Source organism: Rhipicephalus sanguineus, chromosome 6 (genome assembly GCF_013339695.2).
Source record: "Rhipicephalus sanguineus isolate Rsan-2018 chromosome 6, BIME_Rsan_1.4, whole genome shotgun sequence".
In the NCBI taxonomy this organism is placed as follows: Eukaryota; Metazoa; Arthropoda; class Arachnida; order Ixodida; family Ixodidae; genus Rhipicephalus; species Rhipicephalus sanguineus.
In genome coordinates this window covers 139,586,012-139,658,100 of record NC_051181.1, presented here as the reverse complement: position 1 = coordinate 139,658,100, position 72,089 = coordinate 139,586,012, and positions in this window count along the sequence as shown.

The window sequence follows — 72,089 nt, the reverse complement described above, 5'->3', positions numbered from 1 at the left end:
GCCCTACCGATTTCGGCGCCCTTTATGTACTCCCGGGTATAGGCGTGCGCACAGGGGGGAGGGGGTCATTAATTTTTTAAAGGGGGCGCGAAGTCTATCCCATGCCCTTACTCACTCGGAACTCTTACGTCGATGTTTTAAGTGCAGTGCTATGGCCATGCAGGTTTTTGACGATAATTTCGGCCAAGCACACCTGATGTCGCATTCAAAGAACTAAAGAACTATTTACTTCCTACCTTTTACTCCCGGAATGCTGGGGACCAAAGTTAGAGCATTGTGAGCAGCACGTCGTCGCTACATTTTAATTTTTGCATCCATTGCACAGCTTGTTTTCTTTCGGACTCGACCAATGGGGAAAGGGGGGGGGGGCGCTGCGGTAAAACTTGACCCACCCTTAATGGAGGACACTGCGCATGCCTATGCTATACCGGGGTCAGAAGTTTAATAGATACGGGCTCCACGTAAAACACAAATTTCTGCTTTACTAAAGGGACATTGAAACGAAACACTCTGTATCACCTTAGGGTGATTTATTTTAGAGAATATATCGTCGTTGATTTCGCCATTATAGCTTCATCATTCGGAGGGAAAATGGAGGTCAGTTTCATTTTAGAATTTCTCTTCGAAACTTCAACACTTGAGTGCCAGTGGTAGTCGGGGATTTTAAGTACATTCACTAACTATCACTTCTTGAAACTCGCTATAGGTTAAATCTTTGACGCCCTTAAATAAACAATGTAATTGATTTTTACCGATAAACCAATTATGGAGGCCCTAGCAGTCGCAGCCAAAATCAATGAGTTTGTGCTAGGGTGACCACCCGTCCCGCGACTCGCGCGCGACTGTCCCACACCGAGGACTAATGTCCCCCGTCCTTCAAGAGATAGGAACATATTAAAAAAGTCCCGCGTTACACATTTTATTATTATTGTTCAGCAGCGCCCTTAGTTTAAGCGCATACGGCCACCACCTCGTTTGGGGATGTGTTGGCTGCAAGCACTCCAAGCTTATGACTTCCAGAAAGTAAAACAAGCGGTGTCGAGTACTTCCGAAGCTTTTAATCAGTAACATGTGGAACCTAAGTCAGGGCTTTTTTTATGAGGGGCCATTTATTGAGTTGCCAAGATTTGAACGTTGATGCTAATAATTGGGTTGTATGTCGCAGCAGATCACAGTGATGTACAAAATAGTTTTGTTTGCACTGATATGTGCCAAGCGTGCCGTGGATATTTCGTTGTCAACTCTTATATACGCCACGGAAGCAGATTTCGTCGTGCAGTCCAGAATGTACGCACCGATGAGCGAAGTTATCGCCTCAAGTACGTTAAAGGCAAAGGTGGGCTCCACTCCGCTTGCCAGTTAAGGGCTGCAGCGGTAAGAAAGCTGTGGCTATAATATTGGGAGTCGTATCCGTACCTTTTGGTTGCGGAGCCGCAGAGAGGCGTAGACAAGCGTTTCGTCGAAGAAAAGCGCTGTTCTTCTTGTGAAAGCTCGTGGGCCGCGGTGCACGCGCTTTACGCATTCATGCGCCCCACTTGGCGCTTTCTTCCTCAAAAGGGTTTAACAACACGTCATCGAAAATTGTTCAAGCGCCAAAAACTAGTCTGATAAACATATCCAAACAACCAACCAGTCTTCTTCCTTGGTCCATGCGTTTTCAGCGCTATGGCTTCACTGAATGTACCGGGCCAACTAGCCCAGAACTCTGTACTCGTTCATATTCATACAAATATTCGAAGCAGCACGCCGTTACCTCAGTATGGCGCCACTGTTTCGTTCGCGCAAATTCTGCCTTGTTTTTTTGTTTTTTTAATTCCTCGACACTTTGTACAAGTCGAATTGGCTGGTCAAACTTCAGACGCGACTAGCGCGCATTGGCTTCCTCCCACGTTAGGATGGGCAGGCTAAGCCTGACCGCTGCATCGTGGGCTCTCTGGACGGTCCAGAGCTGCATGGTCCCCGTTGTTGGGGCGTCTGATGGCAGAGTGCCCTTGGTTTCGTTGGCTCGATCGCTGCCCAGTAACGAGGGGCATAGCGAGAGCATGTGCTCTAAATTAGTCGGGCACTGCTTGCTGATTTTTTAACGAAAAAAAAAAGGCAAGTTAAGCACTCCTGGGCTTTTGTGGAATTAAACAGCATTCACTGCTCCATGTTCTACACGAATATAAGGTTGAGCGCCAACATTCGGTATAACGCTGTTCGCAGTAAAATTATTAAAGAAGTTATCAATCCTTGTGTAACCACTATGGCGCAAGTTTAAACCATCAAGTTATAATTTCCCTTCGTGTGTTCTGCGCAAAATAAAGAACACTTTCAAATATTGAACAGAAGACAAATGCAAAGAAAGAAAGAGCCCATCGAAATCGCGCGCTAAGGTAGGCGATTACAGAGCCCTCAGTGAACATTGATTACACTCGTACCGACTGCACTCCTTTGAGATATTTGGTTTATCACCATTGTGCACAAGGTTGGTCTGAGATAAGCGACGATCTCAACCTGCTTCGGGTATTGTTAAAGTTCTACAGAAAAATGAAAAGTTAGTCATTACGGTATAGTAAGTGCGAGCCGTTAAATTATTACGTTTCCAGACTGATTGATAATCAGTTTACCAATAATGGGCAAAATCAAAGTAATAATTTCATTCACCTCCGATTGGGCTCTGGATATTTACAATCGTGTCTGCTTTTTGAAATTATTGCCATTTAGTTGTTTTCGATAGTGATACAAAGAAAGAGAGAAAGTATCCGTGTTATAAATCTATGCGATTTGGACTTATCGTCTAAAACAAGTCCAAATCACACGTCTTAACTTAGCCGGCAATACTTTCTACCGAAAATTACAGGATTCTAGCATTATGCTTCAAAGGCATCAAGAAAAAGAACAGTTGGCCTTTTTCTTGTAAGTCGAGAGTCGCTAAAAGTCTGTAACCGCTCTCCAGCCTGAGCCATCAACCTCATTGGGCAAAAGAACAGCAGTGTAGATAAATGGTATTATAGATAAAGAAAAGTATTGTTTCTACCTCCGAATAATTGAAAGGTTAAAAAGTTTCGTGAAAACGGCAGGCGGCCAATTCTGCGTTCTATTTTCACTACCAAAAAAAAGCGAGTCATATTAGTCTTTCTGGGGAGTCCCTACACATATAACTCCCTTTAAAGGTAGAACTCAGGTTTCTATTGGAGATCATTACACTTTCTTCAGAAAGTCGTGGGAGGTGCGACTCTCCAAATGAGAGTAATGCAAATCTTAAAAGAGAGTCATATATGTCGCAATTCAGGACTCGCCAAGAACAGTTAGTTTTTTTTTTTTTGCAGCGAAGCTGTATACCTCTCGTTGGTCAGAAAATTTTGTGGCATAAACACAAAACGCCAGGCCCCTAAACCAGCAACAGACGCTCGCGCTCGCGCGCTCCTCGGCTAGCAGATGCGTGCACTGCTTGCGTTTTCACCTCGGACGCTGAGGAAGGGCATTCGGAGAGGTGGACAGACAAGCCGACGTACGCGTTCACTGTATACTCGTGCACAACTGCAACGCCACAACTAAATTGCGACCTCTGGGTGGTTTGGGGCCCTTTAACAATTGAAGGCAAACGGCACATCTTCCTTTACAATCAGCCATTCAGCATAGAGCTCAGTATTCGTTTCAATGAAGAAAACCTCAAAACAAGCATCAAAATCCGCATGACGGATGATGAAGCACCTGTGAACAATGGGAACACCCTCCCACGCTTTTCCGGTAAAGATTAGGTTGCAGCTGCTTTGCACTTCGCAAGATGGCTTCGAGTGACGTCAAAAGGCCCTTCCTCCTCCAAGCGTGTGTTTCTCGCTTTCATATATAAAAGGCAGAGCCATGTAGCGACTCATTCAGTTCAATCTAAGACTGCCGTAGGTAGACCACGGAAATTAAATAAAGACACCAGAACAACAGCGTGAATACAATGCTCGACGAAAAGAACAAATTCGTCTTGCTGAAAATGGTCGCGCAACCAATCACGGTCTACCACAGCGACCACAAAGCGATTATCACTACCATTACTCAAAAGTAACAATAAAACCTCCCCCCCCCCCCCCCCCATCATCATCATGTGTGGTGTTTGATACAGCTTCGCTCGCTGGACATTCACGTTCGCAGGGCGGGATGGCGGGATGGCGGCCAATTTTCTTTTTTCTCTTTCTTGGGGCGTAGGTTATACGCGATGTTTGCCACGGGCTGGCTTCCTTTCCTAATAACGCGTCCAACATCCACATCGAAATTACTGTTATTTGTCTTTTTCCATATTTCAGTATAAACCCATTTTAACAAGAACCACAACATGGAGCTACTCGTGATGATGTAGATGCTATCGGCGTGTTGCCTATCCCAGAATGCGTGGTAGTGTCGAAATGAAATCAGTGCTACAAGCGTACGCTGTCCATTCATGTTTAACGTTCCTTTCTACTGTCTTCGCATTTTCCCTAGTAAGAGGTCTGCATTGCATTTACAGGCGTTCTCTGCGACTTAACACAACTCGGGCTTGTTTCATGGGCCATATCGCGGGGTGCCTGTTATCCTGAACAATAAATCTGATTCTAAAATGCATGTACACACGATTACACCTGTCGAAGAGTGACATTTCTTTTTGTTTTTAAGCGAAGCTTCTATGAGGTACAGATTTCGCCGGTGACGGTGGCGTCGGCGGCATAGTTCGCGAAAAACCCGGTGCCGGCGAGTGTACAGAAATGCGGGTGTACACATATGAGGCCCTCGAAGGCGCGCCGGTCAAATTTATGCTTATCTGTACGCGCCGTTTTCCAATAACTGATGTTCTCTCGATCGTGGACTTGACGGCGCTCGGCCGTTTGTGATATGGCAACCTGACCTTTTATCGAGAGCACTAGTCACTTCACGTTGCCAGATTGGATTGCTGACTTTCGTTGCTTCATTTATTTGTTTCACACATGACCGTCGTTGTTGCCTGTAGCAACAGAAGTGTTGCACTGCTAAGCACGTGGGTGAAGATCCAATTTCCGGCATGGAGGAAGGAAAAAGTTAGGAGGGAGCATTGCGCGGAGGATTTAAATAAATAAATAAATAAATAAATAAATAAATAAATAAATAAAGCAGGAAGGAAGGAAGGAAGGAAGAAAGGAAAGAAAGAAAGAAAGAAAGAAAGAAAGAAAGAAAGAAAGAAAGAAAGAAAGAAAAAGAAAGAAAGAAAAAAGGTCAAGCACGCACACGCCAGGCTTCCTCCCATTTTGCCGACAGGGTAAGGGCTCCTAATTTTCCCCTTATCGTGTATGCTTTTTATTAGAATGCACGTGTATGCTTTTCATTAGAATGCAAAAAAAAGAAAGAAACCGCGCCTGGGCGGACGTTTTAGATGCTTGCAGCTTATGGTAAGCTCGTATAGGTGTTGTAAGAATAATCGGGGCTTTATGTGAGGTGCGCGCACGCACGCACGCACGCACGCACGCACGCACGCACGCACACACACACACACACACACACACACACACACACACACACACACACACACACACACACACACACACGCACACACACACACACACACACACACAAACTGGCGCTCACGGACGCGTTTATTGGTAACGTTCATACAAGACAAACTCACATGGTGTAGGTCAGTTTCTTCTCGTCTTATTAACCAGGTTTAACGATGACATAATCGACTCACGGAGGCTTAACTCGAGGCCCTGTTTGCTCAGGAGTTCGGCTCCATGAAGTTGCCTGGAAGCGGTGGACGACGTTTTTAGCTTCTGTCAACAATCACTTTCTAAGTATACCGCACACCCGTTGCCTAGGTCAACAGTGGAAGTTTCTGAAACTACTATATTCTCCCATCTCCCTCACGCGCAGAAAAAGAGAGAAAAATAAAAGCCGTGACTGGCAAAACTTGAGATGATCGGCGGCACAAAGTTAAAGAGGCGGTCAAAACTGCACTGCCATCGTCAACCCCTCTCTAAGCGGGAACAAGGTTTTGTGCAGTTCTAGTCGCCGATGTGCTACAGTCAATCTATTTATCGGCAAAAAATTTTCGTCAAGTACGCAGTAAAGACACGCGGAACCAATCTTTCACAGTAGCTCGAGTATAAGGTGGCGTAACATTCGAGAATTTGCATTTTAAAAAAGTCTCGAAATCTCGCAGGCAGGACGTTGAACACCGTACGGCTCAGCGGAACGAAACTAGCGCGCGAACGAGATGATGAATCTGCCTTGCAGTGCCCTGTTCGCGGCGTTCTAAAACCTCTTTACGAGCTCTACATATGCGACCTAATTAAGAGAACCACGATGCGAGGGAAATCAAAGCGTGCATAGAAGAGCCCGGAAAACAACAAAAGAAAATATCGTTATTTTGGAACAGGGAAAGCTTCTTTAGTTATGCATGTGCTACTCTAACATTACCGAACAGATAACCAGCGAGAAGTCATGCACGGTTAATGATGCTAGATTAGATTCCTAGCGCTCTTAGCGGCTGATTATGAACCGCTAAGCGAAGCTAGGCGCTAGCGCTGAAGTATTCATGCACCGAAACGCAAATTTTACACTGGACCAACGTGAGGAGCCCACTGTGCGCTAGTGGCGTCTCTCAGGACAGTTTAATAAAGTTTGACCAACCAACCAACTGGAACAAGGTGTCAAGGGTATATAAAAAAAAAGAGGCGGGGTGGGGGGGGGGGGGGAGACAAGAGCTTCATTGCGGACGCAAGAAATGAGAATTCTAGTTACTTAAAATTAAGCGTGTAATTTAAGATCACAAAGGAGCGGAAGCGCCGCAGCCACACCACGATGAATTAAAAATGTGGCTGGCAGTGCAGAATGTAATGAGCTGACTTGTGAAAGGGCGAGAGCAAATCACCGAAGAAAAAAAAAGGAACCAGCACCGAAGCTGCATATTACACGACGAAACTTTTGCTAGCAGTCCTTATTACTTAAGGAAACATGGCCTTAAGAAGCAACCAATGCCGAGAGGTGAGCACGGGGATCTGAGCCACAAATGACTCCGCATAACACGACGCATACAGGGGTCATATATTCATGAAAGGAATGAGCTCGCGCCAGTCGAGATAGCACGGAACAAGAAAGGACACGGCATTTCGTCTGATTGCGCTTGTAGTCTTTGCGACGCAGAGACATGGCAGCGAAATATAAACTGAGCTAAGATTTGGTAAATTAAAGATAAATGCAACACAGTGAGCGGATAGGCGCAGTATTTGTCACGCGTAGGGACCTCGGCCTGCAGCGCAAGATCCCGGATTTAAGTTTAATACGTGAATCCTCGGCAACAAATCATGACCGCAGGTGCGCGAAAGTTCGCGTTGTCGTAAGATTATGTCTGCGCGCAAAAGATTGGGGATTCGCGAAAAGGCGATTGCTCTGCTAAGCAATAAGTCTGCATGCCTCTGTTGGAAAAGATTTCCGTAGCGGGGTTTCACGCATTCCTTTACGGAAGTAACATGTAGCATACACACGAAAAAAAAAAACAAATGAAAGAAAAAAATAAATAAATCCATTACGACGGAGAAAAAGAGAAATAAAAGAAAATAAAACGAAATTGCCTTAGATTTGGCGCATAGATCTGGGGTTGAATTTTTTTTTTCTGGCAAACTTGCATGTTATTTTCACATTTATCTCCATTTCGTTTCTTGTCCGCGACAGAGTTGAGTTCGCTGCAAAAATAAGTGGCGGAAACTGCGGCGCTGTGCTGGCTCAGTCACCATAGCAACGATAGGTACTATCGTTGGATCAGTATAATCATAGACGTGCACAGTGTTCTCCAGTGGGGAAAGGGGGGAGGGGCAAGTATAACTACGTTTTTAATTTCACGCTCTTTTATTATTTTGACGGTATTTATCTCCTATAATATACGTAACACGCTTGGGTAACGTAACATGCATAAGTTCATTTCGGTCGCTTAATCTTCAGTATGTAGGGCATCAACTATAGACATGTTTGCTTTTTTAACAGCATTACCGCCCTACTCACTATTACGCAAATTAATTTTTAATTCGCTGGCCATTCGTTGGTACAGATGTTTATTGAAATCAAAAACACTGAACGCTGTGTCCCTTTCTCGTACCGTTGGTGTGCGCTATTTTCGAACTCCTAATCGTGGTTGGGGCCTCGAAATCCTAATATGACGATTTGGAAATGAGGGGACGCCACTTTGCACGAACTAAGTGGTTTAGGAGTTTTCGTGGCAAGCGTTGGCGATTAGGAAAGTACCGAGCCAATAAACGAGAGCCCGCAAATGACTCGTCCATTACGGCAGTGTTTCGATAAAGCGAGCGATTACGTACCACTTACGCCTCATAATCGTAGGGCGGTTGGAAAATGTTTTTAATATTGCACTTTCGCCCGCGAGCCTAGTCTTTTTTGGGAGAGAAGGAGAAAGATTGCGTTATTGCTCGGAACGAGCTTCTTCGAGACGGCAGTTAAAGGGAAGAGAAAAGTGAGGTGACGGCTCAGTGGCGTAAACGAGGATCACGTGACCAGAACTCGTAAATCAACCCGCTGAGCGAGATGAAAAAAGATCAGTCGCCGCCGCCCTCGTTACCTCACCTCATTACTTCTCCGAGGTGCGAGTGCAGGTTAGAGTGCAGAGCGTCGAAGTCCTGAGCAAACGGAGCGGAGTCTCTCTTCTCGAAAGTGAAGTGCGCGACAGTCTTCAAGGAGCGTCACTGAAACGAACCTCCTGTCTTTTTGATTTCGCCGCAATGACGATCCCCTCCCAGAAGTGTCGCTGGGAGGAGGAGGAGAAGAAAAACGGAAAGACAGGGAGGTTAGCCAGTTCTCAGATCGGCTGGCTACCCTGTGCTGGGGAAAGGGGAAGGGGGAGTGAAAGATGATACAAAAGAGATGTTACAAAAAAAGAAGAAAAATAAAGAAGAAGAATACGATAAACGACGCTGCTTAAAGTCTGTCCATGAGACTAGTTGTGCGAAAAACGCGCAACAACGCTTTCAAAGCTTTCCGTGCCGAGGGCGGTTTCGGCCAGTGTCCTAAGATCTTTTCCTCCGACAGTGGACGATTGTCAAGTCTATCAAACACTTCGGACAGTTCTTCTCTCGGTGCACTGAAGCGAGGACACTCACAGAGAAGATGGGCGATTGTCTCCTCGCAGCTACAGTTATGTTAACTATCCTGGAATTTCGGCTGGAAAAAAAAAAGAGGTTAACAATATAATAATTGTTGGGGTTTTACGTCCTAAAGCCACGATACGGTTATGAGAGACGCCGTAGTGGAGGGCTCCGGAAGTTTCCGACCACCCGGGGTACCTTGACGTGCGACTAATCTTAAATACACGGGCTTCTACCATTTCGTCTCAATAGAAATGCGGCCACCGCGGCCGGGATTCGATCCTCTGAACTCCGGGTCAGTTGTCAAGCACCATAACCGCTAGAGCATCGCGGCGGGTTTCGAAAAAAGAAAGAAACAGCGTGCTCGAATTTTACGCGTCAACGATGCCTTTGGCTTTTTAAAAGCCTTTATGTCATGGCAAGGTGACTGGCATAAGCGTAATTGTCCACAAATATTCTTAACATAAGTCACAATCCATTGGTGGATGAGGCGCAATATTTCCATTAATTGGGGCAAAACTCACACTAGCCAGCAGTACGTAAGAGGGTCGCCAGATGTCTTGTTGAAACATATGTAACATGGCTGCAGGCGCGAACACCAAATATATTAAGTGCGTTTTTCGTTGCCACTGAAAAAAGTATAAATAAATAAACGAGACATCCAAATACGCGGGGCTCTTGAACCGACCTTAAGAAAACATCACCCCATACCTAAAAAAAAAATCAAGATTATGGCCTTCAAAAACGTTCCATGCGTTTTAGAAAAGCGTAAAACGAACTACTTCCAGTCCTTGTTTGTCCTATACGCACGCAGAAGCCCCCAGCAATCGCGTCGCGTGGGCGTGTGATAGAATGCGTGGTCTTCGGTGAACGGGGCACGCCAGCTTTGACCTCAAGGGCGTATTAAAGAATGGCTCAATTGGGAGGAGGTTTAAACGTTCGCAGTACAATGATGAAGCTGGTAAATTAATTTTCGAGCGCGCGTCCCCTGCACATCGCGTTCCGTTAGAAGAAGGGGGAAAATTGTCGAATTGATGCAGGGGACCTCAAGGATGACGGCTCCGGCATGCTGCAAGTGTGCTGGAGGGCGCGCAGCCTGCCATGGCGCCTTTATAGGCGCCCCACGTCCTACCCGCACAACAATAATATCCTTGGCCTCCTCCTTTCCATCATTCCTGGTATCGTATCGAACAAGGAAGCGAACACACTGTCAACGCGTTAATTAAAAGGATAGCGGAGAGTGTAACGCTAAGAAAAGACCTTATACGTGTACATGAACACGTGCACACGTACACATGTACAGTCGTGAACACGCTTAACGTCAACACTGGAACGCGTGTAGGGCGGTGCTATCAGTGACGCCTACCTGCAGTCCTGCACCAACATCGAACTGCGTTAGCAACGAGGCGAATTTACCACCGCACGCACAGCATCATCTCAGCTCATTGTATCACTGAGTCCATAACTGGCCGGCTGGCTGGCTGGCTGGGCTGGCTGGGCTGGCTGGGCTGGCTGGGCTGGCTGGCTGGCTGGCTGGCTGGCTGGCTGACTGGCTGACTGGCTGGTTGACTGGCTGGCTGGCTGGCTGGCTGGCTGGGCTGGGCTGGGCTGGGCTGGGCTGGGCTGGGCTGGCTGGCTGGCTGGCTGGCTGGCTGGCTGGCTGGCTGGCTGGCTGGCTTAGTTCCACTGAGTTCCACTGAGTGGAGCAGACGCACGAAACTGAAGGAGGAAGCAAGGACACGGACAGGCGCTGTCCCTTGTCCCCTTGTTACCATTTCACGCATGTGAGTGAGTGAGTGAGTGAGTGAGTGAGCGAGCGAGCGAGCGAGCGAACGAACGAACGAACGAACGAACGAACGAACGAACGAACGAACGAACGAACGAACGAACGAACGAACGAACGAACGAACGAACGAACGAACGAACGAACGAACGAACGAACGAACTACCGATCATTGGGCTGCTTGGCTGGCTCACAACTGACGTAAAAGATTGTGTGAGCAGCAGGTTTCCTGGTTGCCAATCCTCGAGCACCAGAGGCTCCCGTGCGTGGTATAGCCCTGACCTGATTTTGACCGGCTGGAAATCTTCAAGCCTACTGCTCCGAACACCAACTAACACAAACAGACACTAGTACTCGTTGCCCCTTTAGGTATATTATGCAAGCTTGTGGGCAGGTTAACGGGAGCGAACGAGCTGAAATGAGAGACAAACACTGCAAATTACAAGGGGCGCTGACGTACACAGAGCGTGCGCAGGAACTGGGGAAGAAATAGGGAGTGCAAGGCCAACGTAATTGCTTCCCCGGTAGTTTGCAGGCACGACCCTAATCTCTCAGAGAGCGGTAACACCGCTCTCTGAGGTGATGACTGCGGGTACACGAGGCTCAAGGTTTTAACGAGAAGGCCCACGGCAGAAATCCGCAGAAATCTAGAACGCGAGAGCGACGTTCGTTAGCACGTGCCTTCGCCGGCAGGTACGTTCTCGCCGTGTTCAGTTGCACGCTCGCGATTTTAATGCAGACAAATAATATGCCTAATCTCAAGCGCCGACAAAATCTAGACGCTTCTCAAGGGGTTCACAGCTGTTGCCGAGTCGTTTACCTACAAGGCGGAAGTGGATAAGGGGACTTGATTAGAAAAAAAAAGGCGTGAATAGAAAAAGTAACCATCGCTGTCACTGCGGCAAATGGCAAGGATTTAATCAGCTCGGTGAAATCTGAAATCGACCTTATCACTGAGGAATTTCGAAATGATCTTGTGGGCACAGTTCACTGGTTCACATCATCCGACAGCAGAGCATTCTTTCCCCTTTGTATGTTTCAATCCTTCCACCCCGAAATTTTCAATTTTGCATGTATATCTATAAACGTACACATGCACGAACGTGCATAAATGGTGGTAGAACTACGCCTCCCCCCATCCACCCCCATTTCCAGAAAAAAAAATTTCTGGCTACGCATGTATACTGGTGAGCCTCAGGGTGAGCTCTGTGCTTGGGGCTACCACAACCACAGCAGTGCTGCCGTGCGCTACGCCACAACAGTGCAGCTACAGGCGCAGCAAATATAAGCTTCGCCAGCCATGTTGCCAGTGCTGCCGTTTCTTTAGTATTTATTTCTTTGCCCTTTCACCTAACTTCTGATTGACCTGCTTCCATGCTAACAGGGCCCCATGCATGCCCGTTGTTTGCTCGTTAACGAGTCGTCGAACACGGGCGCCGTGACTGCAATTACAGCGGGGCCAATAATCGCACGAGGCACTTGCCATGCGAGTGGAAAGGGGGAAAGCGAAGGAGAAAGGGATTAAACGAGGCCTCAGGTATAGGTGCTGAGATGCAGGGTGTCTCCTAGCTACGGGCCGCCCCTCTCCCTCTCTCTCATCATTCGCGCCGGTGCCCATGCAGTCCCTTCTCCCGCATTGTTGAAATTGCGCGGGACCGTCAGATGAGTAATGGCGCAATTCGGCTCGTCCTGCGAACTTCGGCGAGAAGTTATCGGCGCCTTCGATCCGAACTGTAGGGTCGAGAGTTCAATTGACAGAGTGTGTGACGAATGGCACGTATTATACGGCCCACGCGCTAGCAGAAGGTGAATCCAACCCACCGAAATAAAAAAAATGAAGAAATTCAAATTATATACCACGTGAACTTAGGGTAATTATAAGCAAGGCCCCATATACTCGTATGAGAAATTCACGAAAAGATCGTACGGGACCTGCTCCAGATATATATAAGAACATACTGGTTTTATAACAGATTACACACTAGATATCGACACCATATATGAGACGTGCCTGCGGTATATGGATAACACGAGTTTATAAATGACGCCCTTACATGTTAATACGAGGTTATGGGATATAGGGCATATCGATGTTGCCGAAATGGCTACATATGTGGCACTAAGTGATTTGTGCGAAAGTTCACAAAGTGGAAGAGCTGCACTCACGCGGGAAATGTTGTTCAAAACAAACAAATGCGTTTTATCGTTGAGCTCCATAGCGTGGACATGCCTCATAATTGAAGCAGGCACGAACAAGCCACTAGCTACAATTTTTTTTCACCTGTATAAATATGTGGGAATGGCTCGAAACATTCGATCTGTAATACGGATTCACATTGATCCCGACAAGAAGCGCAATACACTGAGAAAGATTTCACAGTCGTGTGTCCTGCGTGCCGCATTTGTTAATTTTCTTTTGGTATAAATAGCGACAAATAGCGACTACGTGTACGAATTAAAATTTGGACTTGAATCTACTCAGTGTGACATATAGTGAACACGAGCCGCAGTCGCAAATGCCCTCTTATGTCAAAACTGCTAGTAAGAGCATATGCCAGATAATCCTATTATCCCACCTTCATATAGTACAGGCGTTCCGTCAATGTTAAACAGAACTCACGAACTAAAACATTTCTGAATACTCTCTCTGCTATTTAATCGTACGTTCGGCGTATTTAACGGGCCCGTTCATGTCGACTGTCTTTCGTCATTTGCATTTACTTCACCGGTGCATTCGCAGCATGTGAGCACCAAGGTTCGCGTCAAGAGCACGACAGAGCAACTCCTACATATATATACCTGGCAGCTAGGCGAGTTGCGGTAATTTAATCTTCTTGGACCGAATTCACAAAACTTCTGTTTCGCAAGTTTGTCTTCCCGTTGGCCAGCCGGCTTCGCCAATCATATGCCTCGAATCGCGATTGGTTTAAATATTCTCTTACGAAAAGCTTTCGCCTACGACGTCTTTGTGAACACGCATGCCCTTGTCTTTAATTCACCGCATTTCTCCACTGGCACTACATTTGCAGACGCGCATCACAGATCCAGGAGCTAACAATGAGAGAAACCCCGCTAATGCGAAAGAAATCCAAAATACAAAACGAAACCATTTGTTCAAGAAAAAGTGTAAAAGTAAACCTTCCGTTTCCTTCTTCCGTTTCCTTCTTCCGTTTCTTTCTTTCTTTCTTTCTTTCTTTCTTTCTTTCTTTCTTTCTTTCTTTCTTTCTTTCTTTCTTTCTTTCTTTCTTTCTTTCTTTCTTTCTTTCTTTCTTTCTTTCTTTCTTTCTTTCTTTCTTGTCTGCAATATAGTGCGTGCGTTCGAGAGATTTTAGGGCAAAGTCGAAGTATAGCTACGACTTCACGCCCCATCAAAGAGTCTCCCAGGGTGAAAGTTTGTTCAAACATTGACTCGAAAGAAGGCGGAGATGGATCGCGCAGCTTCGGCTCGAGCTGTGCGGAGCGCTTTTGCAATTGATCTTCCGAGAGCGACGAGCTCACCTTTGCCCCTTCCCCCTTCTTCTTCTTCTTCTTCTTCTTCTTCATCTTCTTCTTATTTTTCCACCTCCTCCTCCTCCTCCTCCTCCTCCTCCTCCTCCGCCTCCTGCTCCGGGAACAGTGATAGCCTGGAGGATGCGCAAGTCCGGAGCTGTGTAAGAAAGAGAACGGTTGACTAACATTGGGAAAATCTTTCACGCTGAACAACAAACAAGAAGAAAAGAAAGAGAGCCCATTGGCCTGGCAGAGACTGCGTGCGTTTTACAAATACTCCATCGCTTAAAGCTTAGGAAACACACTTAACAAAGTGATTTCTTAGACATCGAAGAAAAAACAAGATAACGTTTTTTTTTATTTTCTTTCTTTTGTTTTTTCTAAACGTATGAAGGAGATGGTGATGCCTCGTAGAAGCGCCGGCTAATCATATCTGCTTCTAGGCGCAATAAAACAAAGAGGAACCCTCTATAATGAAGAAAGTTCTGCGAAAGCACTTTAAGAGTTCTTATCAGAAGTTCACAGGTCGTGACACAAGCTGCAAGTGCACAGACCACATTAGAAGGACAGAACATCGAAGTCCAAGCACTCAATGCAAAAAAAAAAAAAATTCTCCGCTAACCTAATCTAGCCTTCATATTGTGCCCGGTCTGATAACCATAGTACATTAACGGTGACAAAACTGCCGAAGTACGAACAAAACAAAACAAAACAATAGATAGATAGATAGATAGATAGATAGATAGATAGATAGATAGATAGATAGATAGATAGATAGATAGATAGATAGATAGATAGATAGATAGATAGATAGATAGATAGATAGATAGATAGATAGATAGATAGATAGATAGATAGATAGATTTGCGCAGCTTCCTGTGGTGTCTTGTGACTCTCTTGTTGCTTTTCGTGTACACCAAGACCATGCAGCGATGAAGTGTTGATGCGAATTTTTGCGAAATTGAATTCAGACGTTCAGTTTTGCTTGCTTTATTAAAGGGACACTAAAGGAAAATAACAACTCATGTCAGAGTGAAAGCTCAATGTATGACAACGTCTAAAACGGCAATATTATCAACAGCAGTAACCCTACTTACCGAGAAATTAGGCTAAATGTATCACACGATGAGCGCCATGAGCGAGACATTTTGGAAGTGATCCCGATGACGTGAGAGAGTCCGACTACAATTAATCACTAGTAATCAAGCTAGCTGCAATAAAAAAAGAATCTTCCGTGCATCAAGCGACGTACTAAAATGCTTCTTGTTCGTTTCTGTTTGATTCATGAAAAAAAAAAAAAAACCTCTTTTGTGTTGCCATGGGGAACGGCGCGCGTGGTTCAAAGGTTCCGTTTTCGCCGAACTGCGCTTCGCCCGGCGCCCTGCTTCGTTCACCCGGTCGCGTCTCAGTGGTAGTTTTGGTATCCCGTGCTGCCGCGTGTGTTTTGCACGCTCGGAAAAGTCGCTCTGACAGAAAGTTCGACAAAATGCCTTATGCATGTGACGTTGCCGGATGCCGGAATGGTGCAAGCCGCCGCGCAGTAAAGGCGGGCAACGTTGGGCACGGCAACAGTGACGTGGGGAAGACCGCTTTCAGGCGGGTGATTTGTAGTGCGCTAACGCGCTGCGGACCACTAAAACGTGATTTTATTTCAAAATAAGCACTTCCTTGGCACAAAAGTAGCACTACGAGGTTTCTGGACCGCTATTTCAACAATACTCCCTTACTAACGAAAACGTACCTCTTAAAGCGTGATGAACATGCCTAAACTGATTTAGTGCTGGTCTGATGTTTCTCCTCAGTCTCCACACACACAGACGAAGAAAACAGAGCGCCGACCAAGGTAAAAATATATTCTACTGTTTAAGAATATACTTTTACTTTGGTCGGCGCTACGTTTTCTTCGTCCATGTCTTTCCCCGGCCAGGTGGGATTCCGCCAAAGTCTTGACTCCGCACACATATTTAAAAATTTACGCTTCACTCAGCATTATCTCGGCGTCACCCGTTCTTTGACGTCATGATACCGGTTAAGAGAATCGAATACAACCAGACTAGCTTTGTTGCCATAGAAAGCAGAAACTACATTATGAATGAGGGCAAGGAACCCTACAAAACATAAACACGATCTAATCAGTTTAAACACTAATCCGTTTGTTCGTCGTAGCTGGCAGAGAAGAGCTACGTAAATAAATTCAGGAACCTAAGTAACCCTCAAGTTACGGTAACCAAGAGATTGAAGGCAAGCGTGACGGCTAAGGTCAGCAACGTTCACCGGAATGCAACAATAAAACAGTGAAAAATACGAGACACTCAGTTCTCCGATCTGACCTGGGACCCTTGAGAACGCGCGTTTAGTTTTTCACGACAGCTTTAAAACTCGATTATAAGAACTTACTTAATTTGCCGTTCATGTGCTCGCGACCGAAGTTCTTATACAGTTGATGTTCACGATCCTTTCTTCAGCCTCATTACGCATTCTCATAAATATCGCGTTAACTCCGCCATGGCAGTAACTTGTGGAAAGCTAATGGAAAATATAAGTCTTAGACACCGAGACTCGAAAGATTCCCTGAGCTAATCGTGCAGGTACAGTGCGAATTGGTCTCGTATCTGCACGCCTGCTACATTAATTTCAAACGAAGATTCTTTTGCATCATAACGGCTCCTTGCGGGTGCTGGCAGCTGGTGTATTGCTGAGTGTGCAACAACTTGGTCCATTGAGAATATACAACTGAGCACGTGACAGTGCATGGAGGAAATGAGCAAAGTAGGAGAGGCCCTGACGTCACGGACTCTGAAGCCAGAGGCGCAGCCATTTTGGCTCTGCATCGCCAGTCAGCTTCCCGGATCGAATGGGCGCGAACTTTTCATGGCAAAGGTTCCATGTAAAATGAAGCTGGGTACTTACGCGTGTCTTCGTGAAAGTTTATCTGTATGAATATGCGCACCTAAGCTGCTTAAGATGAAGGGAATCGAACACACTAAATAGAGGGGCGAAAGATCGACAACCGCGGTTTCTATTGCGCGTAATCTGCAGTTTAAGGAAATACACAAGCTGCACCAACACAAGAAAGGTCACAGCTGAAAGCAGGCTATTACAGGGTGTGGGTTCGTATCCCATCAGCAATAGGCTGTTCTTTCCCGACTTCTCGTATTCGTCTTTATGTCGCAATTACTCCACTACAATTAAAGACTGCAAACGACACTTCCTTGCTTTCCATGGCTTCATTATCTATTGGCTTCGTACAGTTGCGCGCAATAAAAAGCATACCCTTGATTGATTTTCTTTCTTTTGTTCATTATATAAGTTGGTTTCCACAGCGGCGCATAAATGCGCGTGGCATACTAAGGAACGACAACGTGACTGACAACTGAGCTCTGTCTAACAACTGAGTACCGTGAACCTTTGTTACTGAATGCTTTCTTTCTGACCGTCTACGCCCTATGCACCTACTGTCCATAGGGCGTAGACGTTCAGTTCAGTACACGACGTACTACAAGGCAGACCCGTTCGAAAACTCCTGCGTCAAAGATTCACCACTTCTTGGCAAGTAATCACATTCCAAACTAATTTTCTGATGTCAGGCTTGGATTGGTTAAACTGGGCTGTCCATTTTATACCTTGCCCCTCCCGTTCACACAACACACACACGTAGAAAAAACAAAAATCATGAAAGACAGTCCGAAACAGAGGCTGGTCGCAGAGGCATTTCGAGCTCAATCCAGCCCGTACATTGTTCCGGCAGGAAGGGTCGATGATTACCGGACATTGGTCTCGATGTTTTACGTCCCACGCGCCAATAAATTTGGCTCAAAGGGTTTCGTCCTGGCGGCTCTTCAAGTTCCACGCTACTGGTCCGGCGATTCGGTCTTGATCTTCCCGACTAGCATAAAGCCTCCATTGGCTTTCTGCGCATGGCATTCCTATTGTGCCGCCAGGCCGAGTTTATCGCCGAAAGTTGTCTCTTTGCACTCGAGTCTTTTTACTGCGTCTTCGCTGGTATGGCCGGAAAATTGGCGCCATTTCCTTTGTCCGCGCGCGTTATTGGGGGGCTTTGTCTACACACAAAGGGTCCCAGTAAGCGAGTGAGGCGTCGACAACGCTTTGCTGCCATCGATACAAGGAAAGGGAGCGTGGCTAAGTTATTGCGGCTGCTCGGGAGAGAAAGCGATAGAGTCAATGAGAACAAAACAGTGTAGAACCACGACTGAGCACAGTTTTAAGACGGAGAAAACAACCTGGAGTGGCCTTACGAAAAAGCTTCTTGTATTTGCGAGGTACGAAGAGGAGTAGGAGCCTCATCAAGGGACTGTCCATTAGTGAAAAAAGAATGGAGTGTCGTGAAACAGATGGTGCGGGACGGCTCGACGCACAAAGAGGCTGCTGACGTGGTGAGAAATAGACAACGACGCTCGCGTCGGCGACGAAGGTCTAAAACTACTGCTACCCAATATGGACGGACAACGCGATCTCCTACTCCGACAGATCGTCAGACTTCTCTTAAGCGACAGCTACCACCACTGCCGCCACCACCACCGCCCAATGCATCACAATTGGAGAGCCGGAAAGACGCAGAAGCCTTGAAAGCGGCGGCGGATGTCGCGTGGCCCTCACTGCCACCACTGCGCACTCATAAAGAGCCGATGCAGAATGCCCCACAGTCTGCTTCATCGTCCACAGATGACTGCCACGACAAGAACCTACAAGTACTCGCTGTGTTGAGGTCTCTCATGACCACGATGCGCACTCTCCTCAACGGAATGACAACTCCGTCAGCTCAATGCGCTCTGCAAGTTCTCGATTCCTTGGAGCCAGTCCTTGCAAGCCTTTTTTAACATCTCGCGGAGGAACTGATGTTAAATATTTCTCCGTTGTGACTGTCTGTGTGTATGCGCTGAACACTGACGTGTGTGCGCGTATTACTTGTTCCCTCTTTCCTCCTCGCTATCTCTATTCTTTTTTCTCCCCTTCCCCCTCCCCCCGTGTAGGGTAGCAAACCGGGTACAACCTGGTTAACCTCCCTGCCTTTCCTTCGCTTTTATCTCTCTCTCTTCTTCTTATTCTCAGTCTATGTATTGCTCCTCCCCAGCCCACTTCCGAAAGCTTCCTGCACGTAACGTAGTTTTTCACTGCCTCCAGGATCGGAGGCATTGCAAGCCTCCGTGAGCGGTACACCTTTGACCAAGCGACGAAGGTCATGTGATGACGTCATCATTTGACGGCACGTCATCTGACGTCATAGTTACGCCATGATGACATCAAATTTTGGCGATGTGTGACGTAACGATGACGTCATTCCGTGAGGTCATCACGTGACGATGACTTTCTTGCTTTACTCAAGTTGACGCCGCCGACGCCGGCGGTCAATTTCGCGTTCTATGAGGCATCTAAAGCTTTCGCCTTAATAAACCTGGTTGATTTTTGAAACTGTAGCAATGCACCAGAAAATGGAAGGACTGGCAGCAGCCTTAGCAGCAGCGATTGAGAGAGAAGTGACGCTTATCAAGACGAAAGCCTTAGATTCCGTATCAAACGCGAAAAGTGACCGTCGGAGGCGCCAACGCGAAGTGATGCAAAAACACATGATCATGTGATGACTTCATCCCAGGACATCGTCGCTTGGACAAAGGTGAACCGATCCCGGAGGCAGTGCAAAACCACGTTAGGTGCACATTTTTTACGACGGGGGGGGGGGGGGGGGGACACGGTTGACTGAGAAGAAAACGAAGAAGGAAAGAAAGAACATGGATATCGCCTTCAAGTCGTCTCAGGTGAGTGCATAGTGGACCATGTGATTTTTTTCTACAACCCATAAGGGAGCACGGCGAAGCGTCGTTGCCCATGCAAACGCACCAACTAGCCCAACAACGAGTTCTACTAGAACCATGCATACGCACGTATGCTTTCCACGCATAACTTGGTTTCGCACTGCCTCCACGTTTGGAGGTGTTGCAATCTTTCTGCAAGTCACGTGGTTTTGCAATGCCCCAGTGATAGGCCTAACTTTGAGCAAGCGACGATGCCTTGTGATGTCATCATGGCGACGTCAAAAGGTTTGACGATCTGTGACGTCATGACGACGTCATCATGCGATGATGATTTTTCGCATCACTTGCGCTGACGCCTCCGGTCAATTTTCGCGTTTGATAAGGCATTTAAGGCTTTCGCAGTAATATAGCACTAAAATAAAAAGAGATAAAGACGGAAGTGACTCCGAGTAAGAATATCTTAGCTGCTTTTGACGGGTGCGCAGGCGAAACTTGTTACTCTAGCTAAGGAAATGCCAGCTTTGTTTGTCCGTAACACGTGTTTAGAAACGCTTGTGCGATACAAGCGCCCGGAAGCCTAAGACAACCAATATGAATTTTCTTTCGGCGTACTGACGCGCTTACGAAATGCTCTACCAATAAAGCAACAACAGCAGAGCATGGTTACCATGCGACTTTACTGCTTCCGTTCATCCGAACAGCAAGAGTTTGGCAATGGGAAGTAGCAATAAGAAACTTTACGTGAGGAGCAGGGAAAATCACATGAAAGCTTTGATTTTAGAGCAGCAAAGTTACGTTAACGAGCTGTGACCCCCGCAGTATCGACAAGCATCTCTCGCGTGTTTCCATTCTACGCTGCGGACGACGGCGCCAACCGCGCCATCGACGGCGGCGTGAAACTGCAGGCAACAAGTTAAGAAACACCAATATAGCGAAGCTCGTTGTGAGTTACGGATTTCGGTGGCGGAGGCGTTGTATGCAAATAACCTGGCACCGACATGTGTACAGAAACGCGGCCTTGGAAGATGCGAAGCCCACACGCGTATTTGCATGCGACGTTTTACAATAACTGATGCTCTCTCGATCGCCGTTTCTGATATGGCAATGTGATCTTTTATTGAGGTCGCTCGTCGTTTCACGTTGCACGCATTTCATTGTTGCCTGTATACGAACGCATGACCGTCATTGTTGACTGTAGCAATTGAAGTGTTGCGGTGGCAAGCGCGAGTATGAAGGTCCAATTTCAGGCATGGAGGAAGTGAAAAGTTAGGAGGAAGCATCGCGCATTGTCATAGAAAGAAAGAAAGAAAGAAAGAAAGAAAGAAAGAAAGAAAGAAGAAAGAAAGAAAGAAAGAAAGAAAGAAAGAAAGAAAGAAAGAAAGAAAGAAAGAAAAAAGCAGTAGGTCAGGCACGCACACGCCAACCTTCCCTTGCCCACATTTTTCCGCTAGCGGAAGGGCTCCTAATTGTTATTTAAAGGATCGCACAAGGTAACTAGACTACAATACTTCCACGTTGTTGTGAAGCGTGAAAAATAGGGCAGTGCGAAGCGGTATGCCAAATAGCAACCTCTTTGCAGGGCGAACTCTCCCTCCGCAACACGAACAGCACACAATACACATATATAGCGACGAGCACTGCCATCTATCGCCGAAACCTGATCTATACGGGTGAAACGCGTCGGCTCTTTAAACGCGCGTCACCGGATATCCCAGCGTTATACCGACGCTCGCGCTAATATGCCCGGCTATTCGCGTCGCGAGGGCAATCTGAGCAGAACCGTCAATGAGATTACAGAAGCTTCCGTTTCAAAGGTGTCCCTCGCGGCGATTGATAGCACTTGTTGAAGTATTGTCCGATGGAACACGGTCACCGTCATGAGATAAGGTATGCGCGTCAATAAGAGTGCTCAGTTAAAAGCGTGTGGAGAAGTCACATTTCCGAACATCCAGTTGGACGAGAGCGCCCGTGTTGTTCACTGTCCATTCATTATTGGCGTAGCCAGGGGAGGGGGAGTTGGGGGTTGAACCCTCCCCCGATTTTTTTTCTTTCAATTTTGCCTACACGTCTATATATACACGCATACATTCTAAAGCATGCACTTGATAAGTACGTTGTCATTGGGCGCCATGACGAGCAGCGCGCACGCGAGATTAGCGAAGCCTTTCAGGTTCAACAGCATTGGTGTTTCTTGCATAAGCGTGCCCTCAATTTCCCTTCACTGCAGTGAAATTAGATATCTAGGGGGTACTAGTGTGCCAGCTTCTTGATAATGTGCTCGAGCTGATTATCTTTGTTGTACGGCCTTTATCACATGTATGTGCATTTCTGCTTATGTTTCGTTTGTTCTGCGCAGAAACCTGCTCCAATATATTGCAGTTGTTTTGCAATAAACCACGGTTGTTAGTATCAGCGCCGTGTCTGTGTCTTCATCTCGTCCCGTCCTAAGCGCTGTTCTATTCTTCCTCTACTATGCAACAACCAGACCAATCAAGCACACCGCTCACGCGCGAAAATACATCAAGTGTGCTTGAACCCTCCCCTCCCCCCTCCCCCCCGCGAAAAAAAAAAACTTCTAGCTGCGCCCCTGCTAATCATGCATTACCTTTTGCGTCTCCCCGTTGAAGTACTGTTCGAACAAACAATTTCATACAATTTGAATATTCATAAAACGTCTTCTAAAAATAGAAATCCATGATTCTGCTTCAATTTAGGAGTTATACACATGACATCGGAGCATACTATTGCTTAATATAAGAAAACGTTAACTGTCAGCATAATTATTGAAAATTAATTGACCGAGTTTACTGAAAGATTGCGAGCAGCTGAGATGATTTCGGCGTCTGGTGGAGCAAATATCAACCACGCGCTTATTATAACGCGGCCTCGGAGATCCGCTTCGTCAGCGCGCGATACACGAAGTTAACCAAAGGATTACACCAGGGCAAAGAAGGGGCGAGGTGCGAGTGCTGCTATTAGGCGCCTAAATCAATGATTAGGTGTCTGGTTTAGGATTCGGGTTGCCTCCGATTTTGTTCTTTTAACGTCCCTTCATCAATAAAGTATTCTTTGAGAAGAAGACCGAAAAAGATATATCGGCTCTAAAAGATAACGTGTTCCGGATCACCGAGCATTTAATCAATAATGAGAAGAAACTTCCAAGCTCAACATGCTAGCGCTCTCCGGTGCCCTACAACAGCGCGTACACACCTGCGAGTTCGTTTGCAGGCCTCGTGCTTCGTTGAAGGCAATAGTAACGGTCAATTTGCATCACTGAGGCTGACCCCTCCCCGCTTTCGAAACAACGCGTTTCCGCGACAGCGCCTTTGTCAGAAGGCCGTTGCATCACGTACGCGCACCCCTGTTGCGAAGCGTACGCTCTTCGATTACCTTCGGCCACATTAGCATTCAGATGGAACTAGTAAGGTTCTCTCTCTTTCTTCTTCTCTCAAGAGTGGTCGAGCATGCCGCCGAGCGAGAAAGTCAACGAAGAACAACCAAAGTGCGAAATGCGCATCGATTTAGTTCCTCTTGATCCACCGACATCTCTAGGAGGGCAGCCGTGGTGGCAAAGTCTGGATTAATTAATTCTGACCATTTTGGATTCTTTAATATGCGCCTAAAGCTGAATTTACGGGTGTTCTCGTGACTTGGTGCCCATCAATATGCGGCCTCGATAACCCGGAGTCGAACCCGCGCTTAGCAGCTCAACACATTAGCCACAAAACTACCATGGTCGTTACCGTAACTTTACTTCTGGGAAAGGTTGGTAGTCATCGAGTGAGCGTAGTTTTCTTTCTTAGCGTCTCTTACGCCCACCGTGTCTTCATGAATCAAGAAGCGATGTCCTAATTATGCGCCTTTCCCTTTCGTATGCTTGTTTCCTTGCTCTTGCACGGCTTTCTCGGCGCACACACGTAGCGTCCTTTGAGCAAAAGTCCTTGGTGCCGCGAATCACAGCATCAAAGAGAAATGGATACAGCACAGTAGCGCTTACATATCGCAACGATGAATACGATGCTTCATTCCCGAATGGACAATACTCCTCATCGCGTCGTTCCTTCTGACATACGCTTTCTCGTGCCGATACCATAAGTGCACAGCGCGATGCCGGAACCATTGTTTACGCCACGTTTGCACCGATATGCGCTGTGTTTCCGGTTTTTCGTCGCGCCTGCCTGCAACCGAGACTCGGCGAACATATCTTCGTATAAGCAGTCGAGACAGGCGCCGCAGCTTGTCGGACTTGTTACTGCATACGCCTTCTCTCTTGTGCTGGCGTCCATACGCAAGCATACCGATAGCTGAGCAGACAGGCACGTTAGCGGCAACACGTCGTTTATATCACCGTGCAAAAGCTGCACTCTCGGTGTTGGTCGGTGTGTCGTAAGTATGCATGTTTCCGCTGCTGTCGTTATCAAGTAAGAACGGATGAGGACGTGCGTCTACTGCATGTGTGTGTGTGTGTGTGTGTGTGTGTGTGTGTGTGTGTGTGTGTGTGTGTGTGTGTGTGTGTGTGTGTGTGTGTGTGTGTGTGTGTGTGTGTGTGTGTGTGTGTGTGTGTGCGTGTTTGTGCGTGTGCGTGTTTGTGCGTGCGTGCGTGTGTGTGCGCGCGCGCGCGTTTCGTTTGTTGATCTTTAGTAACTCTCACTAGACCGAATACATGTTCGGTTATAACTTATAAGACAACGTTCAGGCCGCCGTTTGCTCTCTTCGCACGGCACTGTTGCATGTCTTTGATGTTCAATCATACATGCACCCGGCCCAACTCACAAGTCGAAGCCTGCAACATAGCCTTCATTGAGTGTTTTGACGCCGACGAGACGTTTCGGAACAGGCGCACTCAACAACAACGCTATTAACACAAAACGCTATCTTTCAGCTTTCGTTCATAAATTTGTTCCGCGAGAAATCGGGTGGCTTATATGACTCCCTATAATCGGGCGCCGTAGCAGACACCACTAGCGCAGTGTTTGCAGCACAAATAACTTAAACTCGGCGCCCTCTTTCGATGCACATTCTCCGTGAAAGTCGAAGTTAAAATCGCCGAAGAATTCTTATATCTCAGAAAATATATTAAAAACGATAAGCAAACATCGTGGCATGTGTTAATCAAGGCAGCAAGCATAAAAAGTTACCTGTTATATCTCAAAGAGAAGCCAGTCGAGTAACGGGGGCACGCCATCAAGCTCCCTTGAACAAATTACTGTGGTATATTGTCAAATTTCACGTTTTTCGGGGTCAGTGTATAGTTATGCGACTCTCGTACATGCTTCTACCGAGCTATTTACCATTGGCGTCAGTTTAATGCTCTTTTTTTATTACCTTGGGAACCTGTTATGCTTGTGGGAAGTATCTGAGCAGTACCAGTGTTGTTCGCAATAAATCAAAGACCGGCATACCTTTGAGATTCTCTTCAAAAACAATTTTTCTTGTCGCGCATCGTGATAGGTACGAGCTGCGCTACACGCCTGCGTAAAAGATCACCATCTTAATGTCACAAGGAGCGAATAAAAGATTACAGGAATGGAGTGAAAAACAAATTGCTGCATATTGCATACCGACCAAAGCGGCCTATGAAGCAATCTCGCCCTGTCTCTAGAAAATCAGTGATTATGGCGTATTACTAAACATTATTTTTTTAACGCAACAGCTGTATTCTGCTGCACTTTCATGAAAAGTAAATGACATACGCTCCGGCTTTAGGTGTGCGGCGAATCGTATACGGCAATAGAGCCTTGCAATGCGTCATCCTAAAAACAGCGCTACAGGAGAGCCACAGGCACGCAGTTTGCTGCGAAGAAAGCCTGCATCGGGCCCGGTTCTATACTTCAGCGTCATCCATCACAGAAAGGCTACGACAACTAAAGAAGATGCGCAGAGTAAAGATTTTGGTTACAGTTTTGTGTTCTGACATTTCGTTGTCGCATTAACATATCGATTTCAGAAGAGCGCAACGTGAATATCACCGAACTGTCCTTCATACATCTGCAAGCAATCCATCTGCGTCATCGGCGGGCATTTTAAAACTACTCTACGAGTTCTTACCTCCCCTCACCCTCTTGAATGTTCAAAGCACCAGTGTTCTTTTCTTGGATTAAATTGGTCTATGTTCTAGCTATGTGTTATACAAAATCGGTGTTCCAGATCCTTAGCGTATGGCACATTCGGTTAGAATAAAAAAGCAGTTTCTTTTCTTACATCAACAACTTGAAGATAATTCTGACCTTTTAGAATGTATGAATGAACCCGCCACAGTGGTCTAGTGGTTATGGTGCTCGACTGCTGACCCGAAGGTCGCGGGATCGAATCCCGACAGCGGCGGCCGCATTTTCGATGGAGGCGAAAATGCTTGAGGCCCGTGTCCTTCGATTAAGGTGTCTGTTAAAGAACCCGACGTGGTCGAAATTTCCGGAGCCCTCCGCTGCGGCGTCCCTCATAATCATATCGTGGTTTTGGGACGTTAAACCTCAATAATAATTATTAGAATATATGAATACAAGCAAAACGGAATCCGAATTACTAGACGCACACAAGTCACATGTCTTTTTGTATTTGCTCATATATCTGATATTTCCAATGGGTGCTTTTGTTTATTTATAGGGCTTAGAGGAGAGTTTGGTGCCTTTGTTTTGGGCCGACAGTTCATCGCAAAACTAGAAGAACGAAAATGATTGGACAAGAAGCATAGCAGACATTGAAATATCAGAAACCTGTCCTAAATTTTGCACAGGATACCAAAGAACACGTTGAAGAGACTATCACCATCGGCGTAAACAGGAGGGGGCGGAGGGGGGGGGGTTCAAGCCCCCCTCAAAAGTTTCAATTTGGCATACGGATATATACGCGCACAAACATAGATAAAAGAGCGCTGGAACCCCCCCCCCCTCTTCGACGACGAAAATTTTTGGATACGTCAATGACTATCACGGTTCTGTATACAGGTGAAAGTGCGCAAAAGAGTGTGGAACGACACGCATCAAGTTCTACGCATCAATGCAACAATACACATTAGTCGCCCATAACTGAAAGAGACGTGAGCGACAGATATAGAAAACAGAGATGCACATATCGCGACGGCCATGCTTTAACAGGGCTGATGGCGCCGATGACATCGAAGGTGACGTCACCGCCTTCGCTCAGCAGCTCAAGAAGCCGTGCGGCTGCAGCCGCTGTTTTTTGCCAAGAAATGCTATTCGCGTTCACTTCTGTGAACTCTTACATTGGTTTTTCGAATTCAGCAGGGATCAAACTATGATTACACATTCCAAAGTCCTTTTTTTTTAAGTGCTTCAGCTTCCCTTTAAGAAACGTATAACCGTGGCTCCCAAACTCATGTCACATGTGTATTATTCTTGTACTTTCAACGAATATCTTAAAAGCTACAAGTGCGCTTTTTGAAGCTGCAGTGGCGGTAATGGTCGAAGTGTACTGAACTCAAACTATCTTCACTTTAGCAAAAAAAAAAAAAAACGAAAGTACGTGTTACTCCTCTTAGTGAGTCCTGACTTTCCACGTACTCTCTTTAAAGGGACACACACGACTCCCCTACGAGAGTATAATGATTTCCTAAGGGAGTTCACGTGTCTCCTAAAGAGAGTCATATACTTGGCAAGCCAGGACTCGCAAAAGAGAGTCAAATAACCCTGTTTTTTTTCCTTGGTGTGGAAAACTACACCCGACTCATACCATCGCTAATCCCGACATTTCTACCGTTAAGATCTCCATCATGCCTGTAATTCTGCGCCTAGTCAACGGAGAAGACTAAGCGGAGATGGTAATCAACCAAAGTAGAATAAAGGAAATGAGAAATCTGAGACGCATCGATAAAGAGATACGTCGCCTCTCGTTCGACAGGCGTCCCACGCACGACGTTCGGAAGATTGAGCACCGGCGGCTCTCCATCTTAATATATCAGGCACGGATTTCAGCCTATGCGCCATTTCAAGGATGGCTGCCTTCTGCACGCGCGACGAGCGCGAAGAGATCTGTCTTACTGCCGTTTCGCAGTAGGGCGATGGCTCGCACGAAGCGCCACAAGTCTATGATCTCGTACATCTTCGCTGCGTAGCATAATTTGTCGAATGGCTGTTGCGTACCAAGCGATCTGTGAAACGTCCGTGTTTGTAAGGTAACCTGAGAAGAATCGACCGATTGCAATTGGTCGTGGTATCTGCATCGCACCATGCAGGAATCAGCCTGGCAACGAGTGTGACCGTATGGCAACCAGTTCTGGCCGATTTATTTAGTCAGTTATATTTGCGCAGTAGAATCTGGTGGCGCCCATCAGATGGGCACAAACCCGCTATGGTGGTCTAGGGGTTAAGGTCGCGGGATCGAATTCCGGCCACGGAGGCCGCATTTCGACGGAGGCAACATGCTAGACGCCCGTGTACTTCGATTTAGATGCCCGATAAAGAACCTCAGGTGGTCAAAATTTCCGGAGCTCTCCACTACAGCGTCCCTCGTAATCATATCTTGGTTTTGGGACGTGAAACTCCGCCAGTTATTATTATTATTATTATTATTATTATTATTATTATTATTATTATTATTATTATTATTATTATTATTATTATTATTATTATTATTATTATTATTATTATTATTATTAATCAGACCAACATTTGATAGTGTACACAATAGTCGAGCAACGCCACTCGAGGTTATCGTGCATAGCGCACGGGTAAGGTGCAGTACGCTACAGTGTCGTAAAGGTTTTCATTCGAAAAATGTTATTGTGATGTCTAGTACAGTGTTTTCTACCCCTTCTGAAAGAACAATGACGTGCAAACTAGCATTCATTTAATAAAGGCACTGCAAAAATTCAGAGACCTTACACTACAGTGAAAACGGAAGCCAGCGGCTGCGGCTGCACGTCGTTTTTGCGCCCATTCGCCCTTCTGTGCGCGTAGGCGCTCCTTCAGTCCCAGCTCTTCTTCCTCCGAGAGAACTTCTCGCATCCGTCCCATAGCGAGTCCAAAGGGCAACTGCTGATAATAGCGTTAACGCGATCTCTACGTCACGAGACAAAGGTGTACAGCAATTGGTGGGAAGTGCCGCCGCCGAGTATCGCGACGCTTGTGGAAGCGGCATCGGCGGTAGCGAGGGGGCGAGGGGCGCCGAAATTATAGTTCTACGCGTCGTTTTGTCCGCAGATGCGATCCGCCAGAACATAGCCACATACAGCTTCGGTGTAAAAATTGCGATAGTCTCATTTTCACCTTCAGTCAAAAGATGCGCGAGCGTTTGCTTTTGACGAGCATACCGGCCGTAATCTACGGCTGCATCGAGGCGAGTTTTAATGTTCGCTTGTCCAAAACAAGCTTTTGCAACGTTGTGAATCGCGCGCCATGGCTGCAAGGCCTCATCGTGTTTAAGATGCCACGATGCGCAGAAAGGTTTTGCTCATTTGAGAAAAAAGTGGTCAATGTGCCAACGATAACAAGAACAATATAGTTATAGTATTATGCGCCAGTGACTGGTTGAAGGAGCGGTATCGAGAACGTCAGTACAAAATGGTCTCCCATTGTCCACGTGGTTAAAATAACAATGCCCCGTATCGTCACAACCAGCGTACACACATCAATCAATATTACCTCCATGAACCAAACCAATGATAAGCCACCCGCACAGTATGAGCGAAAAATTACCCAAAGGGGTCATCTTTCGTGTGGTCCTCACGAACAGCACCAGATAGAGCCCATCAGCCATGCTTTCACGCTGCCGAGGTTTCCACTTAGCTCTCATTCACGCCTAAATGCATCGCGTGTCCTATCGATTCCACGCTTAAGGACCTCTCAGAAATACGGACAAGCGATTCACAAATTGGGACGCTGTCGTAAAATGGGGGCTGCGTGCTGCCGCAACGTGCTGCTCGTAAGCATATCGTTTCACGGCCAGAGTTACGGCATTGCTTCTCTGCTCTTTTACGTGCGGCGTATTGGCGGTTTGGCCGGAACGGCCTACGCGCTACTTTATTCGGCACCGCAGCTCTAAGAGTCTGCCTTAACGACACTCCCTGCCACGGCTTTTCTTCCTGTGTGGCCATTTTACGATCTTGGCGAGGTGTCTGTAGGCCTCTAATGTAACAAAAGCAAATCTGTAGCTCTCAGTTCCGAGACTATAAACTTTGTATTGGCCTGTTTCATTTTAATTTATTCATTTAATGCGCAGCGAGAAAGTGAAGAAAGGAAGGAAGAAGAAATGGAAAGAAGGGCAAGCTGAGTACGAAATCGCGATCTCAGCTCCACGCCGCATTTCTACAAAGGACTGGGAAACAAGAACAAAAACACTCGAGCACAAAGATTTGGCACATGTAAAATGTCCAGCAAGGATGGACTACTTGTCGTTTTGGTGCCACATGTTCTTACAGTTTTCAGCGCAGAAACTTAATTATTAACATGTCCCCGTCCCTAATAGTGAAGCTTCTGCGCCAATTGCTGTGAGGATTAAATGACTACTTGTATAAATAAATCCGTAATACACCGCTACGGGTTTCCCAAGGGTCCGTCGCTGTGCTGCAGCTTGGAACGCGAAAGCCTCTCCTTTCTGCTCCTTATTCTGGCGCAGGATAGTGGCGCTGGTCTTTACTTTGGCTAGCCTCTATAGTGTTCTCCTCTCTTTGTTTCCTCTCTCTCTCATCGATGAAAAGCAACAGCAGGACACGCCTCGCCTTCTTGCGTACAGCTATGGCTTTGTTCGCACTACTGCACTGTCGACACGGTGAGAGCGCGAACTTATTTGTGGTCGCCCCAAAAGCGACGAACACACACCGCTTTCTCCATAAATGGGCGTAAGAGGGTGCCCTGCTAAGGCTCTACATAAGCTGGAGCCTGCCAACACGCACACACTGCCTGCATCGGTGCGCCATCGCCATCGCTGCGAACGTAAACGAGCATCGGCCGTGAATGACCACGCCGTTCGGAAAGCTGTCACTCGCAGCACGCCCATCTTCGGGTCATATTGTATGGCCTTGTGTATAGCGGGCCTGCGATGCTCCATTAGGATCTCGGCAAGGCAGGCCCGGACCGTGTACACCGGCGCTGTGTCGGTCCCGCCTGCCGGCTTTCAGGGACTTCTCAGTGTGGTTACTCCAATATAAGACGAAAGCTGACGAATAACTATACTCCAAAGCATTGGGCCGTGCCCTCTCCTGCGCACCTTTCACTAAGTTATTTTGGCTGTCAATGGCACGGCCCTTCGGGCCATAGTCCTTATAGACACAGTGGTATGTACTAGAGCACTGCACGGGCTCGGGCCTACCCGAAAGCCCGGGCTGGGTAAAGTAGCTTTCACGGCGGGCCCGGGCGGGGCTCAGGCCTGAAGCTCCGGGATTAGGGTCGGCCCAGGTTTGAGGTCGCGGGCTCGGGTCTGGCCGGGTTCGGAATTTTGCTCAGTTCTTAAAGGGACATTAAAGTGAAACAATGAATTAGGTTAAATTGATAAACTGTGCTCTGAGAACTCTTATGTCACTAATTTCACCATTATGAGTTTATTAATAGCGGAAAAATCAAAGTAAAAGTTCCATTTCTAAATTTCTCACCGAAATCTCCGCGCGTTACGGCACGGATTTGTCCTATTTCGGGGACGTTGGCTCGATGGAATTTTCTGAAACTTGGTATGTTAACTCTATGGCCCCCTCAAAGGTCAATCTAGTTCATTTTTACCTATTAGGAGCTATGTCTGCCCTAGCATACGTCGCCAAATCTATCACATCATGGCGGTTGGTGCTGGAATTTCAAGGTGGCGTCGCCACCCGCATTTTCTTTTACAGCGAAAGCTGTTATGAGATCATTTCACCGGCCGTTTTTGGCGCCGTAGTTGTCCGCCGCCGCCGCCGCCGCCGCCGCCGGTGTCCGTAACCACTATCGCTCGAAATAAGAAAAAAAAACGAAAAAAAATTCCAGGATGGAACGAGGTTCGAACATGGGCCCTCTGCGTGGGAGCTCAGTATTCAACCTCTGAGCCATGCCGGTGCTTGAAACTGCCTTGCAAAAAGACCCTATACAGTCTTCATGTCGGGAAGGAACCACATTAACATATGTAATGTAGCGTGGTAGAAGAGTAAAACAACAACCAAGTGTCACACAATGCGAATTCTGTAACCAGGCGTCACACAATGCGAATTGCGCAACGAGTAGGTTGTTGAATGCTTCCAACCCATTACAAAGGGCTCTGCCATAATTCTTCATCGTCATTAGCCACAGCATCAACAAAGTGCACATAATGCCTTACAGGTGTTTAGCAGCTACTACGGTTCTGCGCAGAATGACGAAAAATTGCGTATGGGCTGCTTCCTTCCTTCACAAAAATTATGATTTATAGCAGTAGTGGGTTCCGCGCAAGTGCACTTCGATTGGTTGCCAAGAAAGCCCATAAGGCTCCCATGATCCGTTTCCTCAGGGTCTCAATATAGTTAATTCCCTTTCTCTATCTCTTTCTCACGGTAGCGTATGTTATAAAGTGTGGTGCGAGAATGAAATAACGACCGGGCGTCACTCACACAATGCGAAGTACGTAACTAGTGGGTCATTTAAAGCTTCCAACCCATTACAAGGCTCAGTCATAATTCTTCATCGTCATCAGTCGTCGCATCAAGAAACTGCACATAATGCCTTAAAGATGGTACCTCGCTTCTCCGCAGAATGACGAGTAATGTCGTGGTGGGCGCTTCCAACTTCACAAAAATTATCGTTTGTGGCGTACTGGGTACGTTGCTAGTGTAGTTGTATTAGTAGCCACAAGAGAGTTTATAACGGGCTCTAGAAATGCCGCTCTTCGAACTTTCGCTGTGACTGTGCTGCGCTTTCCGCGCAGGCCTGGCGTTTTTTTGCGCGTGTTCTCGCTTACCAAGGCTATTGTGGCGGCGTGCGTGGAGATTTTGGAATTGTGAAAGAGTAAATTTCTGGTAATAGAAAAAATGTTTTTCTCTTTAGTGTCCCTTTGAGATTTTTCCACATACGTTGTAAATACACATATGTTCCTTATATTTTATCTCGAAAAAACGCTTTTTTTATGCAATATTTGGAGATGTTTTATGAGGGACAAGTACTGAACTTCTCTTGCTTCTTGCATATGGGGCTGCTCGGTTTGTCGGAAACAGGCGAGCTAAAAGTAAATAGACCGGGCGCTTATATAGTTAACATCTCGCTAATCTGTGCTTTATTTGCATTCGTAATTAGTTTACATCCCCAATGATATGTTGTAATCGCAGTAATAAATCTTATACCATAAATTTATACCTATATATCTTATCATCGCAAGAGCGATCACAGAGCTCAAGAGCAGGGAAACGCTCTTGGAAACACCAGCCGTTCACTCAAACAAAAGGACTGCGCGTAGTCTCGTACATAGAATGGCTATATTGAGAAACAGCCTTTCTCCGTGGCTGCGTCACTGCTCTCAGTGGCCACGTGAGGCGAAATGGACATGCACAGCCTGCCTTGTGGGCCCACATCTGAGCTTTTTTCTTGTTCCGCTATATTGTTCGATAACTACGTGATACTACCGCAACAGCGTTAGAATGTGCAGGAATAGCGTAGGTCCATTAAACAAGGCGTGCGGCAAAGTATATTCGCTTGACGAAATATCTGGCTTGAAAAAAGATGATTACGAATTCCGTGCCGGCTGATGTCCCCATACCTCGAACCATATGCATCCAGTGAGCGACCGCCGAGAAGCTTATTCGCGCCTTTATTACCAAGCTAGAGCGAACTCCCAAAATAGATCGAAATTGCCTCATCCACCTCCTGCCAGTCTTACCCACGTAGTCCAATGGCCACCTTCTACCGGTACAACATCGTTTGGAAGGCATCCACCATTATAATAAGGAAAAAAAGAGCATGGTACAAACCGTGCACAACATATACTGCTGAAACCTGCAAGAAAAAGCCCTTAAAAGGGGTTTTATAGATGATATTGAAAAGCAATAATAATAATATCTGGGGTTTAACGTCCCAAAACCACGATATTATGACAGACGCTGTACTGGAGGGCTCCAGAAATTTCGACCACCTGAGGTTCTTTAACGTGCACCTAAATCTAAGTTAAAGGGCCTCAAACACTTTCGCCTTCATCGAAAATGCAGCCGCCGCGGCCGGTATTCGATCCCGCGACCTTCGGGTCAGCAGTCGAGCGCCATAACCACTAGACCACCGTGGCGGGGCGATATTGAAAAGTGGCACGACGTTCGGGAACGAGAGGAATGAAGGGATGAGCTGGACAGCTATGTTCATTCTGCAGAGGTCCACAAAAACATGCAAAATTTACTCCAGAGGGGAAAGTCTAGGAGCAACGACTACCGACGCCATCGCAATTCGTAAGGCAGATATTGCGCGCCCGGGAAGCTATAGCGCAAGCAGTGCAATAACCTTTAACGCGGCAGGATATGTGGTGCAACAGCGCATGACGTGCTTGAAGCCGGAATCTCCAGATAATTTGCACCATAACATGTGAAGAAATTAACTGTAAATTATGCCACATAAAACTTATTGATTGTATATATTGTTATTGTAGTTTTGCGGTGGAGGTGCTGCAGGTACTTCGATCAAGACGGCGGGGCCGCTGCCGCTAGGTCTACGCCAAAGCCGACGCCTCGCTCGACTACCTCCGGCACTACCGGGGATCCGGATGTCCATCAACGGTGACCAATAGTCGTCTCCGACTCCTCCCATGCGGACAACCGGCGCCTGGATGCATCAGATGGAGCCACGCACTTTTCCCTGGAAAATCCGGCGAGGACGCGGAGGAATGGCTCATACCCGTTGCAATATAATAGCACTGGATATATGAAAAGAATGCTAGGACAAATAGTTTTTTTTCTTCGTTTCGGCTGGCTATAAGTATTTTGAAAAGTACACGTGGAGCACGCGGTTCGTTATAATTTTATCTGGGTTATTGTATTGACAATAATGGTAATGAATTTAGATTTTTTCCTTTACTTCGCTTGTTGTGGCAAGGCTGTGCTTGCTGAATAAAGGTGCTACATATCCAGAATTGTGCACTATTGGCTTTGTTGGTAGAGCATGGTTTAAATTTCAATAGAGAGCGCAATAAAGACAATGTGAAGCAAGCGTTGTGTTCTCTGTCTCCTCTGTTTTCGTTACGCTCCCTAATGAAGCTGAAGTCATGCTGCGAATCACTTTCCTTGCTACAATGTCTGCTACAAAAAGGCTCTTCGTTATTGCCATTACATTTGCAGGGAAAATAAGTATGCCACTGCCAAACAAACATTCATTGTACCCAGTATGCCCGCTCAACTGTTTCCACCGTGAGCCCCTTTTACCAGAAATGACCGTACGTTAAAGTATAATTGTTAGCGAAGCATGCGCCAACAAAGTGTAGGTATTCGTCACTTAAAACCCCTTGCGGTCGCTTCCATGTTCGGGTATAACACCACGAAGATTATTGTCTCGGGCCCCTGTCGGGCCTGATCAATGGTCGGGCCGGGCCGGGCCGGGTAGGTGAAATTTTTTCTCGGGTTCGGGCCGGGCCCGGGCTTCGTTTTGAGTCACCGGGCCGGGTTCGGGCGGGTAAACTTGAACAATTGCCGGGCCCGGGCCTAGAACCACGGCCCGCGCAGTGCTTTAGTCCGTAGTGCAAGAAACGTTTTTGGTGAGAACATAGGCGTGCGCACAGCGGGGGCAGGGGGGGGGGGGCGGCCGCCCCCCCTAATAACCTAAGAGGGGGGCGCAAAATCTGCCCTATACATGACCCCCCCCCCCCGCAGCCACCCAAGAGGGGGGGGCGCAAGTTCTGCCTCGTACATTGACTTACAAGGCGGGGGGCGCTGCGATGAACCTTCGCCCCCCCCACCCCCCTAATGGGGAATCCTGCGCACGCCTATGGGTGAGAAACTGCGGTTCCTTAACGCCAGCGGCCACGACTACTGACCCCTTAGCCTTCTTTTGACCCCATAAGGTGACATCCGTGGAGGTTTTTTTCTACTCGCACGAGTTTCGCGCCTTTAGTAACAATACCGCAATCGACCGCTGAAAAAAGTGCAATTAGCAGGGCAGTAGCATGTACAAGTGGGTTGGTTGGAACAATATCGAAATAATAACTTGAGCAAATAAAAACTTGGAGGACACTTGAGCTTCGCTTTCAAAAGCAGAACGCGATAGCCTAATCGGGCCCCGTCCGCATCGCCTTCTCAATTGCTAGCCTCGCTTCGGCTCTCGGTGCATGCCTTAACCGTGCCGCAAGGAAACAAACGTCTGTGCGCGTAACATTGTCTGTTTCAACTATACTAGAATGCTTACTGCAAGTACAGTTGCGCAGTGCCCACTACGCCTTAATTCTTCCTTTTGCGAATCAGCGAAGGGCCCACTACGCGTCCGTGAGGCGCAACACGGGAACCAACGCCGCTGCTCAATTTGTTGATACTTTTGCAGCTGATGATGATTAAATATCTCAGAGCGCTTTGTAATGCGTGGGCCTTTATAACAACAACTCATTGTGCAGTTCGCATGTTTTGACACCTGGCGCGATTCTACACTTCTGCCACGCAATATTAGATGCGTTAAGAAGACAGCTTCCACTATATCACATTCATACAATATTTTTTTTTTCGAAGCAGTTTCAAGCAATAACTTGGCTCTGTGGTAGAACAGCTGCTTGCCACGCAGACGGCCTGGGTTCGGTTCTCACTCGAACATGAGATTTTAGGGGCGAAACACCATAAGGCCGAGGCTTGTCCGTCCATCCATTTGGCGTCCGTGTCCGTGCTTACACAGCACCGTGTAAACTAGAAACATCAGTTTTAACAATAGACTAATATCAACTAGAATTGTGACGACACAATATAAAACACCTGCAAGACAAACCCTTTATACTAGTCGGTAACTTCAACGTGTTCATTATGGACTTTAGGAACTAGCTTTGTCGTCGACTCTCACTGTCCGCTGTCACGGTATATAGAAAACCATTGCTATAGTCGAAACACATACGTGTGTATGTGAATAAAAAAAAGGTTTACAATAGGCGAACATCAATCATCATTCTGACAGAACAATACAAAACGCCTACAAGCACAAACACTTTATATTAGTCGGCGACTTCAACGTACACATTATGGATCTTAGGACCTAGCTTTGTCGTCGACTCTTTATGTGACTTTATGTCACTCAATTTACATTATATGAGGCAATGCTCGGGTAACGTACGATTACTTAACCATAGATAGCCGGAACTTCGCGTACTCGTCATGATTCACTTCGTGGAGATGCGTGGTTTTTTATTATTTATTTTATTTGCGTCTTTCTTGATTTTTCGGTCACGGACAAGATGATGATTTTTGGCTCACGACCAACGACGCCGCCACCAACGCCGGAATTTCTGCGAAACGTGATCTTTAACGCTATCGCGGTAACAGAAACAGCGCTAGGCATGAGCCTCCGTGTTTGCCCTTCCCACCTTTGTTCCGTTTTTGACGCCATTTCTTTTGAAGACGAAAGCCTCAGATGGCTCATCAAAGGCAAACATGCACCGTCGTTTTCAACACGAGAGATGCGAAAAATCTTCATCACGTGACGTCACAGATCTATGACGTCACAGACGTCCTAGGTGGGCCGATCACTGAGACGGTGCAAAACCAGATGAGGTACAGAAATATTTCAGTGCCTCCGACCTTGTAGGCAGTGCAAAGCCACGTCAAGTACAGAAAGCTTTCGGAGTGGTCGGGGGACGATGAATACATCGACTGAAAAGAAAAAGAAGAGAAAGATGGTTTTCGCCTTCGAGTCGTCTTAGGCGAATGCAGAAAGGACCCTGTGAGTTTTTTTTTTTTCTTTTCCTTTTTTTCCCCAGGCATTTCTTCCGACAGAATGAGAAAACTGCCCGTCCTTCAGTATCTCCTTCCCTCTGTCACGTAGGCGATCATGACCATAAAGAAATAATGAATAAAACAAAATAAAATTTCTTGGCGGTGCTGGGTCGGCCAACTCATGAATCGACTCACTCAGACTCACTTATACTCAGATCGGTCCGTGGGTCTGAGTCTGTGTGAGTCCGGGTGAGTAATATTTTGGTGAGCTTGACTGGGTGAATCCGGTTGAGAAAAATTTTAATGAGTCTGAGTCCGAGTCCGTCTGATAGAGAGAAATTTTGGTGAGTCTGAGTCCGAGTGAGCCCTAAGCGCAAAATACATTTTTTTAGTGAGTCTGAGTGAGCTCCACACTTCTTTGCGACCTATGGTTCTATCTACATAACTTCAGCATTACTATCAGCCTTATGTCGGCTCACGTTTATATTCCCGCCGACTCACACATACTTCAAAGCACTAAGCGTTTATACGCCAGCTCAATATTTAATAATCAGAGGCGTGAGCTACGTAGAAGGAGGGAGGTGGACAGGTTGACTTCTACCCCGCACACTCTTTCACAGGAAGTTCTTGATAAAAATATCTGGTGCACGTGTGAGTCAACAGTTTCAATAAAAATGTCCTTACTGGATTGCCACCACTGATACCTCATATTATAAGGTTCGAGATCAAAAGGCTCCAAGTAGAGCACCAAATATGCGATATATTGGTAATAAGGAGCATTGACACCATGGTCAAAAAAGCCAATTATGCGCCAACGGACTCATGAGTCGACTCGCTCAGTCTCACTCAAACTGATATAGAGTCGTGAGTCTGAGTGAGTCCGAGTGAGTCCAGTTGAGTAAAATTTTGGCGAGTCTGAGTCCGAGTGAGCTCTAAGGGCAAAATATATTTCACAAGTGAGTCTGAGTGAGCTCAACATTTTTTGCCGACCTACGCTTGGCGGTGCTGGGTTTGAACATTAGCCCCGCGCACTTCCAAGGTGGGTGTCAATGACTGGGCTACATGCCCACGCCTGCAAAATGGGAATATATCTGAACCATTTGAATCCGCTCCGTTTTACCCATGGTTCAAAACAAATGTATAAGCAGATGCCATTCTAGCAAAGCCATGTTGAATTTCGTGGCAGTAGAATAAAAGCCTTCCGCGTGACAAGGTGCGAAAAAGAATGGATGCTTGTGCACATCAAGAAAGACATTTGCCGTGGCTGAATGCGGTTAATCCAAGTTCACCGAACGAACTTTACCGAACGATGAAAGAACGGCACCATTGGTTTGCAGAGATTTAACTTTAGTGAATGTCTTGGTTTAGGCAAGGATGACGAGAAGTCTACACGCCGCGACAAGGGAGCCAACGAACACCTTGCTCGCCGAAGTGAGCGCTCTAGGCGCGAACGCGTAGTGGACATGGATTCAGTAAGCGCCTCTGGGGATGGCGGTATGAAACCTTGAGCCGCTGTTCGTTTTCGCAAACGCGAAGCACTAGCGCTTCGCTGCAGTTCTTTGGCCGGTGTCGGCCTAGGCCACGCCTAGGCGGAGCTTGAACGTCAACTGCCACGGTGGTCTAGTGGTTATGGTGCTCGACTGCTGGCCCGCAGGTAGCGGGATCGAATCCCGGCCGCGGCGGCCGCATTTTCGATGGAGGCGAAAATACTTGAGTCCCGTATGCTTAGATTTAGATGCACGTTAAAGAAACTCAAGTGGTGGAAATTCCCGGAGCCCTCCACTACGGCGTATCTCATAATCATATCGTGATATCGGGACGTTAAACCCAACAATTATTATTATATTATGAGCTTGAAGGTCAGATTCGCGGAACCAGCAACTCTTTCTTAGTTTCTGCATGGAGGAATAGAGCTATCGCTCCAAAATAAAATCCAACTTGAAAAAATTCCAAGCCATATTCGCATGTCGGTAGTCGCGGGACCCGCGTGTCATGATGCCGATCGAGACACTGACGAGCGCTAGGAAAAAGGTAAGCGGCAACACGACGATGCCGCCCGAAGACATTGTTCTAGGAATAAATGCAATCTAAAGAAAACTCACAGGCTTCCTTATGCAATCGCCGAAGACGACTCGAAGGCGCAAGTAATCTTCTGTTTCTTGCCAGTCGATGTATTGATGCTCTCGTGCCCCCCTCCGAAAGCTTTCTGCAGATTACGTGGTTTCTCACAGCCTCCAGGATCGGAGCCATTGCAAGCATGCTGCGCCACACCTGCTTCGGCACTGCCTCTGTGATCGGCCCACTTTTGACCAAGCGACGATGTCGTCCGATAACGTGATCATGTGACGTCACGTTATGTGACGTCATCTTGACATCGTAATGAGGTCATGACTGCGTCACAACATTTGCCGATCTGTGACGTCATGATGACGTAATGTGGTGACTTCAGGTGATGAACATTTCTGGCGTCACTCGTGTTGACGCCATCGACAGTCAATTTCCCGCGTGTGATGAGCCATCTAAGGCTCATCAAACGCCTTAATAAAGCCTTAGTAAAGCTTTACGCTTACACGTCACAATTTACAGCCCCCAAGAGAGATTCTACGTGGATATTCATTATTGCGAGTCGAAAGTATTACGCCACTGTTGTAAGACACCTATGAGAAGGGAACGGTTAAATACAAATAACACGCTTGCTCGCAGATATCTATACCTTCCTTTCGGAGAGGGTAGCATAAAGGAAAGGAGGAAAGACATAAAAACTCTACATTAGTTATTTATTTCAGGTTGCCCTAAACACTTAAAAATATATGCAGTGATGATCTGCAACCTGACTTGAGCTATGACGGTGGCTTTCATGGATAACTTATGCAAGCGATGTCTTTAAATATTTGGCTCCATCGGCAGTAGCACTGGTCGTATGCCATGCTTGCGGGACAGCATACCGCTCTTCCAAAACAGAGCACATGTACTCCGTTTTACAGACGAAGCACGTGCAACCAAGGTTTCTTTTAGGCGCGAAGCTCCTTATGCCGTGGGTCTGACCGTCCTCCGTTGGTTTGTTTGTAGTAGCCACCTCTAGTTCGTGGGAATCGCGCGTTCTGGTATGCAGTAGAAGAAAAAAACGCCCCCACCTCCCCGAAGGGAATTGTGAGGAAATGCGAATGCATTTCTTGCGCCGAGAGTACACGGCGCAGTAATTTTAATGGCGTAAATTAATGACGAGACGAGGATTTGTACCGTAACCATTTATTTACACATTCATCAGCACCTGTTTGTGTTGTCATTGTACCTGACGGCCATAATCTCAGCCTTGTGGTCGCCGTTGGCGTTTCGCAGCGGCGTCTCGAGCACACATTTCTTCTTGAGAGGCGCCCAGCCAGCGGACGGGAGAGTGGGGCGCAGGGAGGAGAGAGAGCGAACGGCGAGAGAAGGAGCGGCGAAGCACTGCACCCAATGACACCTAGAAGAGCGGTGCGGAGCCGGCGCGCGCCCGCGCAAACCGCGGTGAGGAGGCGGAGCGCGCGCAGTCACGTGGGGTGTGACGTCGCTGCGCCCTTGCTACAGACGCTCCTCTCCGCTCCTCGCGCCGTTGCTATGGGACGGCGGATTCAGGGTCGCTTATAAAGTGCATTCGCACTTAAAAGACGACGTTGACGAGTGAGACTCTCGTGCGTGTTCGCCTGTGTGGCGTTCTTTCTTCTTTACTACGTCTCGTGTGTTCAACGACGCTCGAAGACAACATTTCAGAAGTAACGCGCCATGAGGCTCCCTCTTGGCGCGCTTTCTCTTTCGCTCGGAGTAGCCAGATGGAAGACAGGCTACAGGGACCCACCCACGAGATAGCCGTTAACCTTGCAGTGGTCGAACGTCTTGGCAAAAGATTGCCGTTCTCTTATGTTTTCTTTACTTGTTGTTGCCTTCTGTAGTTTCCCGCCTACCATGTAAGCCTAGCTCGTTTTATGTCAAGCTTGTAGATGATGTGGAACGGGACCCCATACTTACTTCGGTGTACGTTCTCTGTCTTACCGAGACGTGGAATGCCAAAAGACCATATATCAAAGGATACGTTCCAGTCGAGTGCATCGGTGATGCAGAGCGTCCTGCAGGTGGTGTGGACGTATACGTCAAACAAACAGAAAAGGCACAAGATCTGAAACTACTACCAATGACACAGAGCCACAACGGTGAATATACTGCCATCGATTTTGATGGATGCATCATCATGACCATGTACCTTGCACCCAATTTGTCGAGTGGGAATATCAAGACATTCATTGACACGTCATTGTGTAATTATGACAAGTACAAGAATAGACCATTTGTGTTAGTTGGTGACCTGAATGTCGATATTACCGAAAAGAACAATGAGTGGTTAATACAACATATGGCAGCCAAATATGCTCTCACGTGCACGTCCTTTGATCATATGAAACGAACGACCATCCGAGGGACGTGTATAGACCTGGTATTTTCAAATTTCCAATTGCAACCCGTATAGGAACCGTTATCCCTTCATTTCACGGACCATAAAGCCATGATAATGAAGGGAAAACGCAAGCCAAGCATTATCTAATTAAAAAAAATTAAAGTTTGACGTTTGTAATATACACACAGTGTTTTTCACTCTTTATATGATTGATGGGACGTTACACGGAAGATTCACGGTTTACCGATGATTTCCTCCGGAGCTTCGCGCGCCCCACTCATCATCATTCACCACGTGGATATGCTGTGATTTTTTCAGGAACTGGCTCGCCAGGTTCTTAAGCTGGGGCGAAGTCCCGCGCCGTAACCTGCACTGTCCATTCAAAGCGTCGTGGAACGCGAAGAGGAACGCTACGCGCGTCGTGTCTTCCCTCTCGCGTGGCCGTTAATTCTCACAGGGCAAGCGAAGAACGCGGTCGACAGCCAGGCGAGCGTCAGACAGCTATTTTTAGGGCCACTTTGTCGTGCGCGTCTCGATGGCAGTTTTCAAGTTGAAAGACCGTTAGGAGCGTTGCGCCTCACTGGAGAATCAGACGCTCTTAGATATTTCTTGTATATATATTTCATCAATGTGTATATAATTGTAAATTGTGTATATAGTTCATCAAAATTGTAAATTAATAAAACATTGTGTATATATGTATATATAACAACGTGTGTCACGTCTTCATGTGATGGTAGAGGACTTGTACGGAAGATTCACGGGTTTTCCCGATCTTCTCCGAGCCAGCTCCTCAATCATCATTCACTTCGTGGATATGGCGTGAATTTTTTAAACCTCCTTGGGTTCGACGCTGTGAAGGCTAGCAAGATCTCTTGCAGTAGATGCGTTGGCATTAATAAACAGTTCAATATTCTTACCACCCAGAATAAATTTTTATTTTACACTGAGTAAGAAATGAACATATTTAGTGCCTTGCAAATGACGAACCCATAGAGTTTCCTACATTTACCTACAGGGAAAAGTGGCGCTGCGAGCTGCTGGAAGCATGGGAATGCCGGGATATGTAAGCTGCGAACTTGACTCGGATTCGTATCCTTCACGTAGAGCCCTAAGTATTATAGGAAACTCTATGGAGCCCAGACACCTCAAAGACGTGTCTGGCTTCAACGTATTCCTTGGGTCGAAATGGTTCATTTCTTACTGAAGGAGCACGTAGTGAGCTATTTGTTTTTTTATTATTACAGAAAAACGAGTTTTATTAAACATTGGAAACTTCTGCGTCACTGTATAGTTTTACGAAGCGTAAAAAGTAACCAACGCCGCTAAACTTGGCAGGCAGACGACAAAGGCAGCGTTCCCTCTGCCACTGTTCGTCGTCTGTTTCTTTCTTTCGCTGTTTGGTTATGCCGTCAAGGTGAGTGGACGTTTATTTTAAAATATAATACGCGTAAATGACATCCGCTTATAAACGCTTTGTTCTAGAGAAGCTTTATTTGCGCAGTCGTATCCACTTTTGAGCCGAAGCCCCGCTCAACACCAGCCAACACAAGCCTCGCAGACACATATACCGTCATTCCCAGCGCACCAACGGCGCCCTTTAAGAAATTCGCATAGACGGTGGCACCAGATTTCCCTCTAGGTATTTTTGTAAGAAACCCTATGGACGAACCCCGTTATACGGTTGTCATTATGTGGCTGGATCGCATGACGTATTCCTCTCTTTCTTTTTTTTTTGTATTTCATGTGCAGGCCGTCGCGACGCGTCACGCCGAGTCTCGTGGAAGCTTTACGACATAGAGTTTCTTATGCTTTACGACAAAAACGGAGAACGAAATGCGCACAGTTATTCATTTTGCTAACCTAACTTTTCGCATGGCTTCTAGAACGATCAGGTGTGAAACGGGGTGTGGTATTCTTAGATCGCCTTCCTTTTTGAATGCGTAAGCACTGCTCGTAGATGGCCTCCGCGATCGGCACCGGCTGCGCGCCGGCGCTGCCGGTGCCGATCGTGGAAACCATGTTCGGAGGATCATAGCCTCCGAGATGGCGGGCGCTCGGCTCTCTCCAGCCGTCCCAACCGCACGGAGAGAGCGTGTTCCGCACCGCGGCGCTCCCACAGAGCTCTTGACGCAGGGAAGCGGACGAGCCGGAATATTCACGAAAGATACGTTCAAGTTGATATTTAGCTTGCAGCTTGCCACCATCAGGATCCAGCAAGTGACGGAGCAGTTGCCATGTGTTCTTAGAGTTAGGAGCCTTATCCATTTGGGAACAAAAACGCCGGGTAATCTCACGCGCATTGGAGGCCGCGGCGTCCCAAGGCATTCCCGCTGACCTCCTCTAAGCAGCGTAACCGATCTCTGGGTCGGTCCCCTCTTTTGGGTGAATTAAAGTTTTGATCATCATCATCATCCCACAGAGGATCGAAAAGGCTGCCGCGCTGTTAGCGTAGCTTGCATGTGGCGAGAAAAAAAAATGGTTTTGCGCTTTTATATAACCTCACGCTCATTTGGAAATGTCGGGTCAAGGTGTACGAGAGGCAAAGTCAATGCTTGGGCGTATATATTCTCAAATGGGCGTTTTTTTTCTGTAGATTTGCGCCGCCCATATTAGAGCACTTATAATTGCGATGCCTCTGCAACGGATCGGACTCGATCGTGTCTCGGAAGTAGGGAATTCAGGCGTTCGGACTCGATTGTGTCTCAAAAGTAGGAAATCTACACGCAACGACGTGTTTACCGGGGAAACTGAATGGCGTCACAGAAGTTCGGACACTGCGTGGGCAGCGTTGCGATACATCGGACTCGTTGTCACCGAAGTATGGAATATCTCCTAGCTGTGCGTGCCGTGTCTACTACGCACAGCGACGCGTTCGCTGGGGCACGGCCACGGTGTAAGATATATACTCTTTAGGTGGGGACACTCCTCGACGTGAATGCAGAGCGCGTTCGACCAGATAAAGTAACAACGGCGCGCGTCTGTTGGACCGGTGACCGCAGCGGGTATCTATCGGCGGAAAGACGCAACTTAAAGAGAAAAAATGCTTTCTGCACCGTTGCTATAGCAACCAACGTGGTCGGCGGCAACGCCGGCGTCCTCCGCATGTCTCGTTTTTCGCTCGCGAGAAACGCGGTATGCGTTTCCAACTTTACTTGCTTGCGTGCCATGGCCGCGTTCGCTGTCTAGGAAATTCAGATTTCCCGCGAAGCGCCAGTTGCTGCGGGAACGCGTTTTTGTGTTGAAGTTGCGTCGTCCCGCCGATAGGTATCCGCTGCCGTCAGCGGACCGACGGCTGCTCAGCATTGTTACTTTATCTGGTCGATGGCGTCTCGCGAGTGTCCTCACCTAAAGAGTATATATCTTACACCGTGGGCACGGCCGGACTGGAAAGACGCGCGCGCGCGTTCCGTGGCTGGGGAAGCTGATTCAATATAGCGTCGCAGAAGGCGTGGTGCTTCCTTCAACAAAAGGCGTTCGATCTGGCGCTCCAGAGATTCGGGCACACCACGGACGCTGGCAAAATACTGAGAAGGACGAAGCGGCAAGTGGGTTACTGGCGCCCCAGTGAGACAAGCCACAGACTGCCTCAGACGAATTATACCTACTTACAATGATCTTTATCAAGAAAATTCAGCAGTTGCCCTGCTTTTCTTCGTAAACTGGACCGAAATAAATGCAGTAGCAGGGAAAAAGAATACTTGCCTTCTGTGCAGCCAGAATATTCTGGCGGTGATTCTTGCTCGTAAGCGAAAAAAAAAATTGCGCACGCTGGAATCCCGTGCGCTCTGCTTTCTGCCGCGGTCTCCGCCGCCGCCGGATGGATGGATGGATGCTATGAGCGTCCCCTTTATAACGGGGCGGTGACATGTCTGCTACCAGGCTCGAAGGAGAAAAAAAAAAAGAACTTCCTTGTTTCATGTTGTCCTAATGCCTTATCTACATTGATTAAATCTATGTTATTATAACAAAAAATATAAATTCACGGTCCATCTCTCTGCCTCTTAAGGCAGAATGACCTTTGTTTTTCCCCAATTATTTATTTTTGTACTTTATCTCTACTTTTCTGCCACCAATACTCTAACCGTCTCTTACTTATTTCTATCGCGGGCGTGTTCAGCTTTCCATTGTTGTCCCTAAAACCCAAGGCTTCATGTAGACTCGTGCCCACACGTATACCTGGGTGAATATCGCCACATTCAATCAGTACATGTTCCATCGTTTCCTTAGTTCCCCCGCAGCATGTACATTGTTCTTCTTCGTTACTGAATCTCGCTTTATAACTACGCATTCTAAGGCAGCCCGACCTTGCTTCAAACAGTAAAGCGCTTCCCCTTGAATTATCATAAAACCTTTCCCTCCTTATTTCGTTTTTTCCTTTTCGGTAGTTACTCAGAGCCGGCTTCTTTTCCATCGCTGTCATCCAATAAGTCCTGTCCGCCTCTCTGACCTTCCGCTTAATGCTCCTTGTTGCCATATCGCCCGCACTGCCAGCCGTATATTTACTGGTGAGCCTCCTAGTTCTTTTTCTCCACTGCGTGTCAACGCTTTTTCTATACAAATACCTGAAAACCTTCTCTGCCCATCTACTCTTCTTCATTTTCCTCAGCCTCTCTTCGAATCTCATTTTGCTCTGCGCTTCCCTCACTTCAAAGCCTGTCTATCCCATATCACCCTTTACCGCCCCATTTGTCGTCTTCCCGTGAGCGCCCAACGCGACGCGGCCCACCGTCCTTTGATTTACATCCATTCCTGATTGCACCTTTGACTTCATGCACACCACTGAGTTCCCAAATGTAAGCCCCGGAACCATCACACCCTTCCACAGCCCTCGAAGCACCTCGTACCTATTGTATCCCCATAAAGCTCTGTGCTTCATAATTGCAGCATTCCTCTTTCCCTTTGCTACCGATGCTTTCTCTTGTACCTCCATATATCTATCCCCCTCATTTACCCATACTCCGGGGTACTTGTACTCGCTTACCCTCGGTATTTTTTGGCCCTGTATTAAGGCCGTATGGTCTCCGTGATCATTGAATACCATCAATCAACATTTTGTTGCACTAAATCCTAGTCCTGGAGCCTCACACTCCCTTCCGCGTATATCTGCCAGTCGCTGTATATCATCTTTACTGTCCGCAAATAAGACAATATCATCAGCATAAAATAGACCTGGAAGCTTCTGCTCAACCATCGCTACCTGTTTGTGTGACAAATTAAATCCAATGTTGCTACCTTCTAGCGCTTTTTCCATCCTCGCCATGTACAGCATGAATAACAGCGGGGACAAAGGGCATCCCCGTCTCAGCCCCTTGCTAATTTCAACGCTGTCCTTGCTACTTATTCCTTCCCATTCTATACAAACTGTATTTTCTCGGTATATTTCTCTCAAAAGCTGTACACAGTCGTCACCTATGCCCACTTGCTTCAATATATCCCACAAAATTTCCTGATTAACGTTGTCATACGCCCCGGTGATATCTAGATAAGCTACGTATAAGGGCCTGATTTCTATTTTAGATATTTCTATACACTGGGTAAGAACAAACAGATTATCGTCTAACCGCCTGTCGATTCGAAATCCATTCTGAAGTTCTCCCAAAATATCATTTTTGTTCTACCCACGCTTCTATTTTTAATTTTACTGCCTGCATCGCCAACCTGTATAGCACCGATGTAATTGTTAGGGGTCTATACGAGCGAATGTTATCCTTTTCTCCCTTGCCTTTATAGATTAAGTTCATTCTACTTTTTCGCCAACTGTCTGGTATTTCCCTCTCCTGTAAGCACTTTTCTACGGCTTTCAGCAGTGCTTCTTTAGTGTTATGTCCGAGTTCGTTAATGAGGCTGACGGGAACCCCATCTAAGCCCCGGAGTAGTGCGCTTAGGAATTTTGCACAGTGAATGCGCCCTCTCGCGGTAGCCGGGCGCGCGAGGCGAACACGTTGGTTTTGCTGGGGAGCGCAGCGATTGGGACGGCCGGAACACGCCACGCGCCCGCCATCTCGGAGGCCATGGGAGGATCCAACGAGTGGGGAACTACAACAAGACGCTGACAAACACAACAGAGAAGGGGGAAAACGCCGAACGCAGAACAGGCGCAAGAAATACAATCGCGTTGCGGTGGACGCCATAGGGAAACGAAGAGCGCACTAACCTTGTTTTGCACTGCCCCTCCCCCCCTTTAACCAAGCGATGTCATGTGATGATGTCGTCATGTGACGTCATGGTGACGTCGAAATTTTGGCTATATGTGACGTAATGATGACGTCATATGGTAACGTCATCACGCGATGATTTTAACAGCGAAGCTGTTCAGCAAATCATTCCGTGTCCGGCGAACCAAAACACTATCGTCATCGTAAACGGGTATGTGCCACAGAAATTGGGTAAATCCCACTACTCACCACTTCATCATCATAGACCACAGTAATTCGGTAAATCCCACTACTCACCACTGGTTCACTAAAAAAAAATCACGCCATCTCCCGCTGAAGGGGGCCATGAGGCGATGCGAAGCAGCGTTTCGGCATGTCGAGCCCGCGTTTCAGAGGGGGAGGCGAGAGGGCGAAAGGGGGAGAGGGTAGTGGAGAGGGTTTGCGCATGCGCAGTGAGGGTGGTCACGCCGCACTCCACCGGTTTGAACTTCGCCATAAGATGCTTCGCATCTAAAACGAAGAAGACAGCAGTTAGCCCAACAAATGGCCGCGAAGCGACGGCGGTCCCGAAGCGATGAAAGGCCTACGTCAACGACGAGGTGCCCGTAGATCTATGAGAGGTGCGAACGCTTGGTTTCAGCGCGAGGTTCTGTCTCTGCAGTTTGGACATCCGTGTCGTGTCTGTGACTGTCTGTGGTTTAACTTGAACCCCTCTGCGCTGAGAATTAACGTAGAAACAGGCTAGCACCACCTAGCTAAAGCCTAACAACAAGGAACCTAGAAACAACCTGCATCACCTAGCTAAGGCCTACAAACAACCTAGAAGCAGCCAGATTATTATTCAGAATCATCCAGTTTCGCTATTTCAAGCCTTGCGTAGCTTAGTGCAAACTTCACCATTTCCCTTTTTTTTTTTTGTAGCATCTCTCGCGTTGAGACCGACTTCGAGGGATGACGGTCGACGCTGACCATCAATTTTCGCGTTTGATGAGGCATCTAAGGCTTTTGCTTCAAAAGGCAAAAAGGTCTTTATTTTACGGGTGGTGCTTATTCACGCGCCTCCTCCGCTTCCCATCATTTGCCCATAGCCTACATTCTGCAAGAGGGCGAAGCCGGTCGCTGAAAAATTTTCGCGGAGGAGCAAAATCACATGGCACGGAAAAACAAGATGCGCATAGATGGAGTGACGCTGCAGTTTTCTAACGTCTCCGCGAAATTTCGTTCCGGCTCATTTCCGGAACCACGACTTGGTGTGGCTGCAGCGACTGCCGTTGCTTTCAATCTCACGCTGTTTGGAACGAAAATCACGGTGTACAAAAGATAACATTTGAGGATGTGGTGACCTTTTTTTTTAATCTTTCGGTCGCACTGCAGCGTACAAGCCACATTTCCGTGGGCGAAAACGTGCTTCCTCGCGTTAACTGTGGTCAAATAGCAGCTTCAACAGTTGGGTTCGGAAGTACAGAATAAATGAATTGCAAAAGCAATTAATGCATACTACAGGCTCGGGAAGGGTAGAATAGAAGGAACGCGTTAAGTGTGATGGGTTTGAATACGCTCACATTTGCTCCATTTGTCCATTACGTAACAGCGCGAAAAGGACGAGAAAAACTTTCGAAGGCACACATATCACAGGACACAGCCTGATCTTCGTTTGCATTCTATCTTATATCCCTGCGTTCAAGCTTTCCGTATATTTCCTGTAATGTCGGGAAGCGATTCGATTTAAGAAAGAAAGAAAGAAAGAAAGAAAGAAAGAAAGAAAGAAAGAAAGAAAGAAAGAAAGAAAGAAAGAAAGAAAGAAAGAAAGAAAGAAAGAAAGAAAGAAAGAAAGAAAGAAAGAAAGAAAGAAAGAAAGAAAGAAAGAAAGAAAGAAAGAAAATACCGATGGCACCGACGAGGAATTCCTCACACGGAATGAGTTGGAAGCATCATCACAATGTCGTTAATTCGTGCTCGATAATTGTTCACGATCGTAAAAACAGCGCATGTACAACGGATGAAGACAAAGATGCACAGAAGAAGACTAAAGTTTAATAATACAAAGAAGCAGGTGGACTACCGCATACAAACGCACGTATGTTTCGAAGCAACAGCAAGTCATGAAGCGCTTCTTTCGCTCAGATGTGAACAGCAAGCAGTTCGACAGCTTTATGTTTGACGGTGCCATCAGCCCTGCAATAAGTATGCCGGGAAGGCACAGAAGGGAAGCGCACGTGCGATGTGCATATATGCTCTAGCACCATGGAGGTGGAAACATGAAATTCATCTTAAGAATCTTTTACGGTTGTTTTGCCTTATAGATATCGTACCTTGATTCCATGAACCAACCGACGTTGGTGTGACCCACGACAACATTAAACGAGCCGCCAATGAACTTGCAACTCGGAGTATGTTTCACAAAACCTATATCGTGCAGTGCATAGCAAAGTGAAACATGTTAGTATGCGGGCCAAGCTTTTACAGACCGTAAACAACGCACCTCTGCAGTGAATGAAGCTGAGGTCTGCCCATTAGGCGTAGCATATATTTCCTTATGGCGCTATTGGAAATATAACGCTTTAAAGGGGCCCTGCAACACATGGTGTGTTTGAGCATGGTGAGAAAACGCTGCCGATCGGTATAGTCGAGGCTGCTCCTGAGACGACGTGAGCCAATTATATAGCGCATTACGCGGCCTGGAATTTGCAATTAATTCTCAAAGTCAGCTATAAATCGTTCCCCAGGCTCTTATTTAGACAAATGATGCCATAAGCCCAAATGACCTCGTTATAAACCCAAAGTCCACGGCCCAATGTTGATTTGAGCATCGTGAGCTGCATAGTTACTGCGGCCGCCGCGGGATGCCGCCACATGCCCGCGTGCGCGCTCTCGATCACACTGAAGGCTGATTCACACCGAAGGCGGGCAAAGTAGAAAGCGGAGAAAACCTCCTCTCCAGGCGGCGAAAGTGGGCGGAAAACGAGGCGGCTAGTCCGATCGCTCCCGGACCGATTTCTTGCCGCCTGCGCCTGCGCGTCTAAAAAATCTAAAAGGTTGGCCTAGACATACGGGTCACGATATCTGGGCGGGTGCAGGTCTGCGCGGTGCGCCATACTCACGAATGTAAACGAGCATCGGGCGCGAATGACCACGTCGTTCGCAAAACTGTCACTCGCAGCGCGCCCATCTTCGGGTTATACTGTAAGGCCTTCGTGTATAGCAGGCCTGCGATGCTCCATTACGATGCTCCATTAAGGGTGAAAGTATGATAAAGTGACCTTAAGTCGCTGGTCGTTTTCGCAAACGCGCCGTATTAGCGTTTCTCTGAAGTTCTTTGACCGGCGTTGACCTTGAATGAGCTTGAAGGTCATATTCGCGGAACCAGCAGCGTTTTCTTGGTTTCTCCAAGGAGGAATAAAGCTATCGCTCCAAAATAAAATCCAACTTGCAAAAATTTGATGCCGAATTTGCGTGTCGGTGGTCGCGGGACGCACGTGTCATGGGGCCGATCGAGGGGATAGACGACATGCCGGTGCCGCCCGAAAACGTTCTAGGAAAGGATACAATCTAAAGAAAACTCACAGGGCTCCTATGCATTCGGCTAAGACGACTAGAAGGCGAAAACCATCTTCTTTTTCTTCTCAGTCCATGTATTCATCCTCTCCTGCCCCCCTCCAAAAGCTTTCTGCACCTTACCTGGTTCTGCACTTTTGACCCACTTTTGACCAAGCGACCATGTCATGCGATAACGTGATCATGCGACGTCACGTTATGTGACGTCATCATGACATCGTAGTGAGCTCATGATGATGTCACAAAATGTTGCGATCTATGAAAGTCATTTGGTTATGGCGTCACGTGACGACTTTTTTTTTTCATCGCTCGTGTTGACGCCGCCGACAGTCAATTTTCGCGTTTCATGAGGCATCTAAGGCTTTCGCTTTAATAAGGCTTTACTTTTACACGTCACTTTTGACAACCCCCACAAGAGATTCTTCGTAGATATTCCTAATATCACTCGAAAGTACTATGCCAATGTTTCATGAAATGTATGAGAAGCGAACGTTTAATTACGAATAGCACAATTTCTCGTGGATATTTAGCTTGCTTTCGGAGAGAGCAGCATAAAGGAAGTGAAGAACTACTTAAAAACACTGTATCCATAGTTATCTATGTCAGGTAAACTAAAAGTTTCAGAAGATAAGCAGACGTGATCTGCAGTGTGAGCCGAGCTCTGACGGTGGCTTTTAATGATAACTAGTGTACGCGATGTCGCTCGATGGTAGGCTCCATTCGCAAGCGTCCGCGGTCTTACGGCTTGGATGAACTATTCTAAACGCATGAACTGGAGTCTCTAGTAAAAAGAGGTGTCTGAGATGGCTAGACCTTTCCCATAGAAGAGTACACAGTACTCTAAATCACCCACTATTTGTTCTAAGCACAAGCACGGCCGCTAAATATAAAAGAGGTGCGGCCTGCCGAACGCTCTTTTGCGCCGGTGACAGCGCTAGTTCTTGCTCCCGCCGCCGCAACGCTGCACAACGGTAAAGAAAACCCGCTCGCACAGGCGGCCAGCCGGCTGCGTGCATTCGTTTTAGTGGTCATTACAGTGGCCTCACGTTGACCTGTGATTGCCTTTCGGCTAATTGTGTGCAAGATATGCCAGATGACGTATCAGCATGGTTTCCTTTGCGGTTATTGCTGCTATACGCGTGAGGGGCATGCTCCCATGAAGACACACCTATAAGCGTGCTATACTGCGCCGCTGACAAAGGATAGATGGATGAATGTAAAACTTTATTGAACAATCGTTCTTTTTTTTCTTCTACTGGGAACAAAAGTGGTCCACTGCTGTTCGTTGATGTCCTCAGTCGTTTGAATGCTCTAGTTTTTGTTATCTGCGTGGACTACTTCCTCATTGCGAGGGTTTTTTTAGAGATGCGTGATTACTTTCTGCTCTTCAAAATAAATTAGCGTGGACTTGGAATATCTCCCACGTGTACACTTGCTAAATCTGGTGTATATCTGCTTCGCATTGCACTAGTAAGTGCCATTTTTAAATGACACCCGATTCAAACATGAGTTGTCACCATTGAACTGCATTACTGAAATACAGTAAATGCAAACGTCTTGCCTACATGTTGTAGTAAAATGGCAAGTTGGGCGAGTTGGCGCGTACTCACGTCCTGAAGAAACAGCGCAGATGAGAAAGGAAAACAAGAAATGGCGGAAAGACACACAGCGCTGCACACCGAACTGGAGGTTTATTGGGTTTTAACTCTCGCGTTTTAACGCGGTCTTCCACGGCAGGGCTGTGTAGGTGGCCGTCCAGTCCAGATAATCCTTCCGCGTTCGACGTCATTCCACTCACCAGGCTTTCTGTTTCAGCAACTTCCGCACGCAAGGGATTGACAAAAGTGCGGAGAGCTGGGCTTGTTGGTTGTACATGATTAGAAAAAACAGCGCAAAACCACAGGACACACAGGAAGGGGACGCACACAGCGCTGATTGACAACTTCTTTTCTTGAGCTTTGGCACTCGTCTAGTTAATATTGTTTGCTGTTCGATATGGAACGAGTAGGCAAAACACGAACAAGTGGTCTATGTTTGAATGAGGACGCGGCTAGCTTGTACGCTGGAAAAGTTGAAAATATGGTCGACACGGCTGTCGGTCGCAGCACCTTGCGCTCTACCTTGAAGTCATACTGCTTGAAGTGAACGAAGTGAATGTGCGACTTCTTCGCAGTGACCGATCTCCCCCACGGCGACAGGTCTTGGCATCGCAGTTATGGTGAAATGTCCAATCACATTAGGCACTCACTGATAGTGCCAACGCAACCAAAAACCTGCACCTTTTCTACCTCGTAAGCAAGCGTACGGCTGCTCATTTCCAGCAAGAGCGTTTGCTTGCGCTCGCCCGAGCCAACGCCCCGAGCGTTCGCTTACTAGCGGCCGCGGTTTACCGATGTGCAGCGCCCCCGCGGTAGCGTCTCAAAACTCTGCATGTCACGCGTTCCCCCATTGAAAACGCACCCATTCGGCAGGCCGCACCTCTTTTTTATTTAGCGGCCGTGGCACAAGTGCCAAACCTCGGTCACTCGATAAAAATATTACACTATCTCCCACTAAAGGGAACCATGTGGGGATGCGAAGCAGCGCTGGGTGTTCACTTGTGTTTCCATTGTTGTTCCATTTGTATGTTTCGGTGTATGTTTCATTTGTGTGTGGAGTTGTGTATATGTTGGTACCGCTTATGTCACCCCCCCCCCCCAGCTCGAACTTTCGGTTGCGCTTCGGCTTCGCGTTGCCTCGCAGCTTCGAGATTCGCTTGCCGGCGTTGCCGTTTACGTTCAGCTTGCGAATTTGTATGTTTCGGTGTATGTTTCATTTGTGTGTGGAGTTGTGTATATGTTGCGTACCGCTTATGTTACCCCCCCCCCCCGCTCGATCTTTCCGTTGCGCTTCGGCTTCGCAGCTTCGAAGATTCGCTTGCCGGCGTTGCCGTTCACGTTCAGCTTCGCGAGCGTCCATAGCGCTGTTGCGAAGGAGAGTGCAACGCTTGCCGGCGTTGCCGTTTACGAGCGTCCATAGCGCCGTTGCGAAGGGGAGTGCAACGGGAGCGCTGTGGCGGAGAGAGAAACGGGAGAGGAGAAACGAAGCGGAGGCAGCACTCACGCAACCTCCTCGACCCCACCTCCTCGCGCTCACGCGGTGAGAGGGGGGAGATTTGGCGCATGCGCAGTGGGGAGCGGACGCGTGAGGGAAGGACGGACACAGCCCCGAGCAAAAGCTGCTTCACATCTAAAGAGCTGTTGCCAAGTTTGCACTAGGTCGCGCAAAGCATGGCACAGAGAAGCACGGGCCTGTCGCCGCTCGTATTACCCGTCGACCGACACGTCTAACTTTGAGATGCGCGGCTTCCTCCCCGGGAGTATACATTTTCATAGGATGCCCCATGACTGTCCGGCAAGATCGGGCGCAGCCAAGTTATGCATTGTAGAGCGCAGGCTGCACACGTCGGTGGACGTGGCTTAGCTACTGCGCATGCGCGGTTCGGCCCGCGGTGCTATATCTGGTCGCTCGACGATGCGATGCTCATTTCCTCTTTCTTTCCATCTTGTTTTTCTCTCTCCATTTCTTTCTCCATTTTTCGTTGATCTCCCCTGTTTCTACATTTGTTTCTCTCTATTTCTCGTTCTGTCTGTGCTAAGCTTTACTCTCTCTCCCCTCCACCTTTCTCTCCTCCTCACCATCACATATCTCCTCCTCACGCTCACTTCCCTTTCCCACCCCTTTGCTACACTACACTAAACTCGGCGGGAACCTATCTTGACACTAGAGCGAAGGCTACGGAGGCGGGGCTTCCGCACATTCGTGTTGCTACGCAGGTAGCACGGCAGCTTGCGGCTGGTTTCGGTTTTGCTTGCTGGCATCATTAACGCGTTTAGTAAACTATATACAAGAAAAACTTGAGTGGGAGAGACATTTCGATTGTTCCGTGTACATTTTAGTGCCATATTATGAGTATATTTTTCTTGGAGAACTTCGAAAGCGCGTTTGTGGCCGCACACGGAACCACTATGTCATGGACGCCATGTTTACCTTGGAAAACAGGCGTGCTCAAAAGGCGGTGTTGTCAAAAAATGGAAAGAAAAGGGAGATATTCTTGTAAAGTCAGCAATAACTCTATGTTACCTACTACTTCCGGCAACTGTTTGAGTCTCATAATAAATACAACAGCATTTATTTCAGCAAGGCCGATCAGAAAATTATCAGTAAACTGAAGTACTATTTCTTGACGCGGTAGAAGGCATGCGCTTGGGTTCTGTAGCTTCCACGGTGCTCTCAAGAAAAGTTGTCGACGAGTTTATACAAGGCTATGCCGTGCTCTGCTAGCGTGCCTGGATAGCCGAGTGGTTAGGACGCTCGTCTTCGGATCGAGGGTACCGGGTTTCGAATCCTGTCTCGAGAAGGATTTTTTTTCGGCAAGAATTTATCTCTTTCTCTTTCTTTCAGTCTCTCTGTTTTTCTGTCTTTCTTTCTCTCTATCTGAATTTGTTCCCTCACCCATCAGGATTACCACAGGCCGCGTCGTAGTGGTGAGTAGTGGGATTTGCCCAAGTTCTATGGCACATACCCGTTCATGATGATGATAGTGTTTTTGTGGAGCAGAGACGTTTTTCTGCATCGCTGCTCAAAAGAAAAGTTTCTTTTTTTTTTGACGAGTGGCCGTGGTAGAATTTTCGTGGGACAGCATACCACTAAATCCTACGCGCACACGAGAATAATTAAATGCTCGTCGTCCCTATTGAAAATATTATTACGTTTGGCTGCGCCGTGATGTCGGAATATTGCTGAAATCGGGCAGGAAGTTATAGTTTTCGACCGAAAACCAGGGACACGAGCATGTGTCTGTATGGAAAAATCACTTACCTAAAACGTGCGAAAAGTGCTTGACGTCCCAGAAATGATAAAATGCGATTCAATAAGGCATCTATGCAAATCCTCTCTGGGTGGGACAGCCACGCCCGTGGGGGAGCTTCCATTTATTCATATATTGTAAGAAACTATGGTACTGTGACACTGTCGTCCTTTTAAATGCGTTAGCATTGTTCGGAGGATTCAACGAGTGTGGAACTACAGCAAGACGCTGACAAATGCAAGAAAAAACTCACAGGGTCCCTTATGCACTCAGCTAGGACGACTGGAAGCGAAAGCCAATTTCTTTTTCTTCTTAGTCGATGTATTTTTCCTGCCCCGCGACCCTCCGAAAGCTTTCTGCACCTGACGTGGTTTCGCATTGCCTCCGGGATCAGAGGCACCTCACCCGGTCTTGCCCTGCCTCCGTGATCGGCCCACCGTTGACCAAGCTACGACGTCATGTGATGACGTCATCATATGACGTAACGGGACGTTACTGAGACGTCATGATGACGTCTACAATCGCGTTAAAGTGTACGCCATCGGGAAACAAATAGCGCACTATAGTTGCCTACTCTTCGTCGTCTCACGTTGGTCTCAACCCTGAGGTGTTTTAACTGCGCTTCTCCGCTTCTCGGTTACTACGACAGCGTTTGTCGTAATTGTAGGGTACCACACAACCACGAAAAGGCAGGCGATTAGCAAAAAAATTACACCATCTCCCGCTAAAGGGGACCATGAGGCGATGCGAAGCCGGAGCACTTGCACGATCGCGTTCCGTTGGCGTTCGTTGGGCATGCTACCGACCTCGCGTCGTGGAACGCGAAGAGGGACGCTACGCGCGTCGTATCTTCCATCTAGCCTGGCCGTTAATTCTCGCATGGCGAGCGGGGAACGCGGTCGACAGGCGGGCGAGAGAGGGGCAGCGTGGGAGAGGAGAGAGAAGCGGAGGGGACGCGCATGCGCTCGAGCTCATCGCGGCGTTGCGCAGGAGAGAATTTCGGCATGTCTAGCCCCCGTTTCAGAGGAAGAGTGGAAAGGGGGAGGGGAGAGGGAAGGTGGAGAGAGGAAGGGGAGAGGGAAAGTGGAGAGGGGATGGAAGAGGGTGAGTGGAGAGGAGGTGTGTGGAGAGGGTATGCGCATGCGCAGTAAGGGTGGTCACGCCGCACACCACCACCACCAGCACCACCACCACCACCACCACCACCGGATTGAGCTCCGCCTTAAGATACTTCGCATCTAAAATGCTCGCGCATCACTCAGACAACTTGCAGAGGAAATTCTTAGTGGAATCCATGTCCTTGCATTTCACTGACGTATTACAAGTCTACGGCGGTGCAAAAAACAAACAACGAATAATAAAAGAACAAGGGGGAGCCCTTCCCCTATCGAATAGATGCTTGTTTTAATTATATGTGTATATAGTGAAGATCTTTCTACTACAATATAGGAAACAAAACACATATTTATTTTTTCCCTCTATTGTAGTACGAAGTCTTTCGCAATATTTATTACGGTAGCCAGAAGAACTTTTCTTTGTCCTATATATATATGTATATGTATGCATGTGTGTGTGTGTGTGTGTGTGTGTGTGTGTGTGTGTGTGTGTGTGTGTGTGTGTGTGTGTGTGTGTGTGTGTGTGTGTGTGTGTGTGTGTGTGTGTGTGTGTGTGTGTGTGTGTGTGTGTGTGTGTGTGTGTGTGTGTGTGTGTTTCACGATACACGACCGGGAGCTACACTTATCGAGGGAAGCACTCTTTTTCTGACCACAGTTATTTTATCCCCCAAGGCACGTCGCCGCAAGCACTCGAAGCGAGAGCCATCGTGTTCCTTTTCCTTACGACCTCGCAGTTGCTCTCGTCGGCACCCAGTCCCGAAACCAATGCCTAGACCACCGCTGTGAGGCAAAGACGAGCAAAGGGCCGAGAAAGACTCCGAAGCATGCACGTCCGGAATCCGGGGATCTCCGTACGGGAAATGAGATCTGGTGTTACAGAGCCTCTCGTTTGCTTACTTTGGTTTTCGTGGCTTGAATCCTTCCGTGTTCCTATGTTGTTTATCTTTGTGCACAGATGTATCGCGCGATGGTGTTGCTTTTTATTGCTACGCGTGGAGGACGGCAAAAGAGCAGCGGCTGAGGATGCTTTCTGGGAGAGCCAACCTGGATGCACAAGCATTCCTGGACGTGAAAGATATTGTGGCTTTTTGCTTTCTACCGCGTTTTCCCCGCACAAGCTCGTTGCATGCTGTTGTCTCGAGTTTTCACAACAAGACTCTTAGATCTACAGTGTAAGTGGACATATTCGTTTCCCCATTAGGGGTGGGGGGTGAAAAGATTTTTCGCAGCCCGCCTTCCCGACCCCGGTCGGTTGAGACGAAAGGACAACATGCTTCACAATCGTTGAAAACAATGAAAATGAAGCGATGACGCCATTGTCACAGTGGCATACCTTTGGCCCTTGCCTTTCCGGGAGGAAAGACGGGAAGGAAGCACTTCTTGGAATGCAACATGAGAGGCCTTCGGCAGCCATTAAGTCAAAAAACCGCGTGGCCGACCGGCCATCACTGCGTGAAGAGTGCCGTGGTTCGAGCGCTCCCACGTGGGTGATACGGTGCGTGCCTCTCAAGGGAAGACCAGGTGAAATGATTGACGTTGACGTACGCCACACTTGGTGCTTGCAAAAAGGTCTCAGGATCCTTCCAAAGTCACGCCGTTGACTTTGGCAAGAAAAAAGGGCTTTTCCGTTCTTGTGTGAGCCAGCCGGAGAACGTTGGAGTCCCTAATAATAATAGTTCCCGGAATTCTACGTGCAGAAACCACGATATGATCATTAGGACTCCGGATTAAATTACACCACCTGAGGTTCTTACACGTGCACCTTAATCTAAGCACATAGACGTTCCTTGCATTTCACCAAAGTAACTTCAACGTAAGGCTCTATTTTTTTTTTTTTAGTCTAGGAGGAAAATGGCAACTAAATTTTGGGATATGTTCAAGAGGTTCGGAAATATTTCAGTGGATACACAAGGGTTCTTAGATGGTCTAGTTGGTTCAAGAACATTGCGGCAGACCAGCGCCATCGACGGAACGGAGAACACACAGGAGACAGCGTTGTCACAGCGCTGTCCTGTCCTGTAAGAATAGCTTGAATACCTTTTGCGCACTCTGACCACGAAAGTTGTCCAAGAAGCTTAGCCAAACACTAGTTTTTTTTTTTAAACTACAGTGCCACAAAAGGCTATGGTGACGTTATTGTTAAAGCTTTCGCAGTTAGACTTAGGTTATGATTTTGTCTGTTTATGATGAAGTTGTATAGCGCCATTGCCAGTTCGCGTACCCATCGTTTGTATCTAGTTACTACATTCAGCAACATTAGATTTGGTGCCATTGTATTAGACTATGTCTATTAATTGTACCACCTAGACTTCGTAATTCTTCGTTCAGCTAACGTCTCCCTGTTTTGTAATCCCCTTTAATACGTCACATTACTCTCAGTTATGTAGATGCCATTTTTAAGCAATCTGTCCTAACATTCTTTTTTTAGATAGAAAAAAAGAAAACAGGCGTTGTACATTTTCCCTTACGCGATATAGGAATAACGTACTCAACTCTTCCGTTGCTAGTCCTCAGTCTTTTTACACCCATTACCCTTTCCTTTCGACCCCCTACCACTTTCCCTGCCCACTGTCACCGCCCCTATTCGCTACTCTCCAGCGTCCCGCCCTAAACATATGACGACACGAACCCTGGCCCCGCCTTACTTATCCTCCGAAAGCGATCGAATGAGAGGCCGTTTAGAAAGTGGATAATCTTCAAAAATGCAAGATTCCTTCTTCCTCTCCCATGTGGTACTCGGTGAAGAAACCATATCTACGAGTGCACACAACACTCGATGTTTCTTTTATTTCGTCGTGCGTGCAGGCAACGTATAGTGTTGTGCCGCATATTTATGTCGCCATTATACGATACTGCGAAGTGCAGTTTTTCGAAACTCGAGGCTCAGTACGATATCGTGGCAAATATGGGTCGTTGCTCGTCGCCGAAACGACACCGTAAACGACAATGCGTGCGGTAAAACGCGGTCGACAGGTAATTATAACAACGACCGCAATTGCTCACTCCCTACTCGGCATTCGTCGATGTAGGCAGGAACAAAGGAAAGTACCGAAAGGGGTTCACACTCTGGTCCCACTCCCTACACTCGGAACGACGATTTGCGTACAGCACGTAATTTCACCTCGTACAGCGCAGCTGCTAACCGGGACAGCTCATTGCTCTCCCAAGTAGAGTGCATATAGCACTGTAAAGCGTTCACAATTTGTTCTAAACACAGCAACACAACGGCTGCATGGACAGAGAACTCACACTGTGTTGTAGTGAGCTAGCTAGTCACACCAGTAACGTACATGGTGTACTTAGAATACTTTAATATGAGTGAAATGATAAACAATATGTACGGATTGCTACCTAATCGAAAAAAAACTAAAAAAATAAGTAAAAATAAATACAAGTAGATGCTACTTTAAGACACTGCGCATCACATAATATCCTGCAGTGTTTACGGTCATTCAATCCTGCGGTAAATGATGCACGAATTACTTGCCAAATGAAAATAAACAACAATAGCAAAACAAACTAAAAAAAGATAAGCGCATCAAACCAGAGGCACGTGGGTGCAACTATGTTCGTTGCACTGCCATTGTAATGACAACGCAAATAAATAAATAAATATCTGTGTAGGCCATAGCTGCGCTAGAAAATGAACATCCGTGGAGTCCTTGCATGGTCACATATTGCTAATTTCGTGGCAAGCTCTCATATTTACTGCCAATTCCTTTTTTTTTATCCATAGGTTATGCGAAATGCCAGCAAAACGTAAAGTCCGAAACATGCCATCCGTAATGTTTTCATGGCTACTACAATCGCTCTCGGTGCTTGCAGCGTGAAAAAGCGTCGCCTTCGAGTTACACTTCACACATTTCGGAGAAAGCTGTAGTGGTGAGCGGTACGAACACGACCATTACACTTTACGATGTGGCCGCGCTTAACTAACTTGCGTATAAGAGCAAATGAAGGAGTATTGTGTCTTCCCTTAGAAATAAAGTAAACGTTTGAAGCAGAACTTTGGAGGAGAATAAGAAGGAAATTCTTCAGCCCGGACCAGACAAGATGTGTCGACTCGGTAATTCCAAACAGCTGCACACGATGGACAGTTAACTTGAAAGCGTGCCGAAGGTAATCATATGTGTCTATAATTGCATTAATATGTAAAACGGCTTTTCTTTCTACTCAATACCAACGGCAGTAGTTCGGCTCCGTATTTCTTTTTTTTTTTCAAATATGAGTTATCGTCAGGCAATACTGTCCCCAATCGTCATTTACATAATGAAAGAAAATTGTGATCAGTAGCAGTACGAAGCCCAAGTGTGCTATGTGGCCTTCTCTTCCTATTTAAATATGCGCATGCTAATTACGACTGATGGATAGCTGTTTTTATGGATTCTTAATGAAGTTCTCACTATTAGCAAAATCTATCTATCTATCTATCTATCTATCTATCTATCTATCTATCTATCTATCTATCTATCTATCTATCTATCTATCTATCTATCTATCTATCTATCTATCTATCTATCTATCTATCTATCTATCTATCTATCTATCTATCTATCTATCTATCTATCTATCTATCTATCTATCTATCTATCTATCTATCTATCTATCTATCTATCTATCTATCTATCTATCTATCTATCTATCGCATGTGTGTGCGTGTGTGTGTTTGTTTTTCTTTGCCTTCGACAGCAGTGTCTTTTCTCCCTACTCCATTCTCTTTCTTCCACTTCGCAAACAGCCAAGATGCTCCAGTAGCATCGGAATGTGCACTCCTGCGATCTTGACGATGCGGGCGGCATTCCATTGTTTCGGCAGCAATCTTGCCTTTCCGTCCAAGGGGCACCAGCGTTGTCAGCTTCCCGTGTTTACTCGCGACGCCGATCTCACGCTCCTTGAAAATACAAAAGCCTTTCAGCACCAATGAACGGGCATTTCGAGATCCAAAGTAAGGACTTCAGAAACTGGATCGGGTACGTGGGGTATGTTTGCCGAGAGTGCTCCGACGAGCACGCCGTCAAAGCAGCGTTCCCTTCTGCGAGATTTCACTTCTGCGCTCGCTCCTGAACGCATGCACACACTTCTTTCAGACTGCGATGATGATGGCCGTAACAAAGTGCGTACTGTTTCCCGTTTACTGAAACAGAATTGAGGCCCGGATCAGCAGAACTTGTACACACGAATACTTGCTGTGTTCGCGTAATACACAAAGTGAGCTCGCGGTGGCTGAAACTTGCGTTATTCGACACTTCGGTTTGCTCGAACGAACCGTGATGTTTCTGTGAGCCTACTGATTCTTCTTTTGTATACTACCGATGTTCAATTCGAGCAAGACTTAGCGATAAATCCAGCCTTAGAACATGGGTGACCCTTCCAGGGGCGTAGCCAGAATTTGTTCGAAACTGCTCAAGCCGGCCGTAAAGTGTCGACCCTCGCTACTATCATCACCATAAACGGGTATTTGCCACAGAAATTGGGTAAATCCCACTACTCACCGCTACGGTGTAGCTTGTAATAACCCTGTTGGGTGAGAAAACGAGTACAGAAAGAGAGAGAGAGAAAAAGAAGAGAAAGAGAGAAACAAACAGAGACGGAAAGAAATATATAAAGAAAGAGAAAAATTCTTCACGCCGCGGGATTCGAACACGCGGACCCTAGATCCGAGTGAGAAAAATGCAGAAAGAGAAAGACAGAGACAGAAGAACATCAATGAACGAGAGAGAAAGAAGTAGAGAGAGGAAAGAAAAGATAGAAAGAAAAAGGGGAAGCAAGCAAGCAAGCCAGGCACACCGATGGAGACATCGCGTGCACCCGATCGTGTCCAGACATAGGGCGTCCTAAGAAAGTGCGTACTCTCGACGAGGAAGCCGCGCATCTCCAAGCTAAACGTGTCGGTCGACCGGGAGTAAGAGCGGCGACGGGTCCGTGCTTCGTTGTGCCATGCTTTGCGCGACTTAGTGCAAACATTAAAGTTATATTTTCGGGGAGGGGGGGGGGATCAACTGTACTTTATGTATGTTCGTGCGTGAGTTTTTATGTGGGCGTATAATATAGAAATGGAAACTTTAAAAAAATTCGGGGGGGGGGGGGGCACTTGTTTGATCCACCACCCCCCTCCTCCTACGCCAGTGTGCCCTTCCATAGTAGACAAGAACCTTCAGAATGGCGGGCAGAACTACTCTGCCAGGTTTTGTGTTTACGCATGCGCTGTTTACGTAGCTTTCTTTCTTGCATCTATATATCATGTTCGTATGTAAATCTGCAAGAGTTAGATACACTAGGTAAATTATTCCAACCAGTAGCAAAAGAACACTGAAAGAAGCTGCAAGTAATCCGGTACGAGATAAACGTGGGACGCTGCACATACTGCATACATCGATGTAGCCACATACCAAGTTTAAACAATAGGGCACGATGGAAAACCGCGTTAAATGTTTATTAATGTGAAAATACATTTGACGCAGCCCACAATTCGCTAACGCGACCTGTATGTACACTACTTAGCGACGTATGCGATATGAAGTCTGTTAAAGACGTTTCATGAATATTACGTCCGTTAACGAGTACCGTCCGTAGAGTTAGAGCTCAGCGGCCACTTTGCGTCCTGATGGCTTAAGCCGTTGGCCAAATTAACCCGCACTGCCGTCGGAGGCAACCACATGCGTGGTATAAGTGCGCACCCTCGTCAACAAATGATCAGAAGTGCAATTACGTCGTCGGCTTACGGCACAGCTCGCAAGGACCTTGTTCTCGAACTTCTTCCGAGACCCCGTGCGTTAACTCTAATCTATGCGGGTATGATACAGGGCGCGTTTGACCGGGTAAATAAGTGTTTGTACGCCAGCTGCGGGTGTCGCATTGTTTGGTTCACTTGTTAGTTGTTACGTCAGCGCTTGTCCGCATTTGCTGGCGCTCGTAGGTGTGCCCCCCCCCCCCTTTATACCACGTCTTTGGACTGCGTATTCACCGTAGGAGTTTGAGTGGGAGAGAAAAGGAGGGAGGGAATGAGTGATTTGGAAGGGGGGTGGGGGAGGTGCGCTCAAGTGAAGTAGTCTAGCTAAGGCTAGACTGTTTTGAGAGACAAACGGTTCTTAGAATATGGCTTCGAATGTTCATACTGCAACCGGACATTGCTGTAATAGAAAGACAGAAAACGAGCGAGAGAGAATGATGGACACATTAATCCCGCGAATGACCTCACATGCCAGCGCGGGCGACACTGCGAGGGATGCGATGACAGTTGTGAGAAAGCAAAAAAAAAAGAAAATGAAGAAAAGGCAAACTCGCAGGCACCTTGGATCATCCTTCGATACATCGATCGTTTAATTAACATAGCTGCAACTCCTGAACTCAATTGGCCTCAGTCGTCAAATAAAGATACGATGGGCAGCACTACGTGTTTGCGCGTACACTCTTAAAAAAATGGAGTGACCCTCTCTCCTTTAAGGGAGAAACGGCGATGTCCCCAATGTTCGTCTTCAAATGGAGAAACCGTTCCTCCCTTTTCAATGGAGAAACCGTCAAAATCAAGATGGCTGACGCGAAGCCAGTGAAGCGAGCAATAGATTTAGGCCTAGCGAGCGCATCGATTCTCGACTGATAAAGAGTATGCGGCACTGGCAGTCACAAAAAACGGTCCCGCTGAGCTTAATATCGAACGCTATGACAATAAAATCAAGCAGACAAACCTGTAGTGATGAAAACCTCGCGAAACGGAACGACGGAACTCGTACGTTTCGCTCGGCCAGCGAGACGGCATTCACTTTAAAAGAGACGGATACTGCAAAGGGGCTCTCGCCCGGAGACTGTACGTTAGGCTTGCTGTCTTTATTTGTCGAAGCGTCACACGGTGTAGCGACGTTATCCACGCGTTTGTGCCTCCAAAATGTACATTCTGTCGCATCAAAACAATCCCGGCGCAGCAGAGCATAGTTTCGATAGACAGATGTTCAACTTCATATAAGTAGGTGGAGCTGAGAGTGCCGCGGCCGCGAAGTAGGTGGTAGCTAGCGCCATCTAGAGGGATTAAACAATACTAAAAAAAAAGTTGTTTCCGACTGAGGCGGCGTACGTTGATACTGCACACGGCATTTCGGGGAGGTAGGCCCATTCATGGATTACTCAAGGACACCGGAAAGTTGATACGCACACGTTCACTAGTCAGACACACGGCACGCACATTCAATTCAATATATACACATTTCATTCGCATGTATAAAACCTACAACACAAACAATTCACTACAGACGCATACGTACAGACGTTTACACATACCCCTCTAAGAAGCGCTGTCCTTTATATAGTCACTGAATTACAGTGGACCATGGTGGCACAAAGATGCGTCATTTTTCTTTAACTCTTTACAACTTCATGGCTGCGTCACAATATACGACGACATTATTAAATAGTAGCTATGGCTTAGCCAAGCGCACCAGTTAATCTAAAGCCACGTGATAATGAACAATATAATTACAAAGAGCTGATTAATTTAGTGCGAAAACGACCATATCGAGAACCGTTCATACCATTCCGACGACATTTTGAAGTAGCGCCATCTTCCGACAGCGGCCACAGATGAAATTTCTCTCGCTGATTTCTTTATTTTCAATAGTTACTGTGTGAGGGCGCAACATCGGCAACATAGTTCAGAGGTTCAGATTCCGTCGCCTTCGTCGCGTCGACTTCGTTGAGTGGTTTGGCGTTAACATCTGTTGACATTCTGTTCATGCGTTGACCACAAGTATGACGATGGGCCATGGATTCTTTCAACTGCTAGCCCTTCAGTGACAATGCTTCTGATGCGGTACGGCCGTCTCATTTGTGTATACGTACTACGTTTCAACGCGGGTCGTGCGAAGAAACAAGACAAGATGGCCTCGCACCGGACGGTGGTCTTTCGAGAGCGATGCCAGTGGCTCTTGGCGTCGCGGCAGCTCGATTACTTGAGTAGAGAAACTGGCGCTGCACCGCGCGATTTATGGAAAAGAACGCTACCCACACTACGTGTTCTGTAATATTTCAGTACGCTGTACCTACATGCTGCTCTGCTACTGTTACGTCACGGTATTCGCCTGGCGTGTGAAATTGTGGTCATTGTGCGACAACTGTGTAGTTGTCGTTGTGGCGGTGGTTTGTCTTGCGTTAGATTTGGAATACTCTTTTCACAAAGGTGAGTGAGAGTGTTAGTGATTACCCACTGTGCACAGCTGTCATTAGAAGCGCATTTTGTGTTAAGTTTCGCACGCCAAAGCAAAATACTGAGAACTAGAGATACATATACTGCACGCGTGCATAAGTCGGTCCTAATTCTCAGTGATGGCATGCGTATTCCAAAACGCATGTTATTAAGAATTTTGGCTTAATTGACAGAAGTCATTGACTTATTTTTCAGATATGTGCAGTTATGATGCAGGTTAACGTTAAAATGCGGCCACGGCGGCCACATTTCAATCGGGGCGAAAGGCAAAGAACACCCATGTGCTTATGTTCGGGTGCACGTTAAAGAACCCCAGTTGATCGAAACTAATCCGTAGTCCCACACTACGGCGTGCCTCATAATCATACGGTGGTTTCGACACCTCCAGCAATTATATGTTATCGTACTTTCACGCATGCACTGTCCAGTGGTATCACGTTTGCTAAAATGTTGTAAAAATTAACCTTCATGCTTTATATTGCTTGTTGTATTGATAAGTGCTGTGTAAAACTAAAAACGCGTGCTCTAGCCAAGTATGTTAACGCTGAAAAAAGTTGAATTATTGGTGTACAATCTAAGGTGTTCACTAAAACAAGACTGTTTTGTGAAGCGGGACTTACTGTATTTATGACAAAGCAGATCGTGCGCAAACGTATACAAACAACACGAGACACACGGAAGTATGCGGCGCATCGCGCACACGCCGAGCCTATAAAAAAAAGAAAAAAAGAACGCCACACACGTTACTCAACACATAGAACAAAAACAATGAACGTCACTCGTGTGTTGCTCGCATCAATCCTAGGTACAAGTAATTGCACGCGACTGGCCGAGATCGGTAGCACTGGATAGTCTGGTCTGAGGCTGCTGAGTGAGCGCGAAAGGGCAGCCGCTCTCCGCAGCACGGAATCACGATTTAACTCGGCGTGCGCATGCGCGCGCGCGCAAGTGGTTGAGGAGAAAAGTTGCTCCCTTGGCGCTTGCCGCAAGAGGGCGCGACGAGTAAATCGTCCGCAAAGGAGAAAGTCGCGGCTCCGAAGGAGGAACGGAGCCCGTTGCTCCATTCTCACTCCCTTTTTTTTTTAGAGTGTATCCCGAAGCGCTAGAAGCACAACACTACCGATCTTTGCAGGTACCTGGCTCAGGGTTCTTGTACCTCCGTTGCCTATCTGGGGGGAGGGTGACGCCACCAGATACGTAAGGGACGTCGATTTTCTGGCGGCCGCATCACTCTCGACACGCGTAACGCTCTCCAAACGTTTCCCGAGAAACCAACGTAGCCGCTGCTCCTTATGTGTCAGCCGCGCAGTGCCTCTGGAGTGCGTATACGTGGCCGAAATAACTCGGCAACCTCATAACATCCGCAACGCATGGTTGGAGGTCGTCGGTTTTTTCCTTTACAAACACACGTTCCGCACGCTGACCACAGCGGCGCTCGAGTCGCATACTGAGGAACCCGAGAGCATCAACTACCTTTTCCACAGAGAACCGAAGGTGGTGGCAGGCTCTTCAACCTTGGCAATATTGAAAGAAAGAAAGAAAGAAAGAAAGAAAGAAAGAAAGAAAGAAAGAAAGAAAGAAAGAAATCCTTCGGTACCACATCGTTACGATACCGTACGATTTGAAACGGTGTTAACGTCTTCTCTACAACTTCGTATCTGCTCTTTTGTTTCACGCCAGAAGCTGCACTGCGTCCATTTTCGTCTTCCCGCAGTCGACAAGACTCGCAACATCTTCATGCGGGATGCGTCTCGAACTCTCCTCGAAACGAGTGGCTTGACCTTTGGTCGTCATTCCGAAAGTCTCTTGATCTACTGCACACGAGGTAGCAGGGGAAACCATAATGCTCGTCACGCAGAGCGGGGAAAAGAAACACTAGCTAAGTTACCGGCCTGTGCAGCGAGTGATGTGCTTCAACTATGCGCTGGGTTTGAAGTACCGCAGAAACGGAAAGGGAAAGCTAATGCTTTGTTTTCGCTGTCTTCCCCATATTGGAGGCGGGTAACGTGCTTCTGGCGCACCAATACAAAGTGCGCAGGTTTAAGTGGTTTCTGAGAGCCGCGAGCCTCCCAAACAAGGTGCTTCTCTGTTTTTTTTTTCTCTTGGTCCGCTAGCAAACAGGACGCGTGCCTGGTTGAGTTTCCGACATCGTCTTCACATCCATCTCTCCTTATCCCCCCATCTCTCTCTTTCTCTCCTTTTTTTTTCCTCAGCAGAACTTGTTGTTAGGCTAGTTGGTACATAACTTCGAGAAAACCTTTCAAGGTGTAAATAAAGGATGTATATGTATATCGATGTATATGATGGAATTAAATGTAAATAATGATGTATCATAAAGTACCTACGTTCACGACGAAGCTTTCTCTCAAAGCCTCATCACGATCGATCGAGCTATTTCAAATTCGTTTAGCATAAATGGTACATTGCGGGTGTATTCCTGCCATCGCTTGGCACCTCTTGTCGAAGCAATGCAAGATTTCCCTTCGCAGCTTTCTGCACGTACTTGAGTTTCATTTCTATCCATGTGTTAATTTCGTACTTTTATAACGCTTTCCTTGCTACTTTATTATTTATTTATTTATTTATTTATTTATTTATTTATTTATTTATTTATTGATCCTACTCAGGATTTTACAGCGTTTCGAAATTTTCGTTTTCTTTTTCTGTTTTCTTGCTTAGTTAACATTTCGGGATGACTAGTCCTTCGACAGACCAAAGCAGTATATAGTTCACGACTGAAGGAGAAGAACGATAATCAAGGTAAAACGTAGGAAACGAATGACAAAGAACGAATGTCTTCAGCACATCTAGTCTAACTCTTCGGCATCTTCTCGGGACCGATGAATCGAAGCAGTGCGCCTAACGAAAAGTAGATGCAGCAAGAACTTTTATCCCTTCAGTTATATAAAAACTGCAAAAAAGCGTGTTCCAAGCGCGTATACGTTCCTTTCTTCTACTTTTTTGCGCCCGTGTATACAACAGACCTGCCTCGCACAGGACAGAGACCGCGCGCGAACGACCACTCTTCTGTGCGTCCGCTCACGTCCACCGCGTAGGGAGGGAGCCTTGCGAGAAACCATGCAAGACGGAAAGCCAATACACCACCGCCGTGTACCGCTCTTTCTCATATCGACCAAGACCCTTGATGTTCGCGTGCTTGCGGCGCGTTCTATCGCGGACGGCCTACGTCCAGATGGCGTGACGACAGACGGGCCACTGGCCTCACGTCACCGTTGATGCATTCTGTGAACGATACGTGTGTGTGTGTTCTTCGATCGGCCGGCTGTCCCGTACGTTGTCTCCGTACACACACACATTTACGTGTTTGACGAGCGGGAGTGCCGCGTGAGCGTTCGGTCGTCGTCTGATAACCTCCCACGCGCGATGGCTTTCGGTGCCGTTTGGTGAATAGCATTCTCGGGTGCGGACCGTTTCAGCGAAGTTGCTGCATAATTAATGCGAATGGCCCGCTACTGATGCATACGAAGGAGCTATCGCCTTAGCCAGCGAGATGCTGGGAATATAACGGGTGTAAAGTTCATGTAAGCAAGCACATCATGAACATTTCCTAGGATGACGAGCGCTAAAATTGCCGATGAATAACTACACCGACGAAAGGGACATACGACCGACCGACAGAAGAGGCTCTCGAAATGTTCCTAGAAATGTCACACAACTAACCCAACGGTTCACGTTCCTACATGACCACTTTGTTCGTGCTATGTCCGCCTTCGCTTTTCCTTTATTTCATTCGTGGCTTGCGTGACACCGAGTTGCGTGACACCGAGTTGCGTGAATATTATTATCCCATGCCCCACAAAATGTATGCGGCGAGGCCAGTTTTAAAATAAAGAAGAAATCGCATCGCACTGTATCTGCGTAATTAAAACTACCATTCGCAAAAATTCGAGTTATTTTTTGTTATTTTATAACAACATTTGTAACAGTAATTCTCGGGGTTTCACGTCCCAAAACCACGATATGATTATGAGAAATTCCGTAGTGGGGGGCTCCGTAAATTTCGATAACCTGGGGTTCTTCAACGTGCACCTGAATCTAATACCAACATTTGTATCATTAGTGACTTGAGTGATTAGTGACAATAGTTATTAGAAGTATTAGTGACAGTGACATTTTCTTTTCTTAGAGCTTGCGCGAATATCACAGGCAGTTGAACTTAGCACTGATTCTTAAGCAAGCCTGACAACCGCAAGATTATTTGTAGGACTAAGTTCTCTTTTTCTTTTTTTCAGTTTATAACAGCGCTACCATGCAACTTTTCAGAAGAATTACTTACCAAAGCTATAACATCTCATGTTTTGCATTTCTTCATGGGAGTCCACTTGTACTAAATGCTAGACTATTACAGTGCAGGAAGCTTCAACCGAGATGGACTCGAGGCAGCGCAGCTTAACATTAGAGCCGTTCCCTGCGCGCAGTCCCAGGACGCCATTTGCTGATACAAGTGCTGTTAGAAGCGAAGCTTCCCAAGTGAAATCTGCAGTTTCTTATCTCTGTGGAAACTGAAAGTCTGGCGCCTCTTTGAAAAAGCTTTCTTTCTCTGTATCTTTTCTTTTTCTAACGCTCTCGAACGAGTGCTGTGTAGTAGGGAAAAAAGGGCACCAAAGCAAGAATTACGAGCCAAATAAAAAGAAGACAAGAAACAAGCTTTAAGGGGAAAAGGTAATTTAGGATCCATTAAGTGTCGTTTTCGCTACTTCGCTTCATATCATCCGTCCCAGCTGTCATCACCGAACTCCGTTAAGTGAAATGGAGCCTCGCTAACTGCCTCTGCAAATGGCCGTCCCGACTCGCCGTATGTGCACACAGCATATGCAGCATGCGCTTTACCGTAAGCGCTTATTATCTTTTATGCCCTCTAGCCGCCTGGTTTCCCCACAGTTCACTA